Here is a 72,089-nt window from a genome sequence, read left to right on the forward strand (position 1 = left end):
ATGTTTTGATACTTGCTTTGGCAATGTAAGCGTATGTTTTCTCATGCCAATAAAGCTCCTTTGAATTGAATTTGACTGACATTGGTGGAAGAAGAAGTACTACTCAGATTTTTAGTAGCAATAGGTCTACTACAAAGTAGAAATGGGCCTACTCTGTTACAAGTAAAGATTTGCCATGTATTGGCATCAAAATATTAATTACAGTATAACGTATATGCAAGGCCCATACACAACAATGATATTTGGATTTTCATGTGTTCATCAATGTTGCAACTGTTAAAGGTGGGGCCGATTTATCAGTTAATGTATGTTCTGTAATCTGCAAAGTTGTAACTAAAGTTGCCAAATACATTTAGTTGAGTAAAAAGTAGCCTTATTTCAAACAAGGCAACTTTTTTTGTCTCTGAGGTGTAAAGTATCTTAAAATGTACATTTTCAAGTAAAGTAAAAGTACCTCAAAAACAGTACAGTACGTACTGTACTTATTAAGTACAATACTTGAGTAAATGTTGTCTACTAAAAAGTTATATTTTGCACCACTGGCTGCTGACAAGAGTCAAACCAGATCAATGTGATACTGTAAGTAACAATCGTGCACATGTATTTACCTTTGGTTTGACAGTACTCCAAAGTTTAGCAATGATCATTTGTGTTTTTACATAGCTCACTGGAAGCTCCTTGATGTCAACATGTATCCCATCTCCCAGTCCAACCATCTGCAAGCCCTAGAGAATAATAACACACACACACACACACACACACACACACACACACACACACACACACACACACACACACACACACGCACACGCAAGTACAATATTTACCTTTGAGATGTAGTGGAGTAGAAGTAAAATGATTGAAAATTAGAAGTACTCCAGTAAAGTGAAAAATACCTGAAAAAGTTACTTAAGTACAGTACTTGAGAAAATGTACTTAGTTACTTTACACCACTGCCAAAGTGCTCACAACAGCTTGTAGATCTACTATTTTGGGTGTGTGTACAGTATATAAATCAGGCTGAGTATAAAAACATGCTATAATGAACCTACCTGGGCTGCTTTCCAACTGGGATTCACAAAGTACTGTCTGAATGGTCCAAAACCTCAGGAGTTGATAAACAAAAAAGCTTACATTTCACTCAATCTGAAATGACTGCATATTTAAAAAGTTATACCTAAAATGTCAAACTTACCAGTAACGATTACAACGTTGCTTCTATCCATGACGCTGTCCTTTACTGACGATGACCAAATGGAGTCATTCATATCTATGTAGCATTTAATAGACATACAACAGATGAGTGAGTAGTTCAATGAAACCCTACGAAACTCAGTATTATGTTACACGAAATTGGTTACCTATATCATATGGTTACATATCAGCTTCATCTCCATACGTCACCCACTGTGTTTTGCTATTTCAACACATATTTCGATAGGTGGCCACTTTCGGTGTAACAGTCAAAAACATATATATCTGCACCTAGATGTAAAATTGGCTATTTTGTCCAAAATGTTAAAAATAAATAAAAACATTTAATTTAAAAATGGTTTTAAGTTAAATAAAGTATAAGGTCTAATATTTCTACAATTGCTACAAATAGCTAGAACACCTGTGTATCCAGTCATATTGGGGCATAAACAAGAAGTTGAAGGGTAGAATTAAGTCTGATAATGATGTACCGTGCATGTTCTCATCATGTATACTTTACATTACTTAAATTACTTTTCAATTAAAAAATATATATATATATATATATTGGACAAAATTGCCAATTTTACATCGAGGGGCCCAGATGTCCCTTTTCCTCCGAGGTGGAAAGACTGGTGACGCGAGGTTAAGATGTCCCTAGTGCCCACCTATCCTGTATCCCAGTGGTTCTCAAACTTTTTCATGTCAAGGACCCCCAAATTGACACATTTTAGCCCGCGGACCCCCATTGTAAAACCAATGTTAATTTAACTCTGAGAGTGTACAAATGGAACCAAATGGACCCATAACGGGTCCATTTGGTTCCATTTGTACACTCTCAGAGTTACAGACCCATAAAGGTCCATTTGGTTCCTAACTATCCATCATTTAGCTGGGGACCCCCTGGAACTCCCTCAAGGACCCCTGGGGGTCCTCGGACCCCAGTTTGAGAACCAATGCTGTATCCCTTCCATCCACATGGGAGCGCTATTTCGCTATCTAAGAACGCATCTGTGAACATCTGCCAGATACATGGAGACCCGCCCCGCCCACCCTCTGCACTTGTCAAAGGCAGTAGATCACAGTGTCACTGCATCACAGCACTGCTTTCAGGCGCACACCACACCACACCACACCACACGCTAATGACACCAGGAGAACCTCTCTTTACAACTTCCACTATAATCGCCATCATTTTATTTTAGTCCCATCGCACCACCATAGACACGATGCTTCACGTCAGGAGAACCTTCGAGGGCGAAAAGCACCAACTGCAGGAGCTCAACACCAGGCTGGCCCAGTACTTGTCCAGGACGAAGCAGTTGGAGCACGAGAACGCGCATCTGATCACAGAGATCAACAAGGTAAGGACGGTAAAGACGGTCGAGCGCGAACACAAGTACAAGGACGAAGTGCGGGAGCTGAGGAGGATGGTGGGACAGCTGTCGTTCGAGAAGAACCGAGCCGAGATGGAGAGGGAGAAGCTGTGGCGGGAGTTCCAGACGGTCCAGTCGGTGCGTCGGGAGGAGAGCGAGACGTGCAAAGGCGTGGACGGCGACCTCAAAGGCTGCGAGAAGGAGCTCCACGGCGCCCACCAGCACAACGTCGCACTCGAGCAGCGTTTGTTCCAGCTGGAGAGCGAGTACAAGCACCTGGACGACGCGCACAGGCAGCAGATCGTCCAGCTCCGCCGTCAGGTGGACGCCCGGGTGATGGTGCCCGTCGTTTATACTCAAACTTACCACGGTCCTCACGCGGCGGCGTCCATGGAAGACGTTCAAGAATACGCCCAGAGCCTCTCCGAGGGATGGATCGACACCTTCGAGATGTATCAACACAAGGTGGAAGAGATGGAGCAGGCGATCAGAGATGACCAGGCACGCCTGGATGATCTTCAGAGGGAGAAGATGTCGTACGCCTCCGAGTTTAACAAGTTACACGTGGAAGTGGAACGGCAGAGCAAGATCCAGATGCATCTGGAAGGGCAACTCGTCAATATGGAGGACAACTTCCGCAGGGATTTCAATCAGTATCAGGTAATTATGACCTAGGCTAGGCAGTAGGCATGATATAGTGTTTTTTTGCTTAATTATTGCCACAATTTTATCCTACACTTAGATATCCCAAGATTATGTTAATCTACAAATTATCATCAGTACCATCATCAGTATCATCCCTTTGTCCCACAAAAGCTCAGGCTATTCCCTCCTCTGTTGCCACACCCACTACTATGCAATCAGCAGTGATGCAGCCATGCAGCTATAAATGAATTACCTAGAAGTTGGTTCTTGAAGAAGAAGCATGATGATGTTTGAGCCCGCCCTCTTTTCTGCCCCTCTGAGTCTACTCATGAATAAGGCATCATGCTCTCTCTATCTCTCTCTCTCTCTCTCTCTCTCTCTCTCTCTCTCTCACTCACTCACTGACTCTCTCTCTCTCACACACACACACACACACACACACACACACACACACACACACACACCTCGGATACATCATAACATCAATAGCCAAAGTCATAAACTGTTATGACTAAAATATGACAATTTTGCCCAGGTTGGGGAAGTTATGTAGAGTACACACCTTTTTGATAGGTGATATAAATCAGCAAAAGATTGATGCAAGTGAAACACATCCAGCACCTGTTCTTTAACAGGACCGGCCATCATGGGTGTGACCATGGCTTCAGCCTCCTACAATAAAATGTATGAGAGCCATGCTCAGAGTGTGCATAATGGTACTGTACGTGTCTGGAATAGAATACTGGCGCTGAATACCAACAGAATTGTACAGGTCTTTGAGTGGGACATCTTGATTAATGGAACATAGTCTTGGGCAGCCTTTTGAGAGCTCAGCCATGTTTGAAGACCATTATTATGGCAGAGAAAAAACTAGAGATTAATCTAGTAAAATACATTATTTTTCAACAAGTAAAGGACAGATGGGCACAATTCATACGCTCCATACTTACTGTGAAATATGTCTATCTATGGTCCAGATAATTATGTATTGTATAACTTGTCAAAAAAGAAACAGTCCCTATATGCTCAAATCAGGAATTGAGACAGGCAGATATACTGTAAGTACCACTGAGGAGGATAGACTGTAGTCTGTGTGATCTTATTAAGGAAATTGAAAGTGTATTGTATTGTCCATTCTATGACTCTATCGGGCAGAGACTATAATATTAACGTAGATTGAAAAAAATAATTTGTGTGGTTGGATGACTCAGAAATCGGAAATCTTTCCATTTGCCTCATTTATTGAAAAGGCCTGGTCAACGAGGAGGAGGTGGTCTATGTACCTGGGTCTCCACTCAGGCTGTAATAACAACAGGAATTATTTATGACTTATGTTTATATGTATGACGTTATGTGTAATCCCACAGAGTGGGCCACACTGGTAGCATGACACAGTAATAAAATAAATACATTTCATTAATTGCTGTTTACCTGAAGGCTGGGAAGTTGGCCTTCTCATAAATGTCAAAATGAATGCATGTATCTAGCATTCAGCATTACAACCACCCCATCTAAAAGGATTGGATATACAGTATTCACTCAGTAAATGGCATGTCACCCCTTCCAACCCTGCACGGCTGTTAGCTACACCAGACACTTAAACCAATTATCTGTGGGATTGACAAATCCGTACTCTAAGATGGAGTCCAGTGCTGGTCAGTCAGTAGGCTAGTAGTAACCTTGCGTCACCACCAGACGTAGGCTAGTGAGTGACTGGCTAGTGGCTACTCTGCTTTTTTAGGAACATCAGCTTTAATGTTGTCAAAACCTTCTCAGAGCACAGACCATTGTTATGATTCTTTGAAGGCAATCTGCAGTGGTGTAAAGTAATGAAGTACATTTACTCAGGTATTTTTACTTTACTGGAGTATTTCCAATTTTCAGTACTTTTACTTCTACTCCACTACATCTCAAAAGCAAATATTGTACTTTTACTCCACTTTACACTTTACACACTTTACTAGTTACTTTGCAGATATAAATTATGATATTATAAAGCATACATTAACCACTTCAGCCTTATTTTATACATAGGCTATTTGAAAATAGCCAATCTACAAGCTCACAACGCGTCGCACTGCGACGCGTTGTGAGCTTGTAGATCTGCTATTTTAGATCTGCTATTTTAGTACTTTTACTTTTGATGCCAATAGTACTTTTGTACTTTTACTCAAGTAACATTTTGAACACAGGCCTTTTACTTGTAACAGAGTATTTTTATATTGTGGTATTGCTACTTTTACTTAAGTACAAAATGTGAGTACCGTACTTCTTCCATCACTGGCAATCTGTAACTCAGTGTGGCTGTTGTGTGAAGCAAACTGTCCCTCTATGGGACAACAGGAATTAAAGCGACAGTCACACAGGCTTACCTGTTACAGATGATTCATGTTATCCGAGGGATCAGACTTGATCAAAACAGGAAGTGCCGAGCCAGTTTAACACCCTACCCCTTTAAATGATAGGTGGCAGAGAATCAGAGACGGGTGCCTTAAATAACCCTCATGTAGCATATGCCACTGAGAATGCAATGTGTCATGTTCCCAACTTCATACAGTAGGTTATAGTTACCTCAATATAAACTGCTGCTCAAACCGGAGCAAGCAAACAAACAATAAGACAGGAAAGATCAGGTTTCTTCAGTCCTGGTACTGCCAGTGGTGGAAAGTAACTAAGTACATTTACTTAAATACTGTACTTTTTGAGGTATTTGTACTTTACTTGAGTATTTCCAATTTGCAATACTTTAACTTCTACTCCACTACATCAGAGGCAAATATTGTACTTTTACTCCACTACAATTATTTGAAAACTTTAGTTACTAGTTACTTTTCAGATATAAATGATGTTTGAAAATAGCCGATCTACAAGCTCACAACGCGTCGCATCGCGACGCGTTGTCAGCTTGTAGATCTGCTATTTTCTTGTACTTTTACTTCTGGTACTTTAAGTACATTTTGATGCCAATACTTTTGTACTTTTACTCGAGTGAAATTTGAATTCTGGACTTTTACTTGTAACGGCGCGCTCCCACCAAGAGTTGGCTGGCCGCTGTTAAACGCAGGTTGTGCGCGGTCACAGTTTTTTGCAGCCAGCGGATTAGAAAAAACGCTGTGACGCACCTGTCACTCACACTCAAGATCGTCCCCGCAGCCCGCACGGCCTGCTGCCTTGAGCACCATGGTGCTTCCTGAATCTTGGGACGGTCCGCCTTCAACTCACACGATTGGACAGAGGGAGAAAATCAGCGCCTGCCTCCAGCAGTTTTATGCTTAGTCGCGGAGAGCAGATAAACGCAAGGTCTGCGCGAAAAATCTGCTCTTGCGTGAATCAACGCATTTGCATTGACAATGCATTGGCAGATTCTGCAAACAGCAGCCAGCCAACTCTTGGTGGGGGCGCGCCCTAACAGAGTATTTCTATATTGCAGTATTGGTACTTTTACTTAAGTAAAACATTTGAGTACTTTTTCCACCACTGGGTACCGCCAGGTAATTGCATTCACCTGGCGTCCCATGTCTCTTGGCTACCCGGCTAGAATGATAACTTCTTGCAGATTAGTAATTCAACCGTTCTAGATGTCCCCAGAGGACCAGGATTGAAGAAATCTGATTTAACAACATGAACTTTAGCATCCCTATTCTGAGCATGTCATAATAGGTGAATATTTGGCAAAAACAGTTTGCCGAAATAGCAGATCTACAAGCACCACAACACTTGTGGATCGGCTATTTTCGGCGAAGAGATTCGGTGTAGAGTTAAAAGAAGAGGGGACCAAGTATAGTCTCCTCTTACTTCATTTTAGTCAATGAAGTATATAGAGTTTAAATAGTGAAATATGTGAGATGAATAAAATTAATGTAACTTAAAAGGAACTACCGGTACACCACATGCAGGGTAGGGTCACAATTGAATTCTTCTTCTTGCATTTTTTTTAGATGATCGTTGAAGAGCTGGAGAATGAACGGAATATGCTGGCTGACGGCTTAGCAAACAAGATGCGCGATTACCAGCATCTCCTTCAGGTCAAGATGGATTTGGGCATGGAGGTGGCTGCTTACAGGTAAGTCCTTTTATTTTCTGTTTTTGTAGTCCGAACATACCTAATTTCCCTTGTAATACACATTTAATGCACACATTAGAATGAATACTAGTGCTGTTCATCCTCAAATATCACACTACAGACACAACCAATAAAATAGTGGTTAATTATATCCTTTTAGGAAAGCTATCATAACCTTTCGCCCCTGTGTGTGTGTGTGTGTGCGCGAGCGTGTGTGTGTGTGTGTGTGTGTGTGTGTGTGTGTGTGTGTGTGTGTGTGTGTATGTCTGTGTGTGTGGCTGTCTGTGTGTGTGTGTGTGTGTGTGTGTGTGTGTGTCTGTGTGTCTGTGTGTCTGTGTGTCTGTGTGTCTGTCTGTCTGTCTGTCTGTCTGTCTGTGCACAGCTAATCTAGCAAACCATGGTCGGCATCAAACTTTGCATGCACACTCCCAGTAAGCCAAGGAAGACACTCCCCATGTTTTCAAATCACCCTCATGGTGGCGCTATACCAGGCCACTTTACGCTTTGGCTTGAACTCTTGAACCGTAGGTTGAACAATGAAAAAGAAAGTCCCTTAATTGGCTTACAAAATTGAAATAAAACACCATCAACATCCAGTCAACCCCAAATCAAAATTGCATAAGGGGCCTTTACAGAGCAGTATATAAGTTGCACCATTATGTCAAAGAAATGCTGTCCCCGTCCCCGTCCCCGCAGCTTCCTTACAATCTGACGGGTGCAACCCACAATTTATATAACCCTGGCTCAGCAATCTAGTCTGGTGACTCTGCAGAGTGCCCATTTCTAGTTGCAATTTACAATTTAGGCATTTAGCAGACGCTCTTAATCAGAACCACTTACAAGTAAGTAGAGTATGCATCTCCTTGCAGAGGATCAAAGTGGAGACCCACAGAGCCCTACAGTGGCCCTTAATTCTATTGAAACCATTAATAACATTAGATTATGGCAATTCCTTATTGGCTGCAGCACCACATATCCTTGTCTGTCCCTCACTCAGGTCAACTGCTTTGTGTGTGTAGCGGAGTAGCCCTGCATGTAGCTCAGAAGCTTAATATCTCCCTTGGCCAGGGGTATTCCCCCCTTTGGCTGATATAGAATCTATTCATGTAGTAGACTATGTCCCATGTTTGGTGGTAAAGTGACTTCTGAGATGTTTGGTTTTCCGTGCAGGAGACAAGGGTTCATATCTAGGTGGTTCCAATGGTGTCACAATTTCCTGATGGGGGGGGGGGTTCAAAGTGGGGATTCCCCTTTGGCCGAGCACTAGATATCTGGTTTCCCATGCCCATCCCATGAGTCGGGTTCAACACCAGGTGATTAAAGGAGTGCAACCTCTTATTCTTAGTTATCATATACAAATATGGAATCTATGGATTTTTTTCAGCATAGGTAATAGGGCAGTTATAGAAAGAACATATACAGTACTTATGCCTTTTTTTTTCTTTTCCTACATACAAATACAAACAATACAGTACAAATACAAAACAATTCACACCCAACATAGAAACAGGAATGGTACAATTTGCTTTGAGTTACACTCAACAATCCCCGTACCCTTCCTCCCTCAAGGGTCTTTAGTTCAGTTCACCACACAGACATATGAAAATTAAAAAATATATCCTAAAAAAAAGGTCAAATTAAGTTAATAAATCAGCGAAATCCACAAAAGTTTTACGAAAACTAAGTTTGTTCTCTTTTCCTCTCCTCCTTCCCTCCTCTTTAAATAAATAACAAGAGGTAAAAGAGATTTAAAAAAAGAGAGAGATAAAACAAGAGGTAAAAGAGAGACGGCGTGAGGGACAGCTGGGGTATTGATGGGGGGTCTCTGAATCAAGGGAGGGCGTTGTCGTGGGCAGCCCTATTTAGGGAAGTCTTGTTAGACTACTAAGCAAATATGGAATCTTACATGGTCCATTGCTTGTTAAAGAGTAAATGAAATGGAAAAGTACAACACAGTACATCTGTTTGTTTGTTTTTCATTGAAAGTATGTGCCCTCATATCTATTATTACCGCCATTCACATGACCAGCTTATGGTCATAACAACAGACATGCTATTTTTACACAAAGGCACTGTTTACATGGCTATTTATATAAGCCAATGCTCTTTTCACCCCTGATGTTATCTATGTATGAGACTTCATACATGGCATATATTCCATCATCTGTCCAGCCTCGTTGAAGTTTGAAGTGGAACTTTGTCTAGCTGAGGGATTTAGAGCCCTCTTTGTCTGTTAATATGCAGATACTTTCCGGGGCATATTTGCCAAAGAACTATCTGCTTCCGTTTGTCTCTATATGGAGATTTCTCCAGTGGCACATCTGGGCCTTTGTTTTGAATATTTGGAATAGGCTGAATGTTTCTTTAGACACGTAGAGGTGGCTTGTGAATTTGTGTCTATGTCACCAGCCTGCTTGTGCACTAGGGGGGTTCATTGCAAAGCCCAGACAGCAGGGCATTGTAGGTGTTATTTTTAGGTCTGTCTTTTGGGAAGCACACTCTGGTGAGGTTATTCCTCTCTGAAGGACTTCTGCTTGCTCCCGTTGTGTCTTTTACTTGAACCGTGGCCAAGGAACGGTGAGAGATAGTTGATCAGATTTAGTTTGTGGTCAGATCAGATGGCATGTTTTTTTTTTTTTCCTGAACACTGCTCTACTATGGTCAGGTCCGTGGATTGATTTGTAAGCCTATCGTGTTCGTGTTTGAGATGGCAGAGCTGAGGGATTTTGCAAATGAACTTGCGAGGTATCTGTATTTTGAAAAATGGCTCAAAAATATAAATATGAATGACTTTGAAATATGAACTTTACCAAACTATATGCACGATTAATCATTTGCGTTTGACTTGAATGTCTTTGTATTGTTGTTCAGGGCCCTCATGGAAGGTGAAAGAGTGGATATGCAAGAGGTGAACAGGAGGGTCAATCGGCATCAGAGAGAAAGAATAATAGGTACTGTTAATTCATCAGAGTATAATATGAGAAGACTATTTTTGTTGTACTGACCATATTGGAGTATTTTATTAAACTATTTTAAATGAAATATGTTATATATTATATATAATATATATATAATATATATATTATATATTATATATAATATATATTCATTATCGTTATAATCAGTATTGTCAGATTTAATTTAGTTTATTTAATTTAGTCATGTTCCATAATGAACTATAGCATTAACCACTTAAACCCTCTATTCTTAGTCAAATGGACCTGAGTTAACTGTACTTAAAGGGCAAGACCACTTTGGTAGAGGTTTGTGTCGTGTAGTTACCTTGACCATAATGTAACTCCAAAGGTGGACAAGAAATCAAAGATGATTGCTCCAGTGATTAGAAATGTATAATTCAAAATATGCTCCTCATTAACTTACATTGTATGCTGAAACAGCTCTCAAAGTCACTCTTTTAGCACATAAACGAACGCAAACAAAGTTCATTTAGACAATATAGAGCATCACCAAACCCAGTACTGTTTTCTTCTATTATAAAAATGTGAACTTCCTGTTGCCATTTGTATTAGGAAGATAACCTGGACTGGATCCGTGGATCCGGATCTTCAAATTGTAAAATCAACAGGATTTTTTAAATAAATAGGTATAAATGGGTTTGGTGATGTTTTATATTGTCTGAATCAACTTTGTTTGCGTTCGTTTATGTGCTAAAAGAGTGACTTTGAGAGCTGTTTCAGCATACAATGTAAGTCAATGAGGAGCATATTTTGAATTATCAATTTCTTTTTTATTTCTTGTCCACCTTTGGAGTTACATCATGGCAAGGTAACAATGGCAACAACCCAAACCTCTACCAAAGTGGTCTTGCCCTTTAACTTTTTTACGTCCACACCAAATGCCAAAAATAGCCGATCTACAATCTCACAACTTCTCCTAAACATCTGCTATTTTGGGCGAATGATCCCCCCAGAATGGGCATGCAGGGGTTCAAGTGGTTAAACATAAAGTGCAGCAGAAAATGACTGTGTGTGACATTCTCATTCATTCTGTGTTCCCAGATATCAAGCTGCCCTCACAACCCTACAAACCAAGGGCTTCCACCACCTCCACCAGACAACATATGGATGTCAGGTACTCGGAGCAGACCTCGAATCTGAGAGCTCCGGCACCTCGATCTGGAACCATGAGTCCCTCCAGGGTCATTCCTATATCCGTTATGGGCCGGGCTCTTCATCAGGGCTCTTCTGAAGCCAGGAGAGACATGGTCTCTTTCACCAAAGCTCAGGCTGCAGCCTCAGCTGCCACCACTGTGGACAAAACCATGACCCAAACAACCCCAAACCGATATGGTGAAGGCCCACAGAAGACAGCTGCTTCACAACCCGTAGTAAAGGATACATTTATCCCCATCACAGCGCCCACAGCTGAGCCCAAAGTGAGAGTGGTGTCGCCACCAATGATGAGCTTCAGCAGAAATACAGAGGCGGATGCCAAGAGTAAAGTCAGAGACAAGCCAGAGGAGAAAGGCAAAGAAAGTGCAAAGCCAGTCGAGAAGAAGCCACTGGACTCTCCTATGGTACAGGAGATCATTCAGATGGTGATGAAACCTGCTGGTATGGATTCTGCGTTCGGCCTCTCTGGAGATGCGCCACAGATGACCTACCATGTGGAGAAAATCGAGCAGGAGGACGGCACGACTAAGACACAGATCATTTTGGAGTCCAGGGTGGAGGAGGAGGTGGACCTTTCTGAGGACTTTGCACTGGAAGAATTACTCAGCAGAGGGGTGAAGAAAGTGTCGTTGGAGGACATCAAGGGCACGGCAACTGGGACCATGATCCAAAATCTGTTGAGCGGACTGCAAGGGGCGGAGGACCTGGTGAATAAGTCGATCAATGTGGAAATCATAGAGGAACCTGTCGACTCTCTCAGCGACGAGGAGTATGAGGTAGAGGAGTATGAGGCAGAGGAGAAATCTTTGCCCGGTTTCTTACAGGCTTCTAAGGCGGTGTTCCAAATCGAGGAACTAGAGAATGTCCCTCAAAAAAAAAGTGGTGGTGATGCCATGAAAAGCTCGGAGACCAACAGAGGCACTGGCCAGAGTGTACGAGTTCTGGAAAGCTCAAGGGAGAATGACTCCCCGTACTTCTCCCATGACCAAGACCCGGAAGAGTATTTTGTCTCCACTCCAGATGAGAATCTGTCTGAACCCGAGGATGTTGGTGGCATAACCTCGTATGGTCATTATGGCATGGTGGATGACCTGTCGGATGAAAGGTATTATCAAGACGAAGGCTTTCCAACCGATTCCAAGGATGCTGACGAGTACAAGTTCATGTCAAGCGATCACTCGTTTGTCAGAGAGAGCATCCCAGAGTGCATCATCGAAGAGGAGGTTCACGTGTCCCCAACGGTACAGGAGTCCATGCTCGAGATGTTCAAACAGGACTCTTCTTTGAACCCCAAAGAACAGCTCAAGGGAGCACTGGATAGGATCCAAGGCTCTGTGTCTGGTTCACTGAAGGATGAGTTGGCTTTCTTCACGAAAATTAGCAGCGACAGTTCACAGAATGTAGCTGTCAGAAACGTGCAACAATCCAGCGACAATGGAACCACAACGATCACGGCAGAGCTGAGTGTGTCTGAGACACTACAAGAGTCTGGCCTGCTCGAGGCAGATGATGATGATCTGTCTGAAGAGCAGATTATGGCTGCTCTTCGGGCTTCTAATCCAAGTTTCCAGAAAGCTCTCCAGGGTGGGGCAGAAGGAGGGTACAGCATGAGGATCTCCAAACATGAGGATGTTACACACATCGAGGGTCTGGAAGGAGAGTCAGTGCCTGAAATATCTGAGAAGCATATCCAGCTGGGTCCGTCAGAGGCCCAGTCCTTCACCTTTCAGATGGACGTGAACAATGGCCAAGCTCAGGCCAGCTCAGAGCGAGTGCTTCAGTCTCACATGGTGGATACTCCACTGAAGATCTCTCATGAGAAAAGAGTCGCAACAGTTTACCTAGATAGTTCTACAGATAACTAGCAAAGAAGAATCCGCTCTTTCTGATGTGCTGATAAAGCCATGTAGCATAAAATGTATTAATGCTGCAAAGGCAATTACTAGAGCAGGCAATCAGAATAACAAACACTACAGCCAATGACGTTTTCAGTTTCTACAGGCTAGCTTCAGTTAGGGCACTAATACACATTATTACAACTTTATAGCTCAAACTTTTGATGGGTAGTTTTGTTTGTATTACTTGTTTTTGCAGTTGTTTTTGAGTTTCCAAAGTTTCTTAAATATTCTATTTCTATCTCTATTTTTCTACTAACCTGGCTGGAACCACAACCATGAATTTTTGCCTTAGATATAACTTGCAGAATGTATGCTGTATATCCTGCATTGCGCTGGTTTATGTTGTCTAAGCAATTTACTTATTTCCATACACAATGTTATATTTCTTGAAAATGGGTTGCTTTAGAAGTGAAAGAAAGACTACAGATTTTAATGTGGAGGGAATCCCTTGGTGATTAAACATTTAAAAAGCTATTATGCAAGTATATATATAGGGGTATGTGAATGTGTTTGTTAAGGAACACAGAAAATTCATGCAATTCAATTAAAATTATCCAAATATTCGTCTACTAGATATTTTGAATGTACTTTTCATTAATATAAAAATCAAATGCATGTTATGAAACCTAAATGGTGATTCAAAATGTTTGATCAAAGTAATCAACGTATAACGGCCAACATGCTAAAACGGCACCATATCTTACTAGTCATTAATTTGTGAATCTGTCAATCGATGAATGTGTTTAGTGGGCAAGAAATTCCAAAGAAAGTTGCAGAGTGTTTGAAGCTGGTGGTAGGACGACAGACAAGTATGTTGTATAAGGAAATCAGTGAATTAAGAGTGATAAAGAGAAATGATCAAATATAAGCATAGCCTTTTCTCACTAAATCACAGTATACCTGTAGCTTGTTTCAAAATGCCTTTCTTGAATATGTTCTGCTGGCCCACAAGGTTTCACCTTTGCTTTAAGATGAGAATGTCGTCACTATCGTGGCTATATTTGGATCGCTAGCTTATAGTGACACGTGAGTGTTCTTAAGGGTGTGTTGTTCACTAGTCGTAGAAGTGGTTCGGTATGGTTTAGCTGATTAGTGCTTTGGACGTCTTCTTTAAGCTGCTTTACAACTCTAGATCCCTCACTTACTAACCACGAGCACACTGTAAAATCCTCAAGTGTTCATTTGACTCTGAGAGTGTACAAATAAAGTTCATTTGGTTACATTTGTACTCTCAGAGTAACAAATAGATACATTAACAGAGGATTTGACTCTGCACTGTCTAGCAACACTTTGTTGGCATTGTAATTTTTTTAAAAGAAGCAGATTGCATAATATGAATTTCATGATGTCAAGATCTTTAACTCTTTCAGTGCCAAGAGTATTTTCATAAAGTACTCCCCCAGTGCCAGCAATTTGCGTTTTATTTTTATTTTTAATTTTGTAATTTTTCATTCATATAAATGATCTGATTGGGTTTTTAAACCCATAATACAGTTCTACCAGTAGAGAGCAACAAATCGACAAATCACCGGAGAAAAACAACGTGACCCGGAAATTAATTATTTTTTTTTACATCCGGCTCCGGGTGAGTCTGAAGGAGTCAGGAAGCGAAAGTGATCATGAAAAATAAACAGAATAGCGCGACCACAGTCAAAAGTAAAAACTCGGGATTTCTCGTGCTGGCACTGAGGGTACTCGGGAAAAACTCGGGATATCTCGGGGCGTGGCACTGAGAGAGTTAAGATGTCTATACAAAATGGCAATTTAAAAGATATGTGTAAAACTAATAATAGCTAATAAAAGATTCAATCTATTGTGCAGATACAGTACAGTACATAAACATGTGCTTAATGACAAAAACTGCAATAATTTGTAGAAAATGACTCAAACAGTCAGTGCACTTAAATTGATCCTTTATTACAGTACATTTATATGATTTGAACACTGTGCCATTTATTAGTGTACTGTACTTTAAGGTGTAGAAAATGATGTATACTTAATAATAAATAATGCACACATCTCACTTTTATTGAAAGTCATTTGGACACTTTACACAAACCTTAAAAGCAATTAAAAAGCTACTTTGAACGTAACGTATGTTTTCTGTGTTTGAGTCATTCTTAACAGCTTGCTTATTTCACAAAATGTACAAAATGTCTTGCAGGCCAAGAATAAGATCAACAACTGTCCGTCTGTGCAGTGTTGCCCACGTTGTCTTGACAGCTGACAGAGTCTAATTACTCAAAAGAGTTGACAAAATGAAATGGAGACGATTGAAGTCTGTCTTGGTCAGTGGCGTCCCCAGGAATTACATTTAAGGCAAGCAAGATTTTTTGTACCCCCCCCCCCCTCTATTACCCCCAAAAAAGAAATTTAAATGAAATCGGCGATCGAAAACCGGCGAAAGTGGCCGTTTTCAAGATGTTTTGGCCATTATCTCTGGAACGGAAGGTCCAATCAGCTCAGTTCAAAGCTTGTTGGATGCGTGACTTTGAGGACATTAATCACGCAATGACACCTTTTCGGGTTATTTGGGTTTTCTAGGGGGGCGAGATCTTAGTTGGGCAGGCGACCGCCTGTCCTTCCTCTACAGTGGATACGCCACTGTTGTGGCAACAAAGTGTCTTATTTTGGTGGCCCAACCCAACCTACAGTACTGTAGGTGCAGTCAGTCAACAGGTCCTCTACTCTAGGGTCAGAGATCCTTCCCCTCTTTGCCATTGGCTGGTAGAGCTGGAGAGGATGCTGGCCTTGTTGTTTCCCCACTACCTTGCTTCTGCCGTCTCCCAGCAACCCCTGGCGCCCTGGACAAAACATACATGGTGATACCACTGAAAATAACATGCTGCTCTGATAAGTTTAGATAGAGCTGTCAATCTAATACTCATGGCTAAGTTAATTATGGTGAATTTGATTTGTAATAACAGTGTGAATCCTATTGCATGAAAGGATGACTCATATACTGTATATTGTCACTGTCGGGCAGAAACCAGCTATCTCCATTTTTCAACTTTTTTTTATTTTTATAAATCGGTGCAATTGTGTGGTTTTTAATATTAATATTAAAACACTGAAAAGTATTTAAAAAAGCACTTCTGACTAAACCTTCTAACTCCATTGGATCCTCAAACTGTCGGTCAAACCACCTAACTCCAACTTTGTTTTTTCCATCATTGATTAGAATGACGAAGTCAGACAGAAAAATCGCCACATTAATGGTCAAAAACCTCCTAACTCCTCTTGAGCTGGATTTGGGTAAAGTGATAATAATATACACATTCAAGTATCGTGAGTGACAATGTATAAAGTCACTGTGCCAACTTTTATGAGGCAGTATTGTGTTGTGTCTAAAAACACATTTTTTCTTTTTCATTTCCAGAAAAGTTAATATTTTGGACATAGCTGGTTTCTGCCCGACGACAGCAGAGATATACAATTATGTGTTTCAGTAAAGCCAGGGGACAGTCACATTCTTTGACAATAACGTAAGGTGTCTGTGCTTTTACCTGGCCAGCATGTCCACCGTTTTCTGCGTAGCTTTGGTCTTCTTATGCTGTGGACCATACATGATGTTCTGGATCTCCAGACACTGAAATGTAAACAGCAAACTGAGTGGTCATTCCCATAAGATAAAGAAAGCACTTCCTGACACTCAGATGAAGAGCTACTGTATTAACATCCCAAAATAACCACTGTTCTAGTGTGGGTTTCAGATAACGCTAGTGCTGACCACTCGGGAGAGTAGATTCTCCTAGAGGTCAGCCAAAACTTTAGGTCATTGCATGTATCTGTATGGATGTAGTTTTAGTAGTGTTGATTTTGACAGCAAATTTGGATTTAGTTTTAGTCATATTCTTTTGAATCAAATTCCATTTAGTTTTTAGTCATATTTTAGTCATCTGAAATGTTTTACTGTTAGTCTAGTTTTAGTTGACTAAATATCATGAAGTTATAGTCGACTAAATCTACAGTTGATTTTGTCGACTAAAATGTATTTTGGCGGTGCCTTGATGGCGTCGTAATGGCTGATTTTACACTTGGTTGCATGCTGAAAATAGCCGATCTACAAGCTCACAACGCGTTGCAACCAAACATAAAATTACTTGTCTTTTAGTTCTACTGGATCTCTTCTCCACTCGTCCCTCACTAACATTTTCGTCTAGTTTTTATTTGTTGACGAAATTGTCTATATATTTAGTCTTAGTTTTAGTCATCATAGCTTAGTTTTTATTTCGTTTTTGTCAGTGAAAAAAGGTAGTCGACGATCATTTTTCGTCATAGTTTTAGTCGACAAAATCAACACTGGGATGTAGGACTCCGAACAACCAACCCAATAATCTACACAGATGAAGTTCTATAAATCAAAGATGGCTTAGCTCAATGATGTCACTAGCCAAACACATTGTGTTACTGAAGAACACATGCGTACCAGATAGCGATGATGTGATGTAACAACACAGATAAAAGACTGCCTGATGTTTCCCCGACCGTCATAAATAATAGGATGTCAAGAGAACTTAAGCAGGGAAAGAGAGAGAGTTCAATGTTTTCCCCCGTTGGCAACACAGAGTCGAGCATTCTGGAACAGTTTGGAAATTATCCACTTGGCCCAGACAAATGTTTTCACTGCTTCTAAGGTTGATGTAATGGAAGGCTTTTTCCAACAGCATGACTGAGGGAAAATGTCAAGTGTGTGTGCACGACATTGTTCTCCCTTTTCTTTTGACTTTTGGGTGTCATGTATGTACAAGCGACGCTTCCTTCGGAACCCCCGAACAAAAACAATACTCCGACATAAGGGCACATCTGTTCCCAATACAACCTACATTTACTTTGTTTTTGCATCGAATTCTCATGGCCAACTCCTAGATTTCTGCATTGGAACATCATTCTTCCAGGGTGAGATCGTTTTGTCGTGATTAAAAAACATGATCAGACCGTCCTGTCCTGTGTCAGGGGGAACTTATGAAAGGTTAGCTGTCTGACGAGATGCAGAGAGAAGAGGGGGGGCGGGGGGCTCTGAGGCACCCTGTGATACTTGGACTGTATCTGCTCTTAGATACAACAACAAAGCAACATAGCAACTGGTATCCTTAACTACAAGCATGTCATTACTCGTGTAAAAAATCCCCCCTTTACTGAGGCAGTTTTAGTCTGCATGGTGGACAGAGGTACTGAGGGCAAAAAGGGGGGAAGAAAACTGTGCCATAGCAGGTGACTCATAGATTATATAATATAGCCTTTAAGTACAGTATTTGACTAAATGTACTTAATTACTTTCCACCAGTGAGTAGAAGGAATGTCAACAACAACCTTCTCGCCAGCAAACAAGTTACAGATAAACATTCATACTAATCATCAACTCTCTGTCAGTGTTTATTTATACTACATCTTAAGTAGGATGTTTCATGCAGGACTTAAGGCAGTATTTTTTACATTGCTTAATGATACTTTCACTTAAGTACCAGTATCTTAGTATTCTTCCACCACTGCTTGTATGTACCCCTTGACAGACTTACAATTAGGAATGTCACTTGTTTAGAAGGCAGGACACTTTAATTGAGGTCAATATCCCTTTAATTGACAGCCGTTAGTAAAATTCCACTCTCCCTCCAAACTTGAGCTGCCCATCTGTTTGGCTCCATCCAACAGCGAGGAAAAGAGCAATGTCATTCTGTGTGATATTTTACACCCAGGAGAGTGGCTCTGCACCTCTCCAAGATTAGCATGCTACTCTACTGTAATGGCGCAGAGCCTCAGAGACCCACGGTGAAAATAGCTCATGTCAATATGACAGGAACACTTTGTGTATATTTTAAGCAGGGCTTGTCGACCTCTTCTTGGTTTATTTTGTTATATAAAAGGACCACACCCTCTGACTCCTGGCCTTTAGGGAAGGCCATCCCAAATATCTTGGCTATGAAAAAAGGTCAATATTATGTCATGTGTGGGTGAGTAGCGTAGCACCATAATGAAATATAGTAGGCTCAGGTTTTCGACCAGAGTGCTTTACTTACCAGTGGTTCTCAAACTTTTTCATGCCAAGGACTCCCAAAATGATAGGTATTTGGCCGTGGACCCCCATCTCAAATATTTTGTTCCAGGGACCCCCAGAAGCAAAGATTTGAGTTACAAATGTTCACTTTAAAATATATATGTTCAAAGATTTGCACACATTTTCAAGATTTTACAAAAATAGCAGATCTACAAGCTCATAGCGCGGCACTCTGTGCCGCGCTATGAGCTTGTAGATCTGCTATTTTTGAATAGCCAAAGTATAATGCTATATTAACAATTTTTTCTGTGGACCCCCTGGAACCCCCCCCAAGGACCCCTGGGGGTCCCTGGACCCCACTTTGAGAACCGATGCTGTATGCGATCCGCAACTACCTTCCTCAGGGTCCTGTGGGCTTCCCGGATCCGGCCCTGGGTCATCTCCACGCCTCCTATCAGCTGCAGGGCGTCTGCCACCTCGACGCTCAAGTCACCAAACGCAGACCTCTTCGGCGCGAGGGACGACCTTTGCATCTCCGCGCATCTCTGCAACGGTACAACATACCGTACGTTCAAGAACAAAACCTGCCGCCTTCAGCGGAGCTACAGCTGCAGACCCCAGTCAGCAGCAGCAGGTGAAACCATTCCCTTGGTAGCCAGTAGCCACACACATTCTAATGGGCCATTTCCATGGTGTTTGTGCCCTATGAGAGAGGGAGGTGTGGTTTGTGAAACTCCTGTGAGACCACAAAAAACTGTGAGAGAGGCCTGATTTATACTTCATCCTATGAGGGTGTTGTACTCCGAAAATAGCCAATCTTCAAGCTCACAACGCGTCACATTAAAGGGACTACACCATGAATTTTAACGTTTCCTTCTTTTTTGTGTGTTTTTTGGTCTCCCCTACCTCTCTTCTATCCCAAAAAATACCCCAGTTTGAGCACTCAGGCTTTCACAGCATATCTGGTGTTTTATGTAAATTGGTCTCAAAACAGGCCAAACTGATTTGCACCCTGACGTGACGTGACGTCACTTTCGGGTACAATCCCTCCCGTTTTTCAGTTCCAAAATGTTTCAACTTTTTACTTTTTCCACTCAGAACCAGGAGATAACATGCATACAAACTGGCTCAATAGCGCCACGTGTAAATCAGGACAATGTGTATTGCAGGTGAAAGTGCTTTATAAGCCAAAGAGAAGTTAGTTGGAATGAGTATATCTGAGGCTTGATTTAGGCTCAAACCTTTTGAAAAACGTTTGAGGGACACAAACAATATGATATTAAATATTAAATATATTTTTTTAATTCATGGTGTAGATCCTTTAAAGATGTGAATTTGATTTGTGAACTTGTAGATCAGTTAGTTTTCGGCAAGCTGCATCATCATAACAGATGAATATTCATGTGTGTGTGTGTGTGTGTGTGTGTGTGTGTGTGTGTGTGTGTGTGTGTGCGTGCGTGCGCGCGCGCGTGCATGCGTGCGTGCGTGCGTGCGTGCGTGTGTAACCTCTTGCTGTCCGTTGAGCAGGAGGAAATGACAGTAGTCATCCTGTGCAGTGAGGAATGCCACATCCTGTATTTTTACACAGCTCCTGTAGGCGCGTAGACTCTCCTCAAAGTAGTGAGCTGCCGCTTCTACAGGAACATGGGAGAGATGCAAACAGCATGATCTTCATTACCTTACGCTGGTCAATATCTGATGATATTTTGGATTCCGTTTCCTGAACCTTCCCCCCCGCCCTCAATTGTGGTGTCCTACGCTATTTTTATTTTTTTTACCACAATGTCCTATAGTTGAACTTGACTGGCTTGAGCAGCACAATAGCAGCACAAGTGCAGTGTCTTCCGTGAAGCAACATCAGCACAGTAGTCATTGTGGGTCCATTTTTAGATACAGTTAAATTAACACTCCACATTTTATTGTGCACCATAATGCTCTGTTAAAACATGATCTGAAAGGCTGGCTTTACACATAGGAAGACAATGGGACATTCAAATCCCAATGAACTCCTCCTGGTCTTGTCTACTATCTTCAGCCCGTGTGTGTGTGTGTGTGTGTGTGTGTGTGTGTGTGTGTGTGTGTGTGTGTGTGTGTGTGTGTGTGTGTGTGTGTGTGTGTGTGAATATAGACTCACCATTGTGATGGGGCTCTGCTGCACCAGAGAGGACCAGGGCCAGGCTGTGAGAGATGTGAGCCCCATCCGGGCCCCCCGGGCTCTGACTCACAGCTATGGCATGAGCCTGGCAGAAACACCCACATGAAATAAGACACATCACAACATCACCCAGTACCAACCACAGAAAGATTACCTTACCTCTCAAATATACCTCATATATCTGCTTGTGTGTGTGTGTGTGTGTGTGTGTGTGTGTGTGTGTGTGTGTGTGTGTGTTTGTGTGTGTCATGTCTCTTCTTGCCTTGGACAGATGCTCTATAGCTTGGTCCAAATGGCCCCGGGCCTGCTCAATGGCTGCCATGTCCTTATAGACGGAGCATATCTCCTTGGGTTTACCTCCTCTGCCCTCCAACAGCTGTAGAGACCTTTCACACTGGTCTATGGCCTCCTCTGGCCTGGCCTGTCGCTGATACACCCTACACAATAGATGAACATTTACAAATAATGATCCAAACAGTCAGAGAAAGAGAGAAAAGCAGACAGATAGAGATGCAGTGTCCATACGTAATTAATAAAGCAAAAAGCAGATCGCATCCATATTTGTTGTACGTCAAATGAAAATAAATGTTATTTATAATGTGCCTTTCAAAACAACAGTTACATGGTGCTGTACAATGAAAACATTCATTACATAAGAATAAAAACATAATAACAGTAAAGTAGAAAGTTAAAAACAGAAAAAAAGGATGAAATAATATACATGAAAAGACTTTTAAAGGGATAGTTCACCCCCCCAAAAAAGTCACCCCATGGAGACTATGGAGACTTGAATTCATATCTTTTTGTTTTTGTCACATTCCTAAGCCATTTTTTTTTTATGGCAGCGGTTCCGGTAGGAGACACAAAGGAGACTCTTTGTGTCTCCTACCGGAACCGCTGCCGGTCATCAAATTATTGACTTAGGAATGTGACAAATAAAACAAATAAATATCCATGAATTCAAGTCTCCATGGGGTGACTAATCAATAGGAAAAATATATATATATTTGGGGGTGAACTATCCCTTTAAGATAGGTAATCCACTAAATATCATTATAATCATACCGATTATTTTTGTCAAAGTTACATGATCGCATTTGAATCTATTTTCAAAAGTCTAGTCGAAAACAATTTAAAGTGTCCATGACGTATTAACTGCACAATGATGTCTGGCCAACATTGACTCACACGTTTATGTATGACATATTTACAAAATAAAGTTGTCACACCAGTATTGAAAAAGTCCTAACCACGATGCAATGTAAACAAACACCAATTCTAACCAAACATTCTAAGTCTGTTGCCACTGCACAGACTGAGCTGAACTGTGTTTAAATTGACTCTCTTTTCTATGCATTCATGACACTTAATTTATCATGCACATTGGCAAATTGGTTATAATATTATGCACCGTCTCCTCCTCTCTTCTCTTTTATGATCTAATTCTCCATCTATCTTTTAACCGCAATGATGGACCTGCACAATTACGCCCACCTTACTTGTAATGTGATAATAAAGATTGATTATGATTCTTCTTCAGGTATGAAGAAGTGTTCAATAAACCTACAGTTCAGAGTTGTGCGACTTCTTTTACCATTTTAAATTATATACGATATATGCCAGAAGCTGTGAATACACAATGACAGGTATGGTATACTAGCTTCCAGTACTGCTGCAGCACTGGGCTGTCTGTATGTGTATACCCAGGGCTAGCATTCACTGAAAGCCTACTATAGAGTGTTGGCGCTTCTGTCAAAACAGGGCCCTAGTACAAGAGTGAGGGCTTTGGCTGGCTGCTGCCTTTTGAAACCTGGCACAGCGCACATAGACCAAAGCATTGCTTGCAGTCTCAGGCTGCATCCTTCAAAGTGTCCCTTTAACAGAGTCCTCTGGGCTCACAGCTCTAAAACCCTGTCTCATAAATACAACCTACTGCACTCCACTGTGTCCCCAATGTACAGCATGATGTCTAAATTAGGCTCGCCCTTGCAGTCTTCTACAACAGTGGAAACCACATAAACACACAGGTGAGGATCCAAGAATGGGTCGCGATGACACTGGCGCGGCCACAGAGCAGGTCAGTGGCACTTATGGACCGCAAAATCTTCATCTTCGGCAAATTCGACTACAGACGACAAATATGTACTTTATAGGGTGCTGCTATACACTGCTGGAACTTAGAATATTATGTAGTAACCACTTTCATCCTGGCATCCCTATAATGCATTATAATGTAAGTATGTATATACTGTAAAGCATTATAGTCATGGGATGCATAGCAAGTGTTACCAAAAAAGGTTAACAAATATTTTAAAAATAGCAAAAATAGCCGTTCTACAAGCACAACGCATTGTGATGCGACACACTGAGCTTGTAGATTGGCTGTTTTCGCTGTTCATCATACAATGAAGTATATCGTATAGGGCTTAAGTGGTTAATGCATGCAGTTCAATGCTAGCTTCAGATGATCTTAAAATAAACCCTCACAGTCATCTATTTAAGGGCCTGCTGGGTGAGAAAGAGACAGAGAGAAGGATGATGAAGAGACACAAGAGAGGAAGAGCAGAGAGAGAGAGAGAGAGGCTAGAGGAAAGGAATGAGACTGGCTCTATCCCTATACTCTGGTAACAGCTTCAACTCCCTATAGGTCACAGGCTCTCTAACCCATTAAGACTGGGAACGCATTCGTGTCATTTTAAGATTTTTTTGGCTATTCAAAAATAGAAGATCTACAAGCTCATAGCACGGCACCGAGTGCCGCGCTATGAGCTTGTAGATCTGCTATTTTTGAAAAATCGTGAAAATGTGTGCAAATCTTTGAATATATACATTTTTTGCAGCGAACATTTTTAACTCAAATCTTTGCTTCTGGGGGGTCCATGGAACAACATATTTTGATATGAGCTTGTAGATCTGAGCTTGTAGATCTGTTATTTTTGAATAGCCAAAGAAATCTAAAAATGACACACACAGATGCGTTCCCGGTCTTAATGGGCTAATGGACTCTAAATTCAATTCGGCGCTGCAGTCAAGGTAGGCAGGCGTTTCTTTGAGCCACGGCCCCATTCACATCAATACCCTCGCTATAGCCACAGTGCTATCACCAGGCAGCAGGAAGCACCTTTTACACAAATCAATCTTTCTACATCCAACATCCACACTCCACACAGAGTTGTCGCATGCCTGGTTGCCCGGAGGACGCTGATCCAATTTGTTTATCCAGCGAGTGTAGATGTGCTGCCAAGCTGTAGTCACAACACTGGGTTGGTTATTCGTGTCTGATGATGGCCAAGCGGTGGATGGTGGCAGCAAAAAAAAATCCCCCAATGTCCATCTCTTTTTCTCAGTTTTTCCATGAATAAGACTATCCAAACATGCCTTGATGGGAAGTGGGAGTGTTTCCACTCCCTGTGCTGCTGAGCAGTACGCTGGTCCAGAGGCCTTTTTAGGGCAGCATGGGACAACAACTCCAGCACGACTGCAGTGGTCCGGCGAGGCCGGATCTGGCCCTTTCTGCCTGCAATGGCCAGAACCTGGAGACAATGCCCCTCTATCCTCTCATTCAGCCATGTATCCTTCACACACTTCCTGGTGGGCCAAGGAATAAATGCTACATTGCAGCTGGAATCTAATCCCGAGTCCACCGAGTGTGGAATTAATGTAATTAGGGATTTATACAAGTGTTGCCAAGGTGCCCCACACAGCCCTCTTTTAGTGAACGCTAACCAGACCATTACTGACATAACTTTGCTCTGGGCTCCCGCTCAGGCAAAAATGATACAGTAGAGCCCGTTTCCAAGGAATGAACACAGTGAAGCCTATTCTGTCACACGAATGAATATAGGCGATCGCCTGCCATTAATTGCTTGAAAATCTGTTATTTACAGACATAGTTGTGCAAGTATAATCTGATGTTTCCTTATGTACCATTGTAATGGCCACCATTGTTATTATATAGTCTATTGTTCTCAATAATGTAAAACAAATTGAAATGATTACAAATTATACAAATGTAACTTATCTAAACTAATTATGCTAATTAAGTAATTGAACGCACATTTCACTGCTTCAACAAGTGAAAAATAAATCACTCTCGATTCTAATCTACGTTCTATATGGCCTTAAAATTCCCACAGTCACACGTTTTTAGGCGGCCTGGTCATATAAGTGCATATCTTGAGTATAAATTCTGAGCTGAATACAATGTTTGGCCTAGGGTCTGTAACAGCGTTGAGCTTACTTTATTGTTGCAGGCTTTACTGGAAACATTCCCCCGATCACAACATTATTGACTGACTGGGCTTTAGTAGAGCCATGCCAAACTCTTACTCATCACCCAACAAAAGAGGTTTAGCCAGCTTAAACACCAGCCACAGTCTGCACATTTTTTCAATTACACAAAATCATGTCAACAAACACTCACGATGAACCACTTTCAACCTGGCATCCCTGTTTTGGGCATGTCATTATAGGTGCAAACTTTCAAAGGGAGCTAAAATAGGTACAAGCTCAACGCGTTGCAATATGACGCAAAGCATAGCTAAAGAAACAATGTTATCAACAACATTTTTGCTTCTTTAACCCATTAAGACCTGGGACGATCTGTGTCACTTTTTGATTTGAGCTAAAAAAAGCATTATTTTACACTTTAGCTATTCAAAAATAGCAGATATACAAGCAGATATACAAGCTCATAGCATGGCACAGAGTGCCATGCTATGAGCTTGTATATCTGTATAATAGCAGATATACAAGCTCATAGCATGGCACAGAGTGCCATGCTATGAGCTTGTATATCTGCTATTTTTGAAAAATCAAGAAAATGTGTGCAAATCTTTGAATATATATTTTTAAAGCGAACATTTGTAACTCAAATCTTTGCTTCTGGGGGTCCCTGGAAGAAAATATTTTGAGATGGGGGTCCGCGGTAGCCTGGTAAACCCCCTCCCTCCGGAAATCTCATTTGCATTTGATTTCAGGGAGGTCTGGGATTGCGCAGGGAGTAGAGATGGCCGAACACTGCGTGTCCGAACCAATCAGCGGCTGCTAGGGGCGGGATCATCCAATCACCTGCCTAGTAGCTTGAAAAAAAGAAAAACTGTCTGTCATCGATTCTGCGAGCGGAGTCTCAGATGGGAAGTAGGCTGTGAAACAAATGTGTGTCGCAAGCTTCTTCCATTTGACGGTGTCAGGTTCGGTCCGCGGCCAAATACATATAATTTTGGGGTCCTTGACATTAAAAAGTTTGAAAACCACTGACATAGCAACATACGTTTTTTTTTTTTAATGTTAGGATTTAGAAGACATTTTAAATAAGTTAGACCACATATCAATGTTCCTCTCACTTGCTCCACGTAACCTCGCCGTTGACAGTTCTAAATAAACAATATCTAAAAACGTTAAAGCCCATTGGCGAAATGTTAGGGTATGAGGAGGTTTCCACCTCGTAGCTACCATTTTTTTGCCGCCGTTAAGCCAGCAAAGAAGATGCGCTTGTGTGTGCAGTTCAGGTGTAGCCGGGACACATCATTTAAGATAAATACAGATACAGAAGGTGTGATATCAGTTCCCAAAAGTAATGACAGTTTAGCTGCAACCATAATCCAAAAAGAGGAAACATTTGGACATTCCCAAACCATGTGAAAAAAGGTACCAATAACATTTGGAGTACAAAATGTGCAGTTGGGGCTATTTAAAATCCTCATAGCACATAATCTACGGGGAGTCAAATATGTTCGGTGAACAAAATTTAAATGAATCTGTTGATGATCTGGATTCCTAGAAGACAGCAATATATTAGACCAAACCGTGTCCCAATTCAAATCAGGATCCAAATTCACAATATCATTCCTCCATAAAGTATCTACAGCTAGGGACCCATAATTAGATTCTGATAAAAATGCATACAATGTGGAAACGAGGCCTCTTGATCTACTAACATCACAGATGAGTCTATGTAAAGGGTGCATTGTAAGGGAAGTCTGCCATGGAACTCCATAAGTCCTCATGGCTGTTCTCAGTTGTAAATAAAAGAAAAATTAGGTACCTGGCAAATTAAATGTGACGCATAAATTCTGAAATGAACGCAAACCATTCTCATCAAATAGATCACCCAATGTATGAATCCCCTTGGAACTCCACCTAGGAAAGCGAATGGGACGTCCCTCCAACAAAAGTCCTTGATTATTAAACACTGGGGAAAATAGATTCCATTTCAAATCAATCTTGCACGTTTTTTCTGCTGCCCTCCACACTGCTACCAGCTGAGACATTATTGGCCCAAAGCGAACTTTGCATTGATTAGTAGTTATATTTGAAGATCTCTCAACCCAATAGGATGTACCAAACTCTCCTCAAACTCTCGCCATGAGACTGTAGTTGCCGAGTCAAACCATTTTAAAAGGGAAATACCAGTAAACCTTAAAATAAATCTTGAAAAGTATATCCTTCAATTAATTCACGAAATCTCTGTCTGTCTGTCACGGGCGAGTATGTCTCATATGACCCCAAGGTGAAACCTGTCTAATGGCAATTCGATCGGACCAACGGTTTCCCGGAATCGAAAAACCAGGAATAGCCTACAGTATGTCAGACCACGGGTCTGAGGAAGACGCAGAAATTCTCAGTGTGTTCGGGCAATTGTATGCATCGGCTTCCCTGATTGGCCAACCCAAACCGTCGGCTTCACGGATTGGCATCAAGTCACGTCAGGTTTGTGCCGTTTAGCCAGAATACTGTAAGTCCCAGATTGGCTGACCGCATAGCTAATGTAAATGGCAGCGTATGCAATGGAACAGAAAGTAGGCAAAAGTAGGCAAAAGCCATAATATTGAAGAATGTGATGTTGGGATGGAGGAGGCAAAGGAAAGTGGGTGAGAACAGAAGGTACAGTATGAGAAGTAGGACAGAGGAGGTTATCATAACAAGCTTAAGAAAAAGAAGAAGAAATTACGAGAGCTGTGGTCAAAGGTGAAGGAAGACATCAGATACTGTAACAGGGGTATTGCACAAAGGGCGGGGTATGTATTCCCAACTTGCATCGTTCCCGAGTAGGCCCTAGTTTAAATAATTCAACTTAGCAGGATGGGTACAATATCACAGATAGGTCTGTACTCTACTTTTAGACTTAGGCCTGGTTTTGTGATCCATTGTGAGCTTGTAAATCGTCTATTTCCGGTGGGTGACACCATCGTACAATGGATGGAGAATAAGTTATTGTTTTAAGCATTAGGCTTAAAATTCTTTAACATAGCATTCTGTCTGACTTCTCTCTCCAAGGACGGGTGCTGTTTTTGTGTTTCCCGCGTCCATAGAGGGCAGTACAGTGTACATCTTTCCAGCTAGACTATCAGTCCTGCAGTGCTGATGCGTGTGTGTGTAGTACTACTGCCTCCATCGTGATCCCTTAGCTCTTTCATCTTCTCCTCAGCTAGGCATGCCCTTGAGACCTCCCATGTCAATATCAACGCTCGGCTACAAAGACATACTTTGAGGGCAGAAGCAAATCAATAACATGTACAGGGTTCTGCACATGAGACAAATAAAATGATCAATGGGTCTTTTGTGGAGCAAAAAAACCTTTACAGGCACATAGGAGTGAACCTGATGGTGACTGCCACGACACATGAAGGTTGAGAACAGTAGTAAATCATGTGCGGTGGGGGAGGGGCAGGGTGGGGTGAGGTGAGGAGAGAGATTTAAAAAAAAAAAGAGACACACAGGGAAAGAGAGAAACGGAGCCAGGGGGAAAGAGAGAAACGGAGCCAGGGGGAAAGAGCAATTAAGAAAAAACACACAAAAAGAGCAAAGAGCAGGAGAAATCCTCATAAGACCATTCTCCCCCTTCCCTCCATGCTTGTGCTCTCTAGCAGTCACTGAACAACTGGGACATGCAGAGACCCCACCCAGCTGCTCATCCACGCACCCCTACAGGCCAGAGTGCGCACTGCACAAAACACTCCATCACAAAGTCAGTGTGTGCCCACCAAAACACTTTCAGTGGGCACGGCCCTTTACAGTGTACTGCTTTGTATATTCCAAATGAAGACTAAATGTTTATAAATATCATGAAAGAATGTGAAGTGCTCAATGACATCCTTCAATAGGAGTGATGTATGTAAAACCAACCTAAAACAATCTGAGTTGGTTGATTATCAACAGATTTACAAGACATTATCGCCCTCTTGTGGCGAAACTTCACCAGAAGAAGATTTTGATCTGTTTCTGGTTACATTAAGCCTAGTCAGATAATTACAACGTTCATTAACTTAAACTCTGTACATGTAACATGCTCCAGGCATACAGTATAGCTGGATTGGAAGCGGACAGACCTGACTTGACCAGTCTTTTTTGTTCGTTTTGTTTTTGTTGGTGTCTGTTGGCATGGTATATGTGTTGGCGTGTTGTTTATTTACAGAACCACCTGCCACTTGAACATGATACTTTAATAGTCACAGAAAATAAATAGAGCAAGGCCGGTGATTTCCAGGCAGCACTCTACATACTCAACTACATTCTACCAGTATAAGAAACATAATAACTTTAAACTTCTAATCATAATTTGATAGACTTTCAGTTGTGACACTATAGGTTAAAAAATAATCTGTACAGTTAAGACACAATGGGAATGTTTCTGTACTTTACCTATATAAAAACGTGGCGATTTCCAGTTCATTCTTTGTCTTCTCTTCCTGAGTGATGCCACCCTGCCGATGAAGCTCCTCCACTATTCTCTCTGCCTTCAGATAAGAGGACTCTGCCTCTTCAAACGTTAGGAGAGTCAAGGAGGAAAGACTTATTCTCAGTAAATGTGGCATTCAATGATTCAAAATAATATAATCTATGTAGACGTGTGCTGGGCAATAAATTGGGTTCTTTGAATAGATATATTTGAATGAATAATGTCAAATGTATTATCAGGAAATTGGAAATATCATTTTAATTACATCTTTTAACAAAAGATTTGCTCAAACCATCTCCCTCTCTACAGTATCTTTTAGTTGCTTGGAAACCTTGCACAACACTGAAGAATTGTGTAATTACAGTTACAAGAGAATATAACATTGAGAGTGAATATCAAACTTTGGTCCAGAAATATTTGCATAGGCCTACCCTGAGCTTAACCCATTAAAACCGGGAACGCATCTGTGTAACCACTTTAACCATTATTTTATACTTTGGCCATTCAAAAATAGCAGATATACAAGATCATAGCGTGGCACCCAGTGCCGCGCTATGAGCTTGTAGATCTGCTGTTTTTGAAAGATCGTGAAAATGTGTGCAAATCTTTGAATATATATATTTTTGAAAGGGAACATTTTTAACTCAAATCTTTGCTTCTGGGGGGTCCCTGTAACAACATATTTTTGAGATGGGGGTCCGCGGCTAAATACATATAATTTTGGGGGTCCTTGACATGAAAAAGTTAGAGAACCACTGATATAGTAACATGAGTGTTTTGTTCAAAAACACTGTTAGGATTTAGAAGACATTTGTAGAATCCCCCAGAAGCAAATATTTGAGTAAAAAAAATATATATATTCAAAGATTTGCAAAAAAAAATCACGTTTTTTTTTTTTTGCTGATCTTCAAGCTCGTATATTTTATATAGCTTGTATATCTGCTATTTTTGAATAGCCAAAGACATCTAAAAATGACACAGATTGCCTAGCACTAGCTCACATAATGTCATCACACACATTTTCATTCAACTGTTCACAATCACAGCAGCCGTTGAGACAGACAGAAAGGATATTCTCCTGTGAGCAGAGCGGCACCTCCTTGGGTCAGTAGAATGCAGAGGAGACACGTGAGCACCTGTAGTCTGCCCTCTCTGCTGGTGGACACGGGACAGCAGAAGGGCAGCAGCTCCCTGGCCAAAGACGAGTGCTCCTGGGCCTGTGCTGGCCAGCCTGGAGGAACAGAGAGCATAATCATCCTGTGTCGGAATTTAATCTGAACTGAGAGAATCTTTGAGTTTTGCTTTACCGTAATGTTGGGATTAACCCTTTAAGACCGGGAAAGTGTCTGTCATTTTAGATTTGAACCACTTTAACCATAATCTTATGCTTTGGGCTATTCAAAAATAGCAGATCTACAAGCTCATAGCGCGGCACCGAGTGCCACGCTATGAGCTTGTAGATCTGCATTTTTTTTGAAAAATCATGAACATTTGTGCACATTTTTCAATATATATGTTTTAAAGCAAACATTTTAACTCTAATATTTGCTTCTGGGGGGATTCTACAAATGTCTTCTAAATCATAACAGTTTTTTGAAAAAAACGTATGTTGCTATAATCAAACTTTATCATGTCAAGGACAAGGACCACCCAAAATGATATATGTATTTGGCCGTGGACCCCCATCTCAAAATATGTTGTTCCAGGGACCCCCCAGAAGCAAAATTTTGAGTAAAAGAAATCCGCAAATTTTCAAGATTTAAAAAAAAATAGCAGATCCACAAGCTCATAGCGCGGCACTCAGTGCCGCGCTATGAGCTTGTAGATCTGCTATTTTTGAATAGCCAAAGTATAAGATAATGGTTAAAGTGGTTACACTGATGCGTTCCCGGTCTTAAAGGGTTAAATCCAAACATTAACCACTTAAACCCCTGTAGTCTTAAGAGAACTGGACTTGAGTTACAACTGCACTTTGACCACTTTTTCCGTCTACACCAAATCTCTTCGCCAAACATAGACGATCTACAAGCTTCTACGAGCTTGTAGATCTGCTATTTTTGGCTAATGTTCCAACGAGAATATGGACGCAGGGGGTTCAAGTGGTTAATGAGCCAATAATAAAATTGCATGTTATTGGTATCACTTAATATATCCCCGATACATTACAAATAAGAAATGAAGTGAAAGAGATGCAAATAGTGCCCCTTGAGCAGAATTCTTTTAAACTGTGGACTTAACATTTCATTCCAGTCAAAGTCCAGTTTTCATGTAAATATGTTCAAAATAAAACCACATAACGGCAAATAAGTATTGCTTTCTATTCAATAGCAGTTGTGATAGACACGTTTTTTTTTTCAACATTTTTTTTCTCAACATTTTTTTTTTTCTAAATCAACTTTCTCTCACGTACACCTTGTAGTACCTACACGTACCCCCAGGTGTACCCCCATTTGAGAAACACTAGACAATAAAATAAATATGCTCATTATGGCCCGGACGGTTGGCGTAACCGTCTGGGCACCTAGGCTGGTAATCCAGCCTGACAACATGTCGTGGGTTCAACTCCTGATCCCGACGAGCTTTGCTGCATGTCACCCCCCCATCTCTCTCCCCATTACCTGTCAGTCTACTGTTCCTATCAATAAAGGCAGAAAAAAAGCCCCCCCCCAAAAATAAATAATAAATAAATAAATATTCTTTTAGCATATTCATTGTACAATATCTTAAAAATATGTATTATAGTATGGTAAGACATTTTAGACACACAATTTTTGCTTGTGCATTTACCTTTACACTGAAGGTATACATCAGCCAATCTGGCATGAGCCTGAGCTAGTTTCAGTCCCTCTCCATGAACAAGCCTGGTCAGGGCCGCACACCGAACCAAGTCCTGGATGCACGCATCGATCTGTGGAAACAAATGGATATCAACACCACTACTAACATGTTAGCTAGGTGGCTCATCATCATGACATGAGAGACAGAGAAAGTAAATCGGCAGCCATCGCTGTCATACTGTATGTGGAAAATTCTATACGATATTTAAATAAGTGTGATATTTAAATAACTTTGGGTTTGGGTCAACAAGCAGCAAAAAACAAGACGCAAAAGGAAGGATATAGAAAAAAATAAGGACAACAAAGAAAAAATAGCAATGTAATTTAGTCATGGCACACATTGGGGTGATTTAAGGTGCTGTGTGCATGGGTCCTCCTAATTCTAAATATTATACCCATATTTGTATGTGCGTGGTGGTGCGCTGCACGATATGTGTGTGTGTGTGTGTGTGTGTGTGTGTGTGTGTGTGTGTGTGTGTGTGTGTGTGTGTGTGTGTGTGTACATTTATGTGTGCATATGCTGTATTGCACAGCATTATTCATTCTTCATTATGTTCCTGCATGACTTAATTTATTTATCATTTTTGTTGTTGTTGTGATGTTTTCTTTACTGAGCTAACTAGTGCACAACAGTGCATTGTGTTGAACTTGTTTTTCTTTGACCAAATAAAAGCAATTAATCAACCCAGATCAAAGAGTAGGCTATTATAGGTAACAAGAACATAATGTCTGTGAATGCCATATGATAAGTTCCTTTATTGTCAAACTAGATGTAATGCCTCAACTCCTACAATTCCAAGTGCTTGTCAAAGTGTGTGTGTGTGTGTGTGTGTGTGTGTGTGTGTGTGTGTGTGTGTGTGTGTGTGTGTGTGTGTGTGTGTGTGTGTGGGGGGGGGGGGGGGGGGGGGGGGGGGGGGGGCGGGGGGGGGCAGATCAAATGTGATTATTTTGGGGGGGGTCATGGCCTGAAAAGGTTGAGAAACACTGGTTTATGGAATGCCTGCCTAACCTGTTGACTACTTTCCAGATCCTGGGCTCTTCTGTTGAAATGGATGAGTTTTTCTTCAGGAGGCATCATGATTAATTCCCTCCTAGTGGTATATCCAGTTTGTGAAGGATTTACCTCATCTGTATCACAGACAGGTGATGCAACAGCAGTCCCATTGATGCTGCTGTCAGTGGTTCTGGAATACATAACTATTATCATCATCATCATCATCATCATCACCTATCTTGATTCCAATGTTATGCCCTTGATAATCCTGTGTACATTTACCTAAATTTATATTCTTGAAAAAGTCACTATTGCATAGCCTACATTTCAAGTACACACACACACACACACACACACACACACACACACACACACATATAAATAATACGTAAAGTCACAGCCATTCTAGGGCTAAAGCAGGCTTGACTTTTTATCTTTAAAAGAATCTTTAAAAAAATAAAAAACAATAATAATTTAAAAATAAATGAATATAGGCCTATATATTTTTATACATTTTTTATACACATAATTTACGTAAAATCACAGCCAGTCTTCTAGGGACTATAGGGCTAAAGGAGGCTTGACTTTTTTATCTTTATTTATTACAGAAACGGTGCATTTTACATCCAGACTAGCCTCGATCTCCAAGCTTTTATTGTTTAGTTTTGCTAAAAAATAAAATACATCCAGACTAAATAGAGAAAAAACTTTCACTCGATGAACGAAGTTTAGGACTGAGGACGGTCGGTCGGAGGTAACGTAACGTAACGTAACGGTCGGTACCTACATTTCACCAGCAACTGAGGATTTCGAGCACGTTTCTGTAAACGAATGATCGTCGCTCATTTTCCTCTTAATCCACCACGATCACAGTTCAGATCCACGTTTGTTTGTTGTCGTTCTGCTTGTTTCCGTGGATACGTAGGTAAACACACTGTCTACAACGGCAGCGTGTAGCCAGCTCACAACGTTACGTTGTTCTTCGTTGAGAAATGCATTGTGCTGAAGATTTGGAGTGAAAACTGTAAAAGCCAAGTTGACACCGATCAGATGAAACGTGTGTCCATCCATACATGATAATAACGTAGAAGAACCACAACTAAGTCCAGTCGGTATAAAGTGAAAGGCGGCTTTCAGAGCAAAACATGAGACGTTAACTAAATGAGCATTCAAGATCAACACTGTTCTGAAGTGTTCGGTATTTTTCAACACTAAGTAGTCAGCAAAACCTTAGAACACGCCACACACTGGTAATCAGTTTGAGATGTATTTAGTAACTTTACAATAAGGGGATAAAAATACTAGTCCCAGTAGTAGGCCTACTATGCATACAATCTGATGGCTATGCCAAAAGGGGCTCCAAGCAGTGAGATGTATGTATGCTAATGCTATTGATCATGACCTGTCAGACCTATTGATTACCTATGCCATGACAATACATGGATGAAAGAAAAACAAGACATACAATTAAAGATCCTTATCTTCCAGGAAACATGTGATACCATGCCATGGCTGAGGGACCTTCAGCACTTTCTGGTCCAGGAACCAAGTGGGCCTCAAATATGGCTTGAAACTGTGAGTATGTTGGATTAAATTATTTGGACATATTTAACCTTCTTTTTCTGTATTGTTATTGCATGTTCACGTGGTAGCGTGGACTAATTATGGACCGGGGCCAATGGACAGGCCCGGCTTAACGCCCATCAGGCTCATGGGGCTGTAGTCCTGGGCACCAAGCTCTGGGGGGCACCAAGCTCTGGGGGGCACCAAACCACTGTGCCCCACTTGAGGTCGATGTGTACCGCAAAAAAACTTTAACTATACTTGATGATGATGACATTGAAGCTGTGCGTGGCTGTGCAGTAATGTGTGTACAGGGAGTAGAGAAGAGGGCTCAGCATGCATCCCTGTAGGGCTCCTGTGTTGAGGGTCAAGGTGTCAGAAGTGATGTTGCCCATTCTCACCACCTAGTGGCAGTTCGCCTGGAAGTCTAGTATCCATGTAGCCCCATTAAGTACCTCTCATTCCGCTATACAGCTCATCTCTGAGCTGTATAGCGGAGTGAGAGGTACTTAATGGGGCTAGTATCCATGCAGTTCTCTGAGCTTAGTGTCGAGCATGGCTGGAACATATAGTGTTTGGAGTGCTGCTTGGTAATGGGCACAATGGTGGACATTTTGAAGCCTGCATGGACCATGGCCTGAGAGAGGAAGAGGTTGAAAATGTCCACAAAGACTCCCGCCATCTGGTCTGAAAATGTTTTTAGGATGTGGCCTGGGATCCCGTCTGGGCCCACAGTCTTACGGGTGTTCACACGCTTGAAGGGTCTGCGTACGTCGTCGGCCTCCGAGATGGTTGGTGGGCTGGCCTCCCCAGGTGGTGCTGCCACTGGCTGGTTGGTGTTGGTGCTGTTCATCTCCTCGGGTGGTGCTGATCCTGGCTGGTTGTTGTGGGTGACCTTTTGATGTTGCTCTGGGGGCGTTACGGGTACGGGCCCCACTTTCCCAGATCTGAAGGCAGCGTTACGTGCATGTAGTGTGGCGAGTATATTAATTTCAATCTGAATAGTCCTTTTTGGGACATTATCATCCATGCACTTACAGTACTCACGACTGATGAAGCCAGTTACTGTGTCTGAGAACTCGTTGACATTATTCCCAGAGGGGTGCTTGAACAGCTCCAGTCAGCTTGCTCAAAGCAAGATTGTAGCGTGGTATCCGTATCTTCCGACCTTTTCGGACATACCTTTCACTGACTGGCTCTTTTTTCAGCCTCTGCTCATATCAGTGTTGATTTTGACAGCACATTTGGATTTTGTTTTAGTCATAGTCTTTTGAATAAAATTCCATTTAGTTTTAGTCATATTTTAGTCATCTGAAATGTTTTAGTTTTAGTCTAATTTTAGTCGACTAAATATCATAAGATTATAGTCGACTAGATCTACAGTTGATTTAGTCGACTAAAATGTATTTTGGCGGGTGTTGATGGTGTCATAATGGCTGATTTTACGCTTGGTTGCATGCTGAAAATAGCCGATCTACAAGCTCACAGCGCGTCGCAGCGCGACGTGTTGTGAGCTTGTAGATCTGCTATTTTCAGAGCGCAACACCCAAGCGCAACCAAACATAACATGACTTGTCTTTTAGTTCTACTGGATCTCTTCTCCACTAGTCCCTCACTAACATTTTAGTCTAGTTTTTATTTGTTGACGAAATTGTCAATATATTTATCTCTTAGTTTTAGTCATCATAGCTTAGTTTTGATTTAGTTTTTATTACGTTTTCGTCTGTGAAAAAAGGTAGTCGACGAACATTTTTCGTCATAGTTTTAGTCGACGAAATCAACACTGGGTATATGCAGCGAGCAGTTGGACGGAGCAGCGATCAGAGTTTCCAAAGGGTGGCTGGGGGAAGGTTCCTAAAGCCTTCCCCGGGAGGGAAAATATCGTCGAGAGATGGTCAAGAGTGACATATATTTACATTAAACATATATTTAGATCGCTCAAATATGTGGTCCCCTCAGCCAGCCTGCAGTACAAGCCCCCTCCTGTGTAGATGGATGTCTGACTAACAGGAGCCAGACAAGTATTTGAAATATTTTTTTAATTAAATGTTTTACATGAAAATAAATATAATGTAAATACTGTGGGTTATTGACTGTACATCCTGTACGATAACATGTCTACAGGTGATTTCTTGGCCCAGACATGCTCTACAACTCGAGCAGTGTGTTTTCGTGCCTATACCTGACTGCACGTTCTGGGTAGCGTGTAGGATAATTGGCCCAGGGGCCTCCTTGAGTCTTAATCCATCCCTGCCAGGTAGATACACTGTTATTTTAGAACACGCACAACTCATCTTAGTTTAGCTTTCTTCAATGACATACTATTTCTCCTCTCCCATAAGTCCCATTGTCATGTTGACATCTAATCGCGTTCATGATGTCCAACATTTTAGAGGGTATAGGCCTACTTTCTCCCATTGTCCTCTCCATTACTTTCCATTCATTATGTTTCTCACCAATTTACGTTGAATGTCCCAGACAAGACCACCTGTGCTGCTGCTGCTGCATTGATTGATGTTCTCAGAATAAGTATATCCCCCATAAAGCTCAACATGCGCTCTCTACATGTCATCTTGCAATCATATTGTTGTCCTTCCCCAGGGAAGAGACAGACCGTTTCAGCAGCAGCATACCTACAGTAATTACTGTAAACGTATGAATGGAATCCCTGTCCTCTTTAACAACGCATTTCCTGACCAAACCCCCAAAATGAGTAATCCTTCTGTCATCATGGTCATCTGTTCACCCCTAAATGATTCCTCATACTGTAGGTTTCTGAGTTGACCGCTCACCTTTGCTCAGTGACACTGAGTCATTGCCACCTACAACAAAAATAAAACAAACTATATGGAACAAATAGTTTAATGAATACTTAATGTCAAGTTATTTCCTATTTTGTGCTCTTCGATGATCCGAAGTGTGTGTGCGCGCGTGCATATACTTAATCCTACAGTATACACACATTTATTAAGAATAACATTACCCAATAGTTCCTACAGGTTATTTCAGGACTCATACCTCCTCAATAAATAATGTCCACCTTCTCAGTGTTTAATTAAAGCCCTAATATCCTCTCTCCTCTCCTCTCATGTAATAGTAGTATTAAAGGTCATTGGGGGGAAATTGCTCCAATGGCTACTGAAATGGTCAGTAAATTGACTGGTCTTTATGGGTTTATGGTTAATCATCCCAAGGTGTGATGATATAAAGACCATAGCATGCCTAGTTTCCACATAAGGAGTTCTACTTTTTCTTCTGATGGAGACATTTAATGCTCTGCTCCAGCCTCCAGCCAAGTGAAAATCCAGTTAGAGGAATCCCAAATCCCCATTGCTGGTATTAAAATGTCTGCAAAAGAGTAATATGTTAGCTTTAAACTGCTATTAGACTGTCAGGAGGGAAGCATTCTTCCACTATTCTTACCTACTTATAAAGGATTTTAACCTGTCCCCTTTTTAAATCTTTTTTTTTATCATCACTTATAATATGACGCATGAAGTCATAACACACCTATTTAGCTCTGATTCAAAACACTTATTGTCATGAGATTTGTTTCTTTTCTTTTGTATATCTCTCGTATATTTTATTAATGAATACATTTTCATGTTAAACATAGTCCTTTGATGGGGACTATTCATACAGTTACTGTACACACTTTAGCTGTCCTTTCCCCCCGGGGTCTTCTCCCTCTTCTCCCTCCCTGGATCCCAAACTGTGGAATGAACTCCCCCTTGCAGTCAGGACTACAGACTCACTCCCCATGTTTCGCCACAGTCTGAAAACCCACCTCTTAGACTGCACTAGTGTTGATTTTATCAGCAAATTTTGATTTAGTTTTAGTCATAGTCTTTTGAATAAAATTCCATTTAGTTTTAGTCATATTTTAGTTTTAGTTGACAAAATCTACAATTGATTTAGTCGAATAAAATGTATTTTGGCGGTGCCTTGATGGCATCGTAATTGCTGATTTTACACTTGGTTGCATTCTGAAAATAGCCGATCTGCGTTGTGAGCTTGTAGATCTGCTATTTTCAGAGCGCACACCTGAGCGCAACCAAACGTAAAATGACTTGCCATTTAGTTCTACTGGATCTCTTCTCCACTAGTACTTCCCTAACATTTTAGTCTAGTTTGTATTTGTTGACAAAATTGTCAATGTATTTAGTCTTGGTTTTAGTCATCATAGCTTAGTTTTTATTTAGTTTTCGTCAGTGAAAAAAGGTAGTCGACGAACATTTTTCGTCATAGTTTTAGTCGACGAAATCAACACTGAACTGCACTTCACCCATTAGCACACCTCTCTCCTTGTATCGATTCTTGTCCATATATGGGCATGACCCCTTTTGTGCCCATATATGGAGCTGACTGATTTGTTTGCGCCCGATGCCATGACGAGGTTTAGACAACACACTCCATAATTGGGCGTAGCTGTTATGAGACACAGACCGAGTAGAAATAAATGGTACCATTTTATCCAGAACATTATTGAGGACCAATTGTATGAAGTTTGGTTGAAAATGGGTGAAGGTGAATTTCGTCCCAATTTTAATATAGGATGATGAAGCTAATTATTTTAATTATTTTATCTTTTTAATTAGACTGTCACACCCATTCATATCCAAATGTACTGGAGTTGAAAATACTTTATAATTTTTTCCCATTATTTTTGCTTTCTTTCCAGATGGTACAGTAGACAGAGAGGAAAGTTTTCGCAGAGAGGCTCGACATGCAGCACAACAGCCATGCAGGTTTGAAGCTAAGACGCCGTCATATTGTAAGTTAACTATCTGGTTGAGCCATCATAGCGTGCCAGATATCAATTCGTCCTCAAGCTGTTGGCCTTGATAGTGCAGCACTGGCATACAGTCATCTCTGCACCTCTTTGCAAAATATTGGCAGAGGAAGTGAAGATGTTCTTCCTCTCAAAAACAGCTGTAGAACTATCCATGTGTACAAACAGTCAGCCTATTGGCTGATACATCATGCATAGATGTATGCAAAAAGTATTGACCCGAAAAAACAAGACGTACAATGTAATTGTCTAATCCTACCAGTAGATGTCAGTCTAGTTTTGTAAAAATATACATCTGCTATATGGGCGCGTGGAACTTTCAGCATCTTTTCAGAGATGGAGTGCTTGACTGCTTTTGCCTTTCCCCCCCTGAGCTGTCATGGTCAGAAAGGTTGATAATTTGAATGAAGTATTTTTCACCCACTTAACTTTAAAGCCTGAATGACAACATTGAATCTCCCCCTGTTCTGACAAATGTCAAAACTTAGATAACAAAAATCTCATATTCATACTCAAATGAAAGGCAATTTGCTGAGATGAGAGAGATGTCAATGCTTATTTTACATGGTCAAGTCTTATATCCTTCAATTACCTATCACATAATCTATGTACACACTAAAAGTTGTTGTTAACCATAGGAGAACCTCTTTTGGTGCTATATAACACATATCTTTGTCAGATGGTCTTATAAAGAAAGATTAGAGGTGCCTAAACTAAGCTGAAGAACCTCTAAAGAACCATACAGGGACTGAATAGTTTCTTTTTATGACAGCGGTCCTATATAGCACCTCAACCATTGCAAAGAACTACATTCTGCTTGAAGGACAGCACATTATGACAGAAAATAAGCATTTCCAATCTCTTTCATCGTTTATTTATTAATCTATTATTGTTATTCATTAATTGTTATGGATATATATATATATATACTTTAAGTCTGTTCATTTAAAATAAAACAATATCTTTCTACATGGTAGGCAATTAGCAGATCTTCTTACAGTCGCCTAACTTACTGCCCTGGTTCCCCTTTTGCTATTTTTGTTTTGGATTAAGAACTCTGCATTTGAGTTATTCATAATTATTCATATACGGCAAAGTGACTTGCTACAAATGCTTGCACAGTATAATCTCCCTCATTTTGTAGACCCAAGTCATATTTTTAGACCATTAGTGAACTACAGTATATTGATATATATAGTATTTCTGCTCATGATGATATCTGAAACAGATTTTAGAGATCTCTGATACTCAACGGCCTCATAAACTTCTAAGAATTAATACATTTGTAATTCTTATAGACGTAAAGACAAACTTGTACAGTGAGTGACACTAGCCCAGTATGTGGGTGGGCCAATGTGTCTACAGCAAATTAACACAAACCTAGTAGGAAATACTGTCCAATACAGTGTCTGTGATAGTATAAGAATACTGTACATACGTACAGTTTGTATTCCAGTTGATGATCCCAGCGTTAGAGATTTAATTCCAGGGTAGAGCAAGTCTGAACACAAAGTTAAATGGCATTACCAATGACTAATTTGGTAGAATGACTGTATGGGAAGTCAAAATTTTGATCCATATGATGCATCATTTACCGTGTACACGTCCTACAGTATAATGCGGCCGAAACGGACATTATACTTATTATTATCTTAGTTGCACTGACAATCCTTATTCAAACCAAATACCATTGGAGAAAGTCAACACAAGCACTGACGACCATTATTCAACACTTGCACCAGGAGTCTAAAACGTAAACGTGCCGTCATTTGCTCTATAATTATGGATTAAATAAGATATTCAGAAATTGCTCAACTCTTGAGAAATTTCATGCAAATCTTTTTGCCAAAAGATTCTTCAGCTGAAAAAAATATATATATATACATACATACATTATATACCTTACATAATATAGCATATCTGAGCAGAACCACTAAGACCTCTTCAAAGCTCATTGTGTTTTTGAAAAGTCTTCGACTAACTATTCATCGACCGCGTCTACAGACAGACAGAGAGAGATGGTTAAAAGAATCCCTGTTATACATACTTGTATAGGACATGAATGCTATATGCCAGCCAGAGAGAGAGAGGAGAGGAAATGTAAATTTCCTAGTGAAAATATCCTTTCTCACATCAGTGCCCAACATCCATGCCAAACAAACACGAAGTAACGTCTCTGTGGCTGCTTTGAGAAATTGGTCTCCGGAGACAGTTTTCTAGGTTAATTTATTCTGTGTCAGCCTGGCGGTGTGTGTGCGCTGTCACCGGTTATAACCTGTTAAGACCGGGAACGCATCTGTGTCATTCTTTTTGTAATTCTTTGGCTATTCAAAAATAGCAGATCTACAAGCTCATAGCGCGGCACCAAGTGCCGCGCTATGAACTTGTAGATGTGCTATTTTTTGAAAAATCATGAACGTGTGTGTAAATCTTTGAATATATATATATTTTTAAGCAAATGCTTTTAACTCAAATCTTTGCTTCTGGGGGATTCTACAAATGTCTTCTAAATCTTAACTTTTTGAAAAAAACTTATGTTGCTATAATATCAGTGGTTCTCAAACCTTTTCCATCTCAAGGACCCCCAAAATATTGTATTTGGCCACGGACCCCCATCTCAAAATATGTTGTTCCAGGGACCCCCCAGAAGCAAAGATTTGAGTTAAAAATGTTCGCTTAAAAAAAAAATATATATATATATTCAAATATTTTCACGATTTTTCAAAAATAGCAGACCTACAAGCTCGTAGCGTGGCACTCGGTGCCACGCTATGAGCTTGTAGATCTGCTGTTTTTGAATAGCCGAAGACAACCAAAAATGACGTTCCCGGTCTCAAAGGGTTAAACTCGGGGCAGGGCGCACTTTTGTGTGCACGACTGCCTAAGATAACTTCTCGTGGCTCCTTGGGGTGGCTGCTGCCGGTTGATTCTGGCAGGCCATGAGACAGCCCGTTTTTATTTGTTTGTTTGTCCCGTGAGTTTTTGGCCAGGCATTCCGGGCCTCTCTTTGGCCTCAGCCCCTGTTGGGCTTCTATTTCTGAAACCCAAGTGGCTCTTAATGAAGCTGGCAGGGCTGGCATGGGCCCTCAGCAAACCCAGGCCTGATCAGACCCTTCTTCTTCTCTCTGCCTTGGCAGCCACACTCCGTTTGCTCTGCGCTGGCTTCCTAATTTAGTAACGGTGGGTAAAAATATGCACTAACGAACAAGGTCTGGTATGTCAGGCTGGCGTCCAGGGAAGAGGGAGAGGGAGAGAGGGGGTGTGTGTGGGGGACAAGAGGAGGGAGAGAGAGCGAGAGAGAGAGAGCGAGAGAGAGAGAGAGAGGGTGGGTGCAGTGGGTAGTAGGGGGTCTTGGGGGAGGGTTGTTTTCACAGCAAGCCCCCAGTGACAGGAATGGAGTCACTCAGACCTCGCGCGTGTGTGTGTGTGCGTGTTTCTCTCTCTCTCTCTCTCTCTCTCTCTCTCTCTCTCTCTCTCTCTCTCTCTCCCTCTCTCTCCCTCTGTCTGTGCCTGTGTGTCTCTGTTGGTGGAGGTGGTTGCATTGAGCACTTAAAATTTCTCACACTTGCCAAACTCCCGTTCAAGCTCTCCTAATCACTCTTCCCTTTTCCTCTCCAACCCCACTGTGAGCAGTCTGAAATGAATACCTACTGTACTACCTTCTGTACACAGAGGCTCTTGCATGGTGGTCTGCTGTAGCAGAGACTTTTTCCTGAAGGTTGTGTATTGTGCAATGTTAGGACAACGAGTTTCTGTTCTGGCCTGGCAAATCAATTGTAATGGGATCAAGAATTAATAAGTAGAGAAAGTTGAAGAAAGAGTTTAAATCAGCAGTCAGCCTGCTGTCAGGGTATTGCTAAACTATATGATGAAGCCCGCGTGGCCACTCTCCTCTTTTAGCTTTCTATCCAGTTGTGCTGTTTACTTTCTAGAGCGGTGGTTTTCACAACTTCTTTTTTTTTTTACCCGTAATTCCACCCTCAATTATCTAAGTATAGTTGTTAGGAAGATTCATCTGTTTTTAGGCTTCATTCGCATGCCTAGAGCAATTTTACATTCCCTTTGTGGCATAAGGTCTTGTCATAGCATAACAACATAACATAGGCAGTAAAATGGATTGTTCAGTCAACGACCTTCAGCCACAGAGCCCGCAAATGTCTTCCAAAGTCATCCGTCTTATGGCGAACGTCATCATTAAGTGGGAAATTTGGTGGTAGCCATAGAACCCTATTCCAAAATAGAAAATAAAACGTTCTTTAGGCACAAAAAAAGCTCTAACCATATAGCTAGTCTGCAATGTCTCTCCTTTACCACCCCTGTATGCATGCATCTTCACTTTCAAATTCTACCCTTTTATTTTGAAGAAAATATGTGTACGGTGAAACTAAAAAGTGAGTAAAAAAAAGTTAAATAAAAAGTTCCATGTACCAGTATTTTAAATAAACTTTAGTTTGGGTATCTCCAAAATGCACTCATAGCCTCAGTAGTATCTTTGCGTACTTCAACCTTTGACCATTAAAAGAACCTTGGGATGTGTGATGATTTGAACTATTTTGCGGGCGAGCATAATGGAATGGAATACCATGCATGTTTCTAAAGTCCAGTGATGACAGATACACTGTGATTGTCAAAATATGTCGGTGACATTTGAACTTCTTTTTTGTTTGTTGCTAGTTCAGAAGCTATTACCAGTTATTTTGTCCTTGCAATTACACTATACTTTGGACTTTCAAGACCACGGAGGTCTGCCTTCCAGCACTTTTAGCACTTGCCCTTCCTGTTCGCAGTTCAAGAGGGCTCATGGCAACCTTGTCAACTTGACTTGCACACCCCCAGGCTGAAAATGAAAAACAGAAAACCCTTAGTCTGCTCGAAGGTGGCAGCAAGCAGAGGCTCTCAGATAATCTGCAAACAGGGTAACAGCTGCCAGCTTGTGCCATCATTGTAGCATCATCAGTTCTTGCAGAAAGTATAACCAAGCTGGTGAGTCAAACTAAGATTGTTAGTGTCATGTAGTGTCATCTTACATCGGATGTCACTGGAAATGTTGGTCATGCATGCGTGCACTTGTGTGTACGCCGTGTAGGTGTGTGTGTGTGTGTGTGTGTGTGTGTGTGTGGTTGGCTGCACATTTATATTTGTGTGTATGCAGGTGCGCCTGGGTAAAAATGTGTGAAAATGTCTGCATGTTCTCATGATCTCGAGACAACCTAAAATGCCCCCCCCCCCCCCCCCACGTATGTCACCTCTCACCTGACACGGTGGTGGTCTGAACTGTCCTTCCTTTCCAGCCCAGATACACAGTCGTAGGCAGCTACCTGTCAGGCAGCACCATGCGCAAAGCTTAACCCATTAAGACCGGGAACGCATCAGGTGTCGTTTTTCGATTTATTAGAAAAAATAGCAGATCTACAAGCTCATAGCGCGGCACTGAGTGCGCGCTACGAGCTTGTAGATCTGCTATTTTTTTGAAAAATAGTGAAAATGTGTGCAAATCTTTGAATATATATATTTTTTTAAAGTAAACTCAAATCTTTGCTTCTGGGGATTCTACAAATGTCTTCTAAATCCTAACCGTTTTTAAAAAAAAATTATGTTGCTGTGGTTCTTCTCAAACCTTTTCATGTCAAGGACCCCCAAAATGATACGTATTTGGCCGCAGACCCCCATCTGAAAATATCTTGGTCCAGGGACCCCCCAGAAGCAAAGATTTTAGTTAAAAAAATGTGCTTTAAAAATGTATAAATATATTCAAAGATTTGCACACATTTTCAAGATTTTCTCAAAAATAGCAGATCTACAAGCTCGTAGCGCGGCACTCGGTGCCGCGCTACGAGCTTGTATATCTGCTATTTTTGAATAGCCCAAAGAAGTCTAAAGAATTACACGGATGCGTTCCCGGTCTTGGTGGGTTAAAAAATAGCACAGAACTTACAGCACAGAACTTACACAGACTTGTGTTATGATTCATGAAAGCTAGAAACAGGATTGACAGCCGAGGCTGATGTTATTGAGCTGAATGAAGAGGGAACAGAACCTCCACAACAACACCATCAAGGTTTTGGTTTTCTAGTCTCGTTGTCACGCGGCCAGTGGTGGAAAAAGTACTCAAATTATTTACTTAAGTAAAAGTACCAATACTGCAATATAAAAATATTCTGTTACAAGTAGAAGTTCAAAATTCAAAATTTACTTGAGTACAAGTACAAAAGTATTGGCATTAAAATGTACTTAAAGTACCACAAGTAAAAGTACTAAAATATTTGAAAATAACAGATCTACAAGCTCACAACGCGTCGCGATGCGACGCGTTGTGAGGCGTTGTGAGCTTGTAGATCGGAAGTGGTTAATGTATGTTTTATAATGTAATCATTTATATCTGAAAAGTAACTAGTAACTAAAGTTTTCAAATAATTGTAGCGGAGTAAAAGTACAATATTTGCCTCTGAGGTGTAGTGGAGTAAAAGTATTGGAAATTGGAAATACTCAAGTAAAGTACAATTACCTCAAAATTGTACTTAAGTACAGTACTTAAGTAAATGTACTTAGTTACTTTCCACCACTGCACGCGGCTCTGAACCCCTCCAAAGGTTTCTCGTGAAACAGGTTGCCAATTCAAATGAAATAAGTTTATTGTTATATAGGCCTAATTATCACCTGATTGCTGAAACCCTCAAGCCTTTCCAAGTCTGTGATTACCCTTCAGATCAGGAATCTGCTTGTTTTGCATATCACAACATTGATTTACAATGATCGTACCAGTGAGATAAATGGCAAACATTGAAGGCACACACCTACTGCATGATTCAGTGAATCATATTCCATATCTAAGATTGATTGATTGATTGATTGATTGAATACTTTATTTAGAAGTTTGCAGAGAGAAAAAGCACATGGAAGCAGTGGTGTAAAGTAACTAAGTGCATTTACTCAAGTACTGTACTTAAGTACAATTTTAAGGTACTTTTACTTTACTGGAGTATTTCCAATTGTCTATACTTTTACTTCTACTCCACTACATCTCAGAGGCAAATATTTTTTTTTTACTTTAGCCCTATTTTATACCTAGGCTATTTGAGCTTGTAGATCTGCTATTTTCAAATATTTTGTAATTTTACTTTTGGTACTTTTAAGTACATTTTCATGCCAAGAGTTTGTACTTTTACTCAAGTAAAAATTTAATTCTGGACTTTTACTTGTAACAGAGTATTTTTTATATTGCAGTATTGGTACTTTTACTTAAGTAAATAATTTGAGTACTTTTTCCACCACCGCATGGAAGTACAGTTCAAAATACAAGGTCAACTAAAAAGGATGGAAAACCCCAAAGAAGCCTTTGGGCTTGATTCAATAGGGGTCCTCAGTCACATACTCAATTCATAAGAGTGATTGATAATGTTGATGCTCGTGTTTGTGAGAAATGTCACAGTTATTTGTCTAAACCACAAACTAACACCCAACTTTCATACAGCTGTCCCCACTTCCTGAGTTAGTTAAACCACAGACAGCCCCCTCTCAGTAATATGCATGATCACTCTGTCGAGGGGAGTTTAGTTTGAAGAGTATTATTCAACCAGTATAATAATAATAATAAACTTTATTTGTATAGCACCTTTCATGACATGAAATGCAGCTAAAAGTGCTTTACAGAGCAAGAATACAATTACAGTTACAACCAATTTAACAATAAAGCAAAAAAAAGAAAAGCAAAAGCATAAAACAACATTAAAATAGGCAATACAGTGAGGACTTAAAAATCAACCAAAGAATCAGCTAAAAGCAAGAGTGAAGAAATAGGTCTTGAGCTGTGCTTTAAAGCTATCGACAGAGGCTGCCTGTCTTAGGTGTAATGGGAGTTTATTCCACGCTGTCGGTCCGTAGAAGCAGAATGCTGCCTCACCGTATTTTTTATGTCATTGTAGGCACCTCGAGCAGGTCAGCACTTGAAGACCTGAGGGGCCGGTATAGCAACTTTCATACATGCAACTTTAATACATGCAATATAGCACAAACAGCTTCATGATATCACTTGCATCTTGATTGTCTACTTACAGTAACAAGAGTTACAAAAATGTGTCAAAGATGTAGCCTTATGTGTCCTGTTTTACTCTCTTAAAGTTAACCACTTATATACTTTGTAATAAGAACACAAATATCTTTGAGAATTTGGAACATTTGGACATTCCTAACACTTTTCAGAAATGTTTTGATAATTTAGGTTTTGAAACATTTAACCCATAATGATGACATGCTCAAAGTAGGGATTGTTCTGATACTGATACTGACCACATTTAAATCCTGCTCACTACCAACATGGATCTTCTAGATCCTCTTTAATCTTGAGGTTAACCATTTTAACTTGGTGTCCCAATTTTGGGCATGTAATTATGGGCAGAAAATGTAAAAAAACAAAACAGCAACCAACAAATAAACATAACTGATCTACAAGCTCACAACGTAATCCCGCTCAGTACGAGAGGAACCGCAGGTTCAGACATTTGCAACGAATTTTGAGCTTGTCGATTGGCTATTTTTCGCCATACAATGAATTATATATTGCTTACACTTACAGTAAGTGGTTAAAGAGCAGTGCATCCCTTCAAGAAGCTTGGAAAGAGGACAAATCCAGTGGCACTCGTACTGTGTTTTCTAATTTTAATGTTTAGCTTCACAGCTCGTATACCCATCACAGAATGGTGTAGCATGAACTAAATAACTCAAATATCTCAGGAAACTATGGCAGCCAGTCTCCTTCTCCTGGCTGTAAATTGCACAAGTGCTTTTACACTTCAACAAAGGTGTCTTATATTCTGACTCACAGCAAGTATGCTAATGTCTCCGCAGCTGCTGCACTTCAGATAAATCCTGTTCATTCACATGTGGAGTGAGCAATGTGATCCACTGCTTTAATCAAACTATTTGTGCAAGTAATGCAGCAGTTGCAAAGAAAGAATGAAGAGACCACGCCAGACAGTTAAGCTGAGTGTCCCTGACTTTGACTTGAGTGAAGTTGTCCAACACCCAATGGTGGACAAAGTACTAAACCCCCAGTACTTGTTCAATTATTATTCTACTACAAGTTAAAGTAGCTCAGTTAAATTTGTACTTAGGTTGCTTTAAAAAAAATGCTTAAGTAGTCAAAGGTACATGCTTTTAAAAAGGCTCAAGTATTCAAAAGTACAGATTACAAATTACATTTTGTTTTTAACATCAATGCATTGTTCAATTGAGATTTTGAAAAAAAGAAGAAAAAAAAACTTTTCAGATTTCACTTTTTTTTAAATAGTGAAAATAGCCGATCTACAAGCTCACAATGGGTTGCATGGTGGCACGTTGTGAGCTTGTATATCTGCTATTTTAACTATATTTGTACTTTTTCACAAAAGCATAATATTTGTCTTTGAAATGTAGTGGAGTGAAAGTCATAAGTATAAAAAAAAATACAAATACCGAAGGAAAGATACTTACAATTTTAAAATGTAAAAGTACAGTGCTCAAGTAAAATGTACTTTGTTACTGTCCACCACTGCCAAAGACATGATGTTTATACTGCCATAGGATAATCTATCTTTGCAGAGGAGCATTCCATCCCCGCATTTCCCTTTTAACAATAGCTTCACATTCGAAACATGAATTGTTCTCTCCACTACACTGTAGTGTTCATCCTTATCCAAACCTTGGCCTAATTTGAGGCAAACGCAGAGAACAAATATTCCATTGTTTAGCGGATGAAGCTTGCGCTGTGCCTCCAATTCAGCATTGAGCATGAAAAAAAAATCTAAGATTATGGAAAGCTTTGGGTTTGATATTGCCATTCTTTGTTTTGTGACAATTGCACAGTAAACCAATAACCATGTTTTGTTTGCTGACAGCATGTACACTCCTTTGTTAATGTTAGTCTTAGCGACGTTGTGACAGAGAGATATGTGTATTACGGGGGGAGTTCTGTCACCGACCGGTGGCTGTGCAATCAAGCTTTAGCTGCTGAGATACAGGAGGATCAGTAACCATGCGCCACACATTTTTAGAAGGGTGAAGAGGGGCTTGTCTGCCTGATACCTCTGTGACACCTCCCCACTCGTATACACAAACACGCACGCACACACACACACGCACACACACACGCGCACACACACGTACACGCACACATGCACACATCATTCTCACACCCCCAGCCACACTGACATGGCACAGAACACCACCACACCAGGTGAAAGTCACAAATGATGAGAGAGTGGTGTGTGCAGCCTCGCTATCCTAGGAACATGGTTGGATCAGCCTCGCTTCCCTCTGTCACGTCGGTGTTAAAACCACAGGAAAAATGTGCGAGATGCTCGTTCGCTCACTCAGAGCGCTGGAATTCACAGTTTATTGTGCTAATGCCACAGAGGGATCCAGCAAAAACACACCGGGAACCCTAGACACATTTCACCTGTTTGTTTAACTGCAGTTGTGCAAATGTGAGGCATCTGACCCAGCACAAAAAAAAAGTCTGTTCTTTTTTCAAACACGTGTCAGTTTCTACTGGCTGTACGAAAGCCCCCGAGGTTCTCTCTCTTTGTCTCTCGCTGTCTTCATTTTCCTTTTTGCACAGTGCTTTAACCCATGAAGACCGGGAACGCATCTGTGTAACCACTTCAACCATTATTTCATACTTTGGCTAATAGCAGATCTACAAGCTCATAGCGCGGCACCGATCTAGAATCTACAAGCTCTATGAGCTTGTAGATCTGCTATTTTTTTTTTATCGTGAAAATTTGTGCAAATCTTTGAATATATTTTTATATTAGTGAACATTTTTAACTAAAATCTTTACTTCTGGGGGGTCCCTGGAACAAAATATTTTGAGATGGGGGTCCGCGGCCAAATACATATCATTTTGGGGGTCCTTGACATGAAAAAGTTTGAGAACCACTGATTATAGCATTTTTTTCAAAAAACTGTTAGGATTTAGAAGACATTTGTAGAATCCCCAGAAGCAAAGATTTAAGTTACAAAAGTTTGCTTTAAAATGTATATATTTCTAAAGATTTGCACAAATTTTCACGATTTTACAAAACATCACACCCAGTGTGAAGAGATTGGTGCCTTTGAATTAGTGTAACTGGTTGCATCCTTGTGTTGCAATCAGCTGCAGCTGTTGAGGCCGTGCTCAAACGGACGGACGGACGGACGGACCCACACACACGGTCAAGTGTAGGAGTGGCTGGCACCACTCAAAAATAGCAGATCTACAAGCTCATAGCGCGGCACCGAGTGCCGCGCTATGAGCTTGTAGATCTGCTATTTTTGAATAGCCCCAAAGAAATCTAAAAAATTACACCGATGCGTTCCCGGTCTGAATGGGTTAACAGCTGAGAGAGACGGCGGTGGGGGTGAACGGCTCAACAATTGTATGGGCTGTAGAAGACAATGATATGGAAAAAGATGGGGCTGTTCCTCCTCCCGCACCTACACAGAACAGAAGCAGCTGGAATGAAATCTCACACAAGTTCATTTCATGAAAAAAAAAAGAAGCAGAATAATGTGCCCAGTACTGTATGAATAGTTTGTATATACAACAGTACAATGGGGGGAGGGGGGGAGATGCGGGCGGGGTCACCTACTTTGAGATTGTGTGAGTGAGGGGGCTAAATGTCTGTCCTGTGGTTCTCTGACCTTTGTGGGCTCCTCTGCTGAGCCCCGGTTCAGGTAAGCGCGGGTCGTCGCGTGATGCAGGGGTATCAATAATGGAAGAAAGGCAGCCCCCCCCCTCCCCTCCAGGCAGCTATGTGGGTCAGAGGAGGCTCTCGGCGGATGGGGGGGAGATTGATGAAGAGCACCAGGGAGAGAGAGAGAGAGAGAGCGGTGGAGTTGCCTACCTCAGAGAAGCACACACAACCCCAGCCAGCTACCCACACCTCCACCCCCCCTCCCTCCCCCCCTCCCGCGTACACTCGCTCACAGCCCCCCTCCTGAGCTGCACAGCCGGGCGCTCTTTAAACGACCTTCAAATTAGCCTTACTTTTCAGGGCTCCCGAAACCCTTTAGGGTCCTTCCTAGAAAGACGCTGGATTCTTGTTCACTCCCCCCCCGCCTCCCTCTCTGTCTCTCTCTCTTTGCATTTGTTATTCTTCTATCGGGGTACAGAGGTAGTAGAGCAGTAGGGATTGTAGTAGTCAATTTGGGACTCAGGTGTAATTACACATGTGGACTCTTAAGAGGTCCTACAACACACCACACAACAACATCAACCTTTTCCCTGAACGGACAAGTTCAAACAGACGTGTGTTCTTTTTTTTTTCTGTCATGAGCCCAAACCCTCCTCTCTCGCTCCAGTATATCTACTAACATTTGGTGTGCGATGGAGTTCCGCCATTTGGACAGCGTTTGCGATCATTTATCAGGAGGAGGAGAAAAAAAAGGAGTGGGAACTTTTCCTCTGCTGCTGCTATGGCAGAACAACAGTCTTCTTGCCAAACAGGTCATCCATCATGGCTGCAGTTGTATAGTGCATGTACACACACAGCAGAGCAGACCATGCTGAAGAGCTTCCTGATTATCATAAGAGAAAGCACACCTCTTGTGAAGAAGGTGGTGAATATATACAGTAACTGCACTATTTCACAGAAAAGTTTTCATTTGTTGTGTTCCCCCTCCATTGGGACATTCCCCCAATGGGACGTGATTACAACCCAGGCTATTCTAGATACATACATAAAATACTTAATCAACGTATACCCAGCACTCCCACTGTCTGCATTATGAAAAGGTATCCTTAGACTGTAAATTCATAATCTCACAGTTATCATCTCACACATTGCTACAGTAAGCGAGAACGAACGTCCCTCTAGTCTAAGTCTTGTGTTTTTCGCCCGAGCAATGCCGTAGCAGCCTTAAAGGTGACCTTAGAAGAACCTGGTGGAGTGAACAATGGTTTTTTTTGCAAAGGCATGTGTGTGTATCACCCTTTTGGGAAAAGCTTTGACTTTTCCTTCCATTTTTAATGCCGCGGCTCAAAAAGACAATGCTCCCTCCCGCACCCCCACCCCCCCCCCCCTCCCTCCACCACCGACATCATAAATTTGATTTGCACACCGGTAATTTGTCACTGAATGCTTTCTCATGTGTCCTTTTTTTCTGACTGCCCTTGTATGGGGATGGTAGCTTTTGGAAACTTTTGAACTCACCAAATGAACTTTTTCCAGTACGGCCAAGTTTATGTTGTAAGGGAGTGAGCACTACAAGTCCTCCCATAGAACCCTCCAGTTCTCACCGCGCAGCCCCCTTCTGTATAGCTATTCAATGGGGGACTGACGTTTCTTTTTCTCGTCACAATGAATATTACTGACAGGGGCAAATAGTTGCAGAATTAAGATCAAAATCTCTCTTGGCACTCGCTTTCTCCTTCGCAAGGTTCCCCCTTGCTTGTACTTGACGCCCTGCCAGACATGCAGAGTGAATTCTCCCACCTATCGTGATGGAAAATCAGAGGATGGGATTGTTAAGTTTGCAGGCGCAAAAGAGAGTGAGTGTGCAAACATGGAGGGGAATCAGGTTGGAAAACATAATAAGTCAACGTGTTAGCATGTGAGGAGTGAGAGAGAGATGGTGTGAAAATAGGCGAGAGGACAACCAGAGGCGGGGCAATGACTGATGGCTGGGGTGGGACGGGGGGGCTTGTTGCTCCAGAAGGGCAAACCTGTGCCTGATTGATTGGCTAGTATTTCAGAGAGGTGGCCTATGATGCCCATTTGCTTATGATGCTGGAATGCTGTGGTGGCACGCGGAGGAGAAATAGAGCCGAATAACGAGGGGGTATTCTATGTGCTAAGTTGGCAAAGCCAGTGGGGGTATAGATGAGTGAGAAGCAGACCTGGGGAAGACATCAGAATACCTCACTAATGCTGGCATTGACGTTATTTAAGCGAAAAATGTGCACAATCTGCTCTTTGAATGCTGCCATTCAGTGCCAGAATGTCAGTTAACAGGAAAAAGGTGCAGGTGTTTTATGGCTACAATTCATTCGATCTGCTTTAAACTTACTCCAAGGCCATTTTGCCACCGCGCTACCGTTATGAATGGCATATGGTATATGCATAATGAAAGCGAAGTGAATAGAGGAAACCGTGATATTATAGAAAATTATGCCCATTATATAATTTACACACATCTATCAAGGTCAGCGAGAGAGGAAAACTAAAAATACACGCACACATGCAGGAAAACATAATTATTGGTTTATTTTGTCAGCCCTGTATATACACTCCTCTCCATGAATTCATATACAACTAATTGTCTCATAGCGGCACTCATTCATTACAGAATGGAGAACGGATACAGGCTCTTTTGTGTTTCATGATGCTTTACTGTACAGCCCTCCATATCTAATCTCTCCCGTCTCCCTTGATTGGTGTGTGGCTGTGTTCCAATATCTAGCAATATAGCATGCCGGTGTAACATCAACCTAACACAGACACACTCATAGTCACATTTGGAATGTGCTTCAACTGGAGAGCTTTTCTGCATCTCTGCTGCTAGTGGGATTTGTGGCTTCCATAATGACTGTCGAATCTCCATTGAGATGGTTATATTTGAGAGATTGAGAACTTGAGTGTTGACCTTCTTGTGTGGTTATTCACAGACAGAACATTGAAAAAAATCACAGAAGCTGAAGCGCTACAGTGTGTACGAAACATTTGAACAGGTTGCTAGCTGTAGCTGTAGCTTCATGTTCAGAGTTTAGATTTGAGTTTTACGTTTCTGTCTGTTATAAGCATTATTTTACACTTTGGCTATTCAAAAATAGCAGATCTACAAGCTCGTAGAGCACCTACGAGCTTGCATATCTGCTATTTTTGAATAATCGTGAGAATATGTGCAAATTTTGAATATATATTGTTTAAAGCCAACATTTTTAACTCTATTCTTTGCTTCTGGGGGTCCCTGGAACAAAATATTTTGAGATGGTGGTCCGCGGCCAAATACATATAATTCTGGGGGTCTTTGACATGAAAAAGTTTGAGCACCACTGATATAGAAACATACTTTTTTTTCAGAATACTGTTGGGATTTAGAAGACATTTGTAGAATCGGCTTCAGACCTTAATGGGTTAAGTACAAGCTACAGAATATGTGAAATGCTTTGTACGCTATACGAGCAATTTGTACATAATGCTGTAAGTGTACTGTATATGTATCTATGTGTATAATGTAAATGTATGATGTAATGTCTTATGATCATGGAATAGTGTCTTGTAATCCTATACAGGCTGGACATCTAATTAAGCAAGACACTTAAATGAATACACATCAATGGATAATGTGTGTATAGTTTGTGAAAGAAGCTGTACAAATCACAATGCAGTGTTAAGTGGTGAAGTTGCACAACAGGCTGGCAGCTTCTGTTCAAGTCCTAGTGTGATGAGTGATGACGTTTGTACGTACGTACGTCTCACTTGGCCAAATGGAAATAGCGATTTATATATATATTTATAATACGTCAATAACAACAAAAGTACTTCACAAGAACAATGTTGATGTAACTAAGAGCCCCCCCCCCACACACACACACACACACACACACACACACACACCTTTGTTCAACTTTCACACTCTTCCAAAGTTTCACTTTTTACTTCATTATTTCAGGCATTCATGGTCAAATCTTGTTCTGTTTGGTGACATCATGCATGCACAGTAGTGACAACAGTGTTAGTGATAACAGTCCATGCTGACTTGAATACACAAATCGCCTTTGCGGAAATATTTGTTTATTGAGGGATCTCTGTCCCACTCCAACTCTGATCATCGCTGTTGTGAAGCAGAGACAGACAGATAATGTGGTGTGTGTGTGTGTGTGTGTGTGGGGGTGTGGGGGTGTGTGTGTGTGTGTGTGTGTGTGTGTGTGTGTGTGTGTGTGTGCGAGGGGGGGGGGTGTTGTGGACAGCTGATATAGAAGCGCCAATGTCGGAGTGGAGGAGCACAGGGCTGAAAGAATTCATCAAGCCTCCATAGCAATTAGCATATGGGCCTCATTATCATATGAAACCAATCCTCCATAACCGGTCCCTGCCTCCAATATGACTTTCCCCTCCTTCCACATTACCACCCATTCCCACTGAAGGATGGCAAGCGCAGACGACCTGAGTGGCTGCCTTGTACCTCCCTCTCACCGAGGCCTCCTTGAGTAACTGCTATACCTCCAATGTTCCTTTCTTCCATTATGCAGTTAAGCCAGACAGTTAATTATCCAGGAGCAGAGAGGGCTGGGGCTCTTTTGCTGGCTCGCGATAACGATATGCTTTGCTGGGCAGAGAATGAAGAGGGCCAGCCCGTGGGGAGCCACGCTGATGTCAGGCAATCTTTCAAAAAAAGGCCCAGGCAATTAGATGCACCAGTGCTACGAGGGATGACTAGTGTTATTGAAGATACTGGCTAGCTTCTCTAATGGGGGTATTTAGGGCAATTATGATAAAGATGTCAGGGCGACCTCCCCGCTACCGGTGCTCTTATATGTGTGGTGCCTCCAAAGTGCAAGATCACAGAGTAAGACGTAAGAGAGTGACTAAAGATGTGACCGTTCCCTCCGTGGAGCTGCTTTCGTGTCTCACGTAACACGCACATTGTCCGGCACTGCTTGAAAGGTCAGTCCTGTCCACAAACGAGGTTAAGTCTTTCATTGGGATTTCAGAGCGATTGTGATTGTTACAAAAGAAAGAAAAATAAACACTGCAAGGTGATCAAAGGCGAAAGCCCGGTCGGTTTTGTTTCAGCATAGCACTACACTGAATCAGCACATCTGGCCCAGGCGAGCGATCGCAGGACTGTTATTATTTAATAGCCACGGGAAGCTGACCATCTGTGAGGTAGAGCGCTGCATGCGCAGGCCCCACAAAGACGCCTTTCATGTGGGCTACTGTTGAGTAGCGCTGCTTGTGTCTAAATTGTTTCCATTCACCCCATTGCGTCAGTCATCACTTTCCCTTGACCGGTGTCATCCCCCCCTCCTCCTCTGTCCCCCATATCAAAGTCACACCTCAAGGGGTAAAGGACCAGGGACTATACTGGTCACCGTTATCGATCTGAAACTGCTACTGAGTCAATTCTGTTATATCTCAGAGTTAGCATATGCCATCCACATGGCTGGCATCAGGCATTGAAAGCACACACTGTCCACTATTGTTTGAAGCGGGTTCCAAGAACCCAGCAGAGAGACAAACTGTATCTTTAAAGCAGTCATGCAGGCCGTCAAATTTAAAGACTTTCCCCACATAGGTCTACACATATTGTACACGTAAAGCCAAACAATGAACAGGGTTTGTCTACCTAGAACTGTACAGTATGTAGGCTATGTGTACAGCATGTCCCCTCAAAAGTAGACCGCTCATGCCACTACTGTACATGCATGATGTCACGAAACAGAACAAGATTTGACCATGAATGCCTAAAATAATGAAGTAAGAAATGAAACTTTGGAAGAGTGTGAAAGTTGAACAAAGGTGTGTGTGTGTGTGTGTGTGTGTGTGTGTGTGTGTGTGTGTGTGTGTGTGTGTGTGTGTGTGTGTGTGTGTGTGTGTGTGTGTGTGTGTGTGTGTGTGTGTGTGTGTGTGTGTGTGTGTGTGTGTGTGTGTGTGTGTGTGTGTGTGTGTGTGTGTGTGTGTGTGTGTGTGTTGGGGGGGGGGGGGGGGCTCTTAGTTACATCAACATTGTTCTTGTGAAGTACTTTTGTTGTTATTGATGTATTATAAATATATATAAAAGTCAAAAAAGCTATCCAGGTAGTTTGGTGATATTGCTGCAAAGGCGATTCATGTATTCAAGCCAACATGGACTGTTGGATGTTCAAAGCTGTGAGGGGTCTAGACTTTTGGCAGTTCTCTAACACTTGTTTTATGACAATCGGACATTACACTCATTCATTTGCATTCAAATCTGTGCCGGGCCATACCCGGCTTTGGCAATGCTGTCACCCTTTACTGTTCAAGTTCAAACACTTTTTGGGGACGTTTCAATATGTTAATTAAAGCTATCCAGGTAGTTTGGTGATGTTTGTACAAACTGTCATTGAATTATGGCCAAATTTGTGCCAGGCCCATGTACATATTTGAACTGATTTCAAAATAATGATGGTTCATGGTTCAACAGTATGAAACATACTGTAGCCTGGGAGTTTTGTAATGATTGGTCAAACAATTTCTTATTTATAGTCTGATGTGTGTTATGCCATACCCATGTTTTGCCTTGGTAGCGCCCCTGACGGTTGTTGACTTTGCTCTATTTATGTGCTGAGCCGGATGCTGCTGAACCATGCCCATTGAAGATTATTGTTCAATATCTTCAAAACAAAAAAAATGCTGTATGTCAGTTTGATTCAAAACTGACACAAATCGATAGTCAGACGGATTTGAGTAGTTCTTGAGGAAAGTTTGTAGAGTGAAAATTTTAAATGGAGGATGTCTGTAGCGTTTCATTTACATTGGACTCACAGGGCCCTATTTTGCACCCAAGTCGCCTCACCCACTATTTGGGGATTTAGCATGGCTGGCGCAAGGGCCGTCCGCTCCTGTGGCCAAGTTGCCATCTTCCGACACCAGCCTTATCCCTAAAACACCTGCGCTACCCGTTACATTATGCATAGGTATGGTTTGGCCGTTACATTGATAAAACCAATCAGCGTGCCAGATGCCATTGCCTTTAAGAGAAGGCATGCGCAAGCCGTTATACCCAGTGCAATCTTACACTCTCTCCCTCTCTGCCCATGGACGAGCGACGTCGTCTTGGAATAAAATTATATTTGATACACATAATTATCACTCACACATTGCTGGTTATAGATAACTTTAAATTGCAGCAACCGCTTGTGTTCTGGATTAATTAAACAGAATCCGATGTGGTTATAGCAAACGCAGATCAAACAACATTTTATTTGTATTTGATAAGCTGGCAACTGCTGATAAAAAAACGTATTGACACAAGGAATTAACAGTCCCACTTTTGTGGATTACAGTAAAATTGTAATGACAATCACATTCACAATCACTTAATTCAGAAGTGTTGCGCTGTTTAACTCTGCTGCCGCACTGAGGTGCTTATAATGTCGGACATTACCCAATGTTTGCTTCTTAAGCTCTAGCAAAACCATATTTGATAGACATAAGTATCACCTACATGTTAATGATTATAATGAGTGTTATAGAATTTTATTGTAATCCGTTCTTTATTTCCTGCGTAATGGATTAATAAAACTGAAGTGTGTACTTTGGAGCGAATGGCATCGCGCAGCACAAATTGTCTTCTTTGAATAGACTATCATCTTATCTTATATAAACACAATTGACACAAGGAATTGACACTCTCACTTCTGCTGATTACAGGAAAATTTGAATCACAGAGATTCGTTGAGAATTGAGAATTAGGAGTGAAGGAGACTCTGAAGGTTGTGCCGTTGTGCGCCCGGCCCGACTCCCGACATTCCCATTGCAGGCTCGCTCTACCAAACTAATTTGGCATAGCGGGTGGTTTTAGAATCCGCTATGCGCTTTCCCATATGTGTGTGGGTAAGATAGCAATTTCAGGGATAGCGCAACAACACGCCACACCTCCAAGCGCAAATAACAGAGTAGGCATAATGTATTACGGGTAGTGCGGCCCAGAGCCATAAAGAGAGTTATGACACTAGCGTTGACTCCCGTTGTAAGAATGGAATGCGGAAGTGCTCTGTCTATGTCAATGAGATCGTTCCAATTGTTTGGAACTATAGCCCATAGAGGCCCGCTTTGTGGCAAGATCAAAACGTTACGTTACTCTCTCTTCTACACTCTGGTGCGGCAGTAAGATACCGTTGTGCGTAATTAACGGGTAGCGGCCCGGCTAGTGCCAAGGGATAGCACAGGACGGACAATAGGGCCCACAGTGTAGGAGTTGTGACTTTTCAAAGTTCGACCTTTTGACCTTTAATTTAATTTATTACGATCCAATCAGGCCAACTGGAGTCATATTTGCTGTGCAAGCAATGCACACAACTTCCAGTCATTGGTTGAAAATGTCATGTCTGAACCATTCACCATCTTATGGAAATTTTGCTAAACCGCGGAAGAAGGAGAAAAACCAGCACAAAAACTCTCAGGTTTCAGTTTCTTTGGGCTTGAACCCCTAATAACAACAGCAGCAGAAGCAGCAGCGGCAGCAGGAGCAGGAGAAAAGAAGCGGGGCATCTGCCATTGTTTGACATTTACAAGTCTCTTAGCGAAATGCATGATGCATATCCTTGTGTGTGCGCGCGAGTGTAATTAGAACACGGCGAGCCTGTGTTTGTCTTTGTGTTGTTGTATGGCGGAGGCATCAAGGACAAGTGCATTAATGAGCACCTGGAGAAGAACAGCTTGTGTCTCCTGGTTTGTGTGACCTCGAGCAGGGCGCAGACTCCTTCACTGACTCAGATGACGTGACTGATGGAGGGAGAGGGTTCTGTCAGATCTGGGGCACTCCCAGGAGCTGCAGTTTGTCTCGGCTGACAACAGCGCCTCACCAAAGGGGCCCCCGCGCCTCCGCGTCGGCCCGGATGGGGAAGAGAGGAGCCGTTGTCCTTCCCTTTCCCCGTACCCCCTGTTTCCCCTTCTTCTTCTGTGTTACTGCTGCGTTGTTAGCCTTGTTTGGTTTCCTTTTTTGTCCTTTTCCCCCCCTCCATTTCTTTGCTTTTTGGAGTATGACAGTGACAGATGTGTGTCCACGACACAGATGAGGTCAAAAAGTTCAAACTAACACACTTATAAAATGTTACTTTTAGGCTACAATGGCACAATGCATCTGCACGGCAGATGCATTGGACAAAGATACTTTGATTCATATAGATTAGATATGGATATGTTTATCTCATCATATTTATACGATGTTATATCTCATCAATATTTACAGTCCAGTCTTTTCGGTTTTGGTCTGGTTGTATAAGTCAGACCATATCAGTGTGATACGGTTGGACCAAATGAGGATGAATTGCAGCGTCCACCCTATGGCATATTGATGCTTTGTGAATGGCAAAGGAACAAAGAGAGAGATAGGCTGGTCATATCCTCAGTTACATATGGATTGAACAGGAAGCACATGGAAACCCAGTGAGACGGAGAACGCAGCTGGATTTTGGCAGAGTTTGGCAGGGCTTGAAAGTGTGCTTGAGATGGTGCGCCGTTGTTTCGGGCCGCAGCAAAAATCAAATGGCGCAACCTCACCACTTTTGCACTCGCACTGCAAATGCTTTGTCCTTCATTGAGTCATTGAGTGTTGTTTGATGGGTTTTTTATTCTTCCTCTTCGTTTTTGGTCAGCCCAGCACTTAACACAGGAACAATTCAGATTTGAATGACGTTCCTCGGCTCAAAGAATTCTCTTTTGAAACCATATCAAGTATTCCATTGACAGATAATATTCTCATTAAGTTGGTTGGCCTGCAATGGTGTTACTGTTATTAGAATCGCTGATCTGTTTTTGTGTGATCAAAACAAAGCCTTGCAACTGGAATCGGTGTATGAATACTGGCACAGAGAGAGATATGATCAAACATGGAGGAATGAAAAACACTTGCGTTTCCTTTCACCCTCTCTGAGCTCCAGGTCTGGCTTCCCCCTATATTGTCTGTTCACCATATTTTTCTGTTTCACATTGTAGTCTCAGGTCTTTCCTCATAAAAAAGGCATAAGCATATAGAATTTGCAGTAAATTGACAGCAGAACTCGAGTCTTTACATGTAAGACTTTTACTAACGTGATTCCCTAATGCATTTCCCAGGTGCCAGTCTGCTGGCAAAAAGAACGGCTGATATTGTACAGGTGGTACAATGGGGTTTCACGCGTTTACAGCAGCGGCCCATCTCTTTTAGCTGTGTTGGGGGATAACGGGTGTTTGGAAATGAATTGGAGAGGCGTGCCATATAATCCCTCCCTGTGACTTCTAACAGTCTGGTTCCATTCAGCCCACTTGGCTTCGTTGAGTTAAACACGGGATGAAATGGAACAGAAAGAGTGGGCTCATCGTGTTGAGACTGAGAGACAAGAGTCCTTTTCTGCGTTCGAGTTGTGCTAAGCTTTGAAATGGAACAGAAGCGGTTTGCAGTTTTGCTGTATGTCAAGTCACTTTGAGTTGATTCTTCAAGCACCGCTGCTGCAGCTAATGCAGTGATACAGTCCATACAGATCTGATGACTGGCTTAGCAAGACACATTACTATACTAACATGAATCATCAAGCATCTAAACCGAACGCTAAGATGCCCCGCATTTATCTTGATAAGGTTATTGATACATAGTATTTTCACTTGGCTGTCTCTCTCTCCCTGTTGAAGATCCTATACTCCCCCAGCGGTGTCCTTTGGGGACGTTTGTGCTTGTGTGCTACAGCTGCCCGTGTTTACCATTCTCCACCCCGGGCTCTTTCCACTGAGAGAATGAAACGCTGGCTAGGGTGCAGCTCGGCAAATCCCACCTGGATGTGGCATTTGTAATAACCCATTAAGACCCGGAACGCACCTGTGTCACTTTAGATTTCTTTGGCTATTCAAAAATAGCAGATATACAAGCTCATAGCGCGGCACCGAGTGCCGCGCTATGAGCTTGTATATCTGCTATTTTTGAAAAATCTTGAAAAAAATAATACATGCGACTTTTTTTCAAAAAACTGTTAGGATTTAGAAAACATTTTTAAGAATCGCCTGAGTTCTTAATGGGATAAACAACCTGGGGGCACGACTGCCACTCTCCCCTCGTCCCCCTTTCCCAGAGCTTCCCCTCAAGCCCCTTTCCCCGCGTACCACTTTTTTTACAAGCCCACCAGCAGCAGCCAGCCAGCCAGCAATCATTTGTCCCCCTGATTATAGTGCCATATATATCGTGGCGTATCACGGCGTCTGGTCTCGCTCCATTGGTAATACATGACACGGCTTGTTTCACCGCTAAGATAGCGTTGAGATAATTTGTGGGCGTGACCGACGTCGCAACGATTTTCAACTCAAATCTGTTATTTTTTCGGCGAGTGACACGGTTGTCACGGTTTCTACAACAAAGTATACGTTTGGCACCCTCCGTCCATCTCATTCTCTCTCTCTCCTCTTTTCCTCTCCTCTCCATCACTCTGATAGCACACAAGGGGGGAGATACAGTCATTCAGGGAATTATATGCCTCATTGGTGCCATATCTCATTCCATGCTTTAGAGCCAAACGGCTGTGTTTCCATGGCGCTCGCCTGTGTTTACCGTGACGTGCCATGGCAGGGCCCTCTCCTCCGGTACAGAGGGACTTAGCACACAGCAGTAGAGGGTATATTTCAGTCCCCCGTCTGGAGTTTTCGGGGCTTATTTCTCCGTCTCTCCCCTCTCTCCTCCCACCTGCTCCTTCCTTGCTGTTCCTTCTACCGGGTGCCTTCGTGTGGCTGTGTGCCGCGCGGCGGCTGCTGGCCCCGTTCTATAGACAGACGAGGGCTAATTGAAAGGGAAGGCTGCTCTCTGCTGATCAGCTCTTGACAGCGGTGTCTTAGCCAGAGGTGGGTGTGCCACCCCATGCTGAGAGTTTTCACAGTGAAAATAACGGGCGCTGTCGCGAAAGAAACGCAGACCGTGCCACGATTACCCGGGCAGCCTGCCAAAAAAGAGCCAGATGAGGGGTTTTTTTTTTTTTTCTGTGGAAAGAGGAAGAGGAGGGGGGGGGGGGGACCCGCTTGGTCTGCCTCATGCCTCATGACTTTAGGGAGGAGAGCTGTGTCAGTGTGCCGAGCAAAAATCCAAACAGGCCCTCGCCCACTCTACATGGGACAGGGAGTTCAGGAAAAGCATAGTTTTTTTTAACCACATGAACCCTAACACCCCTTATTCTGGGGCATGTCAAAGTAGGGCGAACATTTAGCGAAAATATGCGAACATTCTGCAAAGATATGCGAACATTCTGCAAAGATATGTGAACATGTCGGGCGAATGAAGTGTACAGGCGTTAAGGCTGCAGCAATCTATTTTTTATAGTAGTAGTATCTAGAGATATAGCAGTATCTAGAGACATATATCTTTCATGTTATTGTGTTGCCTCCTCGGGTTATAAAACCCTTGCTGGGTCGTCCCACACTCCCACAAGTAGGCAAATCATTTCCATTATAGCTCCAGGGTCCTTTCGATAAGCAGCATCTCTTTAGAGCTGTTTGATTTGGCTGCCAGCGGTTTCCCAGTTCACAGCTAAGGTTTCCAAGGGTCCCCGGAAAAAACATGTGACTTGATGCGGCCGGACAAGCAAGGGACCCCCTCAGCGGGCCCACGGTGGACAGCTGTGATTACTGCTGACAATAATTTATGGTCCCCTCTGATTGAAAGCATGGGGGCAGGCGATCGAGGACGGCGGGCTGCAGAGAGCAGAGAGGCAGCACCTTAAGATATAAAGCTTGGGTCACAGCTGCTGATAGTAGCGGGGCTCTGCCAAGCTCTGCATGCCTTCTTCTACCCCTCCAGACACACATGCACACACACACACACACACACCACACACACACACACACACACACACACACACACACACACACACACACACACACACACACACACACACACACACACACACACACACACGCACACCCTCACATCCCATCCTTTTCTTGTTTCTTCCTTTCTAGTTTCATTCTCGTCTGCTCTCACTCCCTGTAGATGTCTCGTTGCACCTCTGCATTGTTTCTCATATCATCTCTCTTCTCTCGCTCCGCCTCCAACAACACCAGGCTTGCTTTCTCTGCTCTCACCTCCGTGAAATATCACACGCCAAAAGACTCAGTCTCAGCAGTTTAGGAAGTTTGAATATGGATGAACTCCACATTTGTGTGGAAAATGTATTATGGAACAAAGGCTGCTCATCCACCGGGGCTGATCAGGTGTCTCTGTAACAAGGCCCTCCGGCCTTGAGATTCCCCGTGCTAATCCCAAGAAGAACAGTGCAGCAGTGCAGTCTGGTGTGAGCAAGTATGTGTGCCATTGTTTGTATTGTCATCCCCTGTTGGATCTAACTACATAGGCAACAAGCCATTGTGGGTGGATTTGCTGTTTATTGTTTTAATGCCACAGCCTGGCACGAAAACATTCCTCTGAAATTATGTTTTAGTATGTGTTCTGTTTGGTTTTCCAAAGAGCACCTGAACTAAATGTAGAAGGTGAATTGAATTCAGCATCTTTGCACTGGATTGAGAAGGGAATAGAATGAGCAATGCATGGTCAGCCAATTAAATGGCTTGTTTAAAAAAAAATAACTCTTATTTCAACTAGCCATTGCTTTGTGTGATATAGTCATTCATTTGTGTGAATACAGTACCTTACATTAATAATTAAACCTTTATTTAACCAGGCAGACAATTAAAAACAATGTATTTTTTATATTGCCTGGCAAACGGGCAAGGCCTCTTTAGAGACGGGGGGCGATAGGGGCTAAACGAAGCTGAGCGACAAAACATTATTCTCATGTACTGTATCTTACGCTCTGTTCCCCCTAGACATGATCATATACTGTATGATCTGCGGTTTACCACCTTGCCTGGGTGATTTCTTATTCTTAATGCTCTATGATTATCCTTTGCCACTAGGTTGCGCGGTCATTAATCCCTCCCCCTATAGTGAGCGACAATAATCCCTGCACTTTGTCCCAGCCAACACCGTGACCATTCATCACTCTGTCACCTCTCGCAAAGGGACCCCAATGGTGTCCGTTTATCCGCAGGAAGAATCAAATCTGCAGGCTGTGTATACATCGAGACCGTAGCCTCCGTGACTACTGTAATATGTTTGGAAAACTATCGTCACCATTATTACAGGTACAAGTTAATCCACGGGTTGACACTGGCTCCCTGTTCGATTCCCCAGCTCGTCCTCCTAGCTGCTGGTCGAAGTGTTCTTGAGTAAGACAGCTGAACCCCATAACTGCTGTTGATGAGCAGGTTGGTGCCCAGTGTTGATTTCGTCGACTAAAACTATGACGAAAAATGTCGTCGACTACTTTTTTTCACTGACAAAAACTAAATAAAAAACTAAATAAAAACTAAGCTATGATGACTAAAACCAAGACTACATTTATTGACGATTTCATCAACAAATAAAAACTAGACATAAAATGTTAGGGAGGGACGAGTGGAGAAGAGATCCAGTAGACACTAAAAGACAAGTCATTTTATGTTTGGTTGCGCTCAGGTGTTGCGCTCTGAAAATAGCCGATCTACAAGCTCACAACGCGTCGCAGCGCGACGCGTTGTGAGCTTGTAGATCGGCTATTTTCAGCATGCAACAAGTGTAAAATCTGCCGTTACGACGCCATCAAGGCACCGCCTAAATACATTTTAGTCGACTAAATCAACTGTAGATTTAGTCGACTATAATCTTATGATATGTAATCTAACTAAAACTAGACAAACATAACATTTCAGATGACTAAAATTATGACTAAAACTAAATGGAATTTGATTCAAAAGACTATGACTAAAGCTGAATCAAAATGTGCTGTCAAAATCAACACTATTGGTGCCTTGCATGGTTTCCCTCTGCCGCCCTGTGTGAGAATGTGTGTGAATGGGTGAATGTGACATACCTTGTAATGCGCTTTTGAGAAAGGCTTTATATAAATGCAGTCCATTTAAAATTGACTATCAAAATGCCATTTTGGTCCTAACTTAACTGAAGTACCATACTTTTGGCGCGTGCCAACTTCAGCTGTAGCCAACTGGGTCCTGGGGGCATGTTGGGGCATTATATAATTTACATCACTGTAGCACGCTGAGTACTAATGTGGGTTCTTGCCGACACAATTGATGAGACCGTTCTGTAATTAAAAGTTCTGCACTTTATTGAGTACACCCGTAACATGAACTACGACAGCCCTTGCTGGCGTGCTATGTGCTTACTTTGTACGGTGGTTGAGTCAGCTCTCTCTCTCTCTCTCTCTGCTGGCGGTTTCTCCCGTGAGTCACTCGCCCAATTTCGCCGCCGTACATCCTGGCTATGGGATCTCGCTCACAGCCTGCAGGCCCAGGGACAGCGACAATAGATCCAGTGGCGAAATTGCTAATAATAAACAATAAACATTGTAAATTTGGGAATCGACTTCCTCAACCGCTGCGTATGCATTGCTATTGGCCAATGCCTGTGTGCAAGGTCGTTCCCAGCCTTTTCGGCATGAGGATAAAAGCCTTAAAAATAACTATACAGCCAAAAGTCTCTATAAGTTACTTGGGACTTACTTTGGATTCCCCGGAAGCTATCTTTTTTCAACATTTTTATCCCACGATTTTGCAACCCATTTTTTCACCCAATGCCAATTGTCTAAGTAATCATGGGCGCTACACTCCCTCTGCCAGCCTAGGGAGAGCCTAGAGCCACCGTGCCACCGAAGAAGCTATCTTTTTTTGACCAATCACAATACGGTTTTCATAGGATTATCGTAGGATAGTAGGATGTGTGCAATTTGTGAACAAAACTGTACAAAGTGGTACAGTTTTCAGTGGTAAGGCTGCACTATACATACAGCCTGGTTGCTTCTAGTGTGGTGGTGACAGTCTATGGCTCATTTGGCCAAAAGGAAACAGCAATCTTTATATACTAGTCCAGTTGGTTACCAAACTAAAAGAAAAAATTGTGAAAATAGCAGATCTACAAGCTCACAACGTGCTGCATTGTGAGCTTGATGATCTGCTATTTTCAGCACTTGTTTTTAATATCTTATTAAAAACAAGTAATGTTTTTATATTTTATTTATATATGATTATTTGATTATTTTAAAAGTTGTGATTTGTTTTTGAAATAATTGGCCCACGACCCAAACATGGGTCAACATTGGGAAACAGTGTACTTTGGACCACAACTGGCACTGCAGAGCCCATAGCCTGTGGCAATAATGCTAATAAATCAGCTTCTATACAATTCTGTTTTGTAATTAAAGCTTCCGTGCTTTATTGACCCCACGTACGCCACACACATGAACATGACACAAGTCTTCTCTTCTGGGGGTCCCTGGCACAACAGATGGGGGGTCCGCGGCCATCTATATATATATATATATATCAATTTGGGGGTCCTTGACACAAAAAGGTTTGAGAACTACTGATTTAGAAGGCATTTGTAGAATGGGCCTCAGGTCTTAATGGGTTAATAACTTTGCGCTGTTGAGCCAGCTCTGTCTCTGGCATCGTCCCTGGAGTGGAGGTGTGTGTGTGTGTGTGTGTGTGTGTGTGTGTGTGTGTGTGTGTGTATAGCCCTGAGCCCTGGTACTGAGCATGCTACTATAAAGAGGACCACTTTAGACAACACCTGCCGATCAATTAACCCTGGCACGACTTCCATGACCATGAGTCACACTTCCCTCTGCCCACCCGCAGCAGTCTTGAGTCAGAGTTCAGAGAGATTCTAATAAACAGCTTGAATTTAGGAAAAAAGGGAAGAATCAGCTTTCTCAGCTTGTCTCTGCATATTGCTGCCAATGGCCAAAGCCTGTTTGCAATTTGAGATCTATGAGTCTATTAGTCACCCGCCCAGGAGAAAAATGGATGTGGGCATTTCCACTCTCACAGCAAGTGAGTTAATTGAGTGAGAGCTCACAAACATAATTCTAATAAACGGCTTAAATTTGGCAAAAGTGAAAAATTGGCTTCCTCATCACTTCTTATGCCAATGGTCAATGTCAATTAATATGTATTTGGCCACAGACCCCCATCTGAAAATATTGTGTGCTAGCTAGGGACCTCTATACATACATGTGTTGTTAAAACGTAAGAAATTAAATTTTAAATCCTATATTAAAATTGCCTAGAGGGTGGGTGAACGGTGGGTGGAAGGTGGATGGTGGGCGTAACATGCAGACTTGCGAGGAGCACCGTTGCTCTGATCTGCACGAAACTTGGCACAAACACTGGTCAGGGGTCTGCCATCATATTAGCTGAACCAGGGGCTACGTGTGGTCCCCATGGGCCACATTAGGAACCCCCATGGGCCACATTAGGGACCCCCAGGGGCCACATTAGGGACCCTCAGGGGCCACCCATCACTATTGTGATCGTGTTTCCCATCACAATAATAGTCCCACTTGGGGGACTTTTGGCTTCTAGGGGCCCACATCAGGGACCCCCCGGGGGCCATGTTCACACTGTTTCTCCAATCCGCTCCAAACTTGGCACAAACACCCCCCAGGTGTCTGCCATGACAATAGTCACATCAAAAAACCTAAATTGCACACATAAGGGGCACTACAGCAGTGTTACAGCTGTTTAACACTTCAAATGGCCATAACTCGGTGACCATTCCTCTGATCAGCCCAACAGGGCTGGATTTGGAGGTTGTGTAGTGGCCTGAGAATTTAGTATTCCAAAATATTTCAAGATTTGTTTTTCTTAAATAACTACTACTACTACTACTACTACTACTACAAATAGCTGATGTATATATGGTTAAAGTGGTTCAACTGATTTTGACCAACATTAACTAATTTTGCTGGGGACCCCCTGGAACCCCACTTTGAGAACCACTGTTGTAAGGGGACTCACTAAAAACCATAGCTAAAAACCAGGTGTTTGACCCGGATGGGCATGGTTTAGCGGGATGTAGCAGTGCGGTATGATTTGCAGTACAGTAGTTTAATAGGACATTGCAGATTAATAGTAGGGCATTGTATGGTAATTTTTACCTCTTGTCTGAAGTGTTAAAAACGACCTTATTACTAACTACTGACATTGAAAATATGTGTTAGGTTATCAGGGTTATTAGTGAAATAAACTTGACATTCCTCAGGTCTGGTTGATTCACGTTGATTTGTGGTTTACCCAGAGTGCTTCACACACACAGTTTGTGTTTTTCAGCTCTCAGAACAACCCTGTCAGACCTCCCATCTCTCTCTCTCTCTCTCTCTCTCTCTCTCTCTCTCTCTCTCTCTCTCTCTCTCTCTCTCTCTCTCTCTCTCTCTCTCTCTCACCCTTCCTCACTCTCTCCTGCCACCTGCGCAGACTCACACTCACGCGTGCGCACGCACAAGGACTGGCATAAAAAAGACTGCATTTTTGATGCATAAATTTGTATATTTTAGAGCCTATCCTCGTTTCAGTGCGTATTCTCCAGAGGCCCTGCCTTCGTCTCTCCTGAGCTCCTGTGCAGCCCAGTGGAGTCATTAGTCTGCTTGCTGTGTTGAACTCTTTAATCATCTTGTGTGTTGCATGAAAAGAGCACAGTTCCTCTGCGAAACGGCAACGGCAACTCGTCCTCCCCTCCGCTCGGTTAGGGCCCGCTTTGAAGCGCACGGGCTGTTGTGTTGTGTCTGTGCACCGTAGGCTTTCTCGGGTTCAGTTTTTCTCACTTCTCTGTGGAGGTGAGAGAGAGGGTGTCAGGATTTTCTTTTTTTCCCCCTCCTCCTCCTCCCCTCGTGCGCTGCTGAAGATGTGACTGAGGCCTATAGGAGTGCGCGTGTTTCAAAATGGGGGCGGTGGGGCTTGTGCTGGAGGCATGCATCCTGACACACCGTAAAAATCCTCAGTGTTCATTTAACTCAGAGAGTGTACAAATGGAACCAAACGGCCCGTACGCTGAGGATTTTTACCGTGTACGGTGTGTCCTATCCCGTGCCACACTGACAACCACATTGATACTCCCTTGTATCACGAATCAATCCCGATGGCCAACAGTGAATGGTTTGTACAAGGCATCGATACAGCAGCTCAGCTGCAAAAAAGACTCGACAGAGGTTGGATATGTCTTCATGTTCAAATCTCACCCGATGTGTAGCAGAGCTGTCTCTGCCGTAATGCAGCAGTTACATGTGAACGTGTGCACACACACACACACACACACACACACACACACACACGCATTCACATGCAGTTGCCTGCACACATGTGCACACACACACACACACACACACACACACACACACACACACACACACACACACGCACACGCACACGCACACGCACACACACACACAGATACATTGCGCCACACGCTGTTCCGTGGGGATGGAGTGCAGGCGCCTGCCGTCCATGGTATCGGGTTGCAGGTCTGTCAGACACAATGGTGAGGTGTGCCCCATGGCTGGGCCTGGCAGGGCAGAACAATGGAGCCGCAGTGCAGACGGAGCAGCAGAGGGCATGAAGAGCCGATCTGTCAGCCCTGGCAGAGCCACATGGGCTCCATCGGCCCTGGACCCCGTGCTCGCTCATACAATAGGGGTGGGAGGTCAAGAGCATGGGAAATAGAGGGGAATTCCCAGCATGCTATGAATAAAATGGACTCTTACTATTTTGGTGACCAGTGTGCAGGAATAGTATACAGAGAACGGGGGGCTACACCCAGCATACATCACAACTTTCAGAATGATCACAATGAACTTGTTTGAATGGGGCAGTGCGCTTGCTGTAGATAATCGATTTATGGGTCGGCGGTTGGCTATTTTGGACCACTGCTCATTTGCTTTTGTATCACATATATAAGTAACTGGATTGTCTGTGTGACTGTGGAATTTGGTACAGCATGATGTTTCTTAGTGTGGTCACCAGCATGTGTGCAAATTAATGGAACATCCTCTGTTCTCTTCATGTTTAAAAGAAGATATCAAATATAGTCCAACAAAAGTTTCCTCTCTCCGGATTCAAGTGCCTAATGCATAATTTGTTATACACATCAAAATCATTTTATTTATTGAATTCTAAAACAGAATCATGTCCAATAAAATCCTCTGAAGCTGGACAGGTTGAGTCTGTTGACAGGGATTTCTGATTAGCTTATACGTACTGTATGAGCTGTGTATGAGCT

General features: G+C 42.1%; 3 protein-coding genes across 3 annotated transcripts in view; 1 reads left to right on the forward strand and 2 right to left on the reverse strand.

Moving 5' to 3' along the window:
* The window catches only part of pgpep1l (pyroglutamyl-peptidase I like), a 2,880-nt gene extending 1,415 nt beyond the window's left edge, over positions 1-1,465 (reverse strand). Inside the window, exons 1-4 of the mRNA XM_080437221.1 lie at positions 1,379-1,465; positions 1,196-1,270; positions 1,053-1,105; positions 609-725 (exon numbers count right to left, since the gene is read on the reverse strand). Coding sequence (XP_080293347.1) covers positions 609-725; positions 1,053-1,105; positions 1,196-1,270; positions 1,379-1,397 — 264 coding nt within the window. The 5' untranslated portion in view covers positions 1,398-1,465. The remainder of the gene's footprint in view (positions 1-608; positions 726-1,052; positions 1,106-1,195; positions 1,271-1,378) is intronic.
* An 861-nt stretch (positions 1,466-2,326) lies between these two features.
* On the forward strand, positions 2,327-15,390 carry synm (synemin, intermediate filament protein). Its single transcript, XM_080437893.1, has 4 exons — positions 2,327-3,230; positions 7,154-7,278; positions 10,150-10,229; positions 11,298-15,390. Exons 1-4 carry the CDS (start codon positions 2,424-2,426, stop codon positions 13,274-13,276), a joined length of 2,991 nt encoding a protein of 996 aa, XP_080294019.1. The 5' UTR covers positions 2,327-2,423; the 3' UTR covers positions 13,277-15,390.
* Positions 15,391-15,838: 448 nt separating this feature from the next.
* ttc23 (tetratricopeptide repeat domain 23) lies at positions 15,839-35,072 on the reverse strand. The gene is made up of 11 exons (XM_080438042.1): positions 34,758-35,072; positions 33,986-34,160; positions 32,927-33,047; positions 31,184-31,370; positions 30,103-30,252; positions 21,722-21,896; positions 21,439-21,544; positions 20,811-20,938; positions 19,700-19,849; positions 16,816-16,898; positions 15,839-16,113 (listed from the first exon to the last, which is right to left on the reverse strand). Exons 1-11 carry the CDS (start codon positions 34,814-34,816, stop codon positions 16,005-16,007), a joined length of 1,443 nt encoding a protein of 480 aa, XP_080294168.1. The 5' UTR covers positions 34,817-35,072; the 3' UTR covers positions 15,839-16,004.
* Positions 35,073-72,089: the final 37,017 nt, after the last annotated feature.

This window comes from Gymnoscopelus braueri (assembly GCF_963280865.1).
Source record: "Gymnoscopelus braueri genome assembly, chromosome: 9".
NCBI lineage: Eukaryota > Metazoa > Chordata > Actinopteri > Myctophiformes > Myctophidae > Gymnoscopelus > Gymnoscopelus braueri.

Coding starts and splice junctions, on each gene's coding strand:
- synm (XM_080437893.1), top strand. CDS start 2,424: ATGCTTCACGTCAGGAGAACCTTCGAGGGCGAAAAGCACCAACTGCAG. Junction 3,231..7,153: donor GGGATTTCAATCAGTATCAG/GTAATTATGACC, acceptor CATTTTTTTTAG/ATGATCGTTGAAGAGCTGGA. Junction 10,230..11,297: donor TCAGAGAGAAAGAATAATAG/GTACTGTTAATT, acceptor CTGTGTTCCCAG/ATATCAAGCTGCCCTCACAA.
- ttc23 (XM_080438042.1), bottom strand. CDS start 34,816: ATGAGCGACGATCATTCGTTTACAGAAACGTGCTCGAAATCCTCAGTT. Junction 30,253..31,183: donor TGTCTGTCTCAACGGCTGCT/GTGATTGTGAAC, acceptor ACTGAGAATAAG/TCTTTCCTCCTTGACTCTCC. Junction 20,939..21,438: donor AGCAGAGCCCCATCACAATG/GTGAGTCTATAT, acceptor ATGTTCCTGTAG/AAGCGGCAGCTCACTACTTT.